This window comes from Manacus vitellinus, unplaced genomic scaffold, assembly GCF_001715985.3.
Source record: "Manacus vitellinus isolate BGI_N305 unplaced genomic scaffold, ASM171598v3 scaffold_3_pilon, whole genome shotgun sequence".
Taxonomy (NCBI): Eukaryota; Metazoa; Chordata; class Aves; order Passeriformes; family Pipridae; genus Manacus; species Manacus vitellinus.
The window spans coordinates 7466754-7538842 of record NW_021940535.1 but is presented as its reverse complement, the minus strand read 5'-3'; the positions used below and the strand labels follow the sequence as shown (position 1 = coordinate 7538842).

The following is a 72089-nucleotide window of genomic DNA, read 5'->3' as shown; positions in this document are numbered from 1 at the left end:
CTGCCCAGGGAAGGGGTGGACTCACCACCCCTGGAGGTATTAAAAAGACGTGTAGACGTGCTGCTTAGGGACATGGTTTAGTGGTGGACTTGGCAGTGTTAGGTTAATGGTTTTACTCAGTGATCTCAGTGGTCTTTTCCACCCTAAATGATCCTATGAATTACTAACCTGGCACTGAAAGCAAACGATTCATAAGTTTCTCAAACAAGAGCAAAGCACGCCGAACACAAACGCGAACACCGCCCTGCCGTGCGCTCCGTACGGGCACACAGCACCGCTCCTCAGCACCCGAGCCCACGCCCGCCCCTCGCTGCACGCCGCGACGCACGGCCGGCCGCGCCGGGGGCACGCCCCGCCTTACCAGTTCTCGATCATCTCCTTGATGGCGTTGGCCGGCCTCTGGATGACCTCTCCGGCCGCGATGCGGTTCACCACGGCCTCATCCAGCCGCGGATCACGCCGGCCATGAGTGCGGGGACAGGCGGCGCCCCGGCCGCCGCGCGCGGGGAGCGGCGCGGGCGCGGGGGGCGGGGTGCCGGGGCGGCAGCGCGGGAGGCGCGCGCCCCTGCCGGGGGAGGGCGCGCGGCGTGCGGTCGTGCTGCGGTGGGCGGCCCCGCGTCTGGGGCCGGGAAGGGGTGGCCGGGACCCGCTGTGGGTGGCCACGGCCCCTGGGGGCCGATGTATGTCGGACCTGCGGGCCCTGGTGGACAACAAGCTGCCCATGAGCCAGCAGCGTGCCCATGTGGCCAAGAAGGCCAATGGTGTCCCGGGGTGCATTAGGAGGAGCATTGCCAGCAGGGCGAGGAAGGTGATCCTGCCCCTCAGCCCTGGTGAGGCCACATCTGGAGTGCTGTGTCCAGTTCTGGGCTCCTCAGTACAAGAGAGACATGGAGCTCCTGGAGCGGGTACAGTGGAGTGCAACAAGGATGACTGGGAGAGTGGAGCATCTTCTTATGAGGAAAAGCTGAGGAAGCTGGGTCTGTTCAGCTGTGGGAAGAGATGACTGAGAGGGGCCCTCACTAAAGTGTATAAGTATCTATAGGATGGGTGCCAAGGAGATGGAGCCAGGCTCTTCTCGGTGGTGCCAAGAACAAGATGAGAGGCAATGGGCAGAAACTGATGCCCAGGAGGTTCCACCTAAATACGAGGAAGAATTGCTTTACTGTGCGGGTAACTGAGCACTGGTACAGGTTGCCCAGAGTGGTTGTGGAATCTCCCTTTCTGGAGATATTCGGGAATCCTCTGGATGCAATCCTGTGCAATGTGCTTTAGGATGGCCCTGCTTGAGCTGGGAGGTCAGACAAGCTGACCCACTGTGATCCCTTCCAACCTTACCCATCCTGTGATTCTGTGAACTGCTGTGAGCACTGTGGCTGTTGTGTCTGTCGAGGCTGAACTCTGTGCCTATAGACAGCAGGACATACTGCACTGGGTGTCTGACTCCTGTATGTGTGCCAGGATTCTTTCCAGGGCGTCCTGTATGCACTGTGATATATGTCTTTGGAATCACAGTACACAGTTACTCTATAACCTCAGGAATTGCTCACAAATATAAAGCAGATTTGTGCCATTTGTACAATGGCTAAAACTTGGCAGCAACTGCCAAGCTTTGGAGTCTGCTGAGGTTTGGAGACACTTGTCCAGCAGAGCTCTTGCTTTCTCTGTCAGTGCTTACAGAAATGGTGGTTAAGCATTGGAACGGACTGCCCAGGGAAGCAGTGGAGTCAACATCCTTGGAGGAGTTCAAGAAATGACTGGATGTGGCACTTGGTGCCATGGTCCAGTTGACAGGATGGTAGTTGGTTGAAGGTTGGACTTGATGATCTCAGAGGCCTTTATCAGCCTAAATAATTCTGTGATTCTGTACAGCCTCATGTGTCGTTTTGGTCCTTGTGGTCTGAGTATGACCAGTGTAAAGGAGACAGGAAACCTCTTCCCTTCCTTGCAGCTGGGGAAGAGACCCTAGCCACAATGCAATGAAACCTATTGCTCATGTTTGGAATCATACACTAATTGTAAAATGTTGAAAGCAGTTTTCACTTTGCAGAAAGAAAAAAAAAACATCCTGAGAGGTACACCTTCACAAGTTCACTTTAAATGGGCTCCCAGCCAATGGCATGAAGATAGAGGCCTCAGGAGGAATGTGTAAAGCGTGAAGCAAAACCATTTTTTGTGAGTGTTAAGTACTAAGTGTGTGAAGGGTGGACTGGCGGTATCTTGCTAGAAGGTGCTTTGCCTTGCAAGGACATCTTGTCCTCAGGTGTCCAGGGTGGCTGCTACAAGGTGTCACTCTGTCCATATGTACAGGTGCCTGCAGTGCCCCCAGGCATGAAAGATGCCCCTTTTGAAGCTGACTTCAAGTTCCCCACTTGTTGACCTTGGCAAAACTATCTGGGCAGAGGCCAGCAGTCCTGCCCCACCACCTCTCTGGCTGTGGCTTCCCAAATCTACAGGTTGCAGTGACAGCTACCTCGGCCATAGTGCACTTTTGCTTTGATTTGCTGGACAAAATATGGGAGCTTGATACAAGCCCAGCTGTGAGCATGAGTGGGGCAGATGGCAAAAGGTTAATAGGTACAAAGAGAGGGTGACCTACTGTGCACTAACCTTGATTGTGTACTGACCTGGGAAGCACCAGGAGCATGGGGAGCACTGAGCTTCAGATCCGAGGAATCTGGCTCTGCTCCAGGATTTCAACTTAGGGGAAGAATCTGTTTTATGGTGGCCTTGGATAGTCTGCCACAAGCTTCAACCAGAGCATCTGGAAAGGGGGGCAGGAAAGCAGAAGGCATCTGCTGGATCTTGGCACTCCATCTGGGACAGAAGACATTTACTCAAACTCTCCCTTGTCTGTGCTGTTGCTGACAGCTGTTTGCGCTGTCAGTATCTGCCCTAGACCAGCCAGAAAATCTTCACCTTTATTCCTTGTACCTGTGTTATAGTTTGTATCATACAAATGCAGTTCATTTTAGTGGATGTTGCTTGCATGAAGCTTTAAAATTTTGTGTGGTCTGTGACAAACTCCCAATTTCCCTGTGGAAGAAGATGTGAAAAAGTTTGGCTGCAAAGAGCCATCAAAAGACTTTTTCATTATTTGCATCACAGCTGCTCCAACTGGAGGTCAGCCCTGCCTGTTCATACCCTGCAAGCTTTGCTCCAACACATTCCAGTTTAAACTGTTGTTTTGAGTGACAATCTGTTAAAAAAGGGAAACGTCCTTAGTAACAATCTAATTGCTAAAAATACTTCATCAGAGAAGCCTGGGAGAGTTATATGTGAAATACTTCTTTGAATTTTAGATTTTTAGATTTTCTTTTTACTGATAAGGTAAAGAATGTATGAATTTGTTTTTATTAAACCAAAGAAAAACTAAATTATCTAGATTTCATTTAAAATAATTAAGGGAGATATAACCAGTGTATTTTGATGCCAGGGCTCAAAAGTGGTGTCAGGGCAAAAGAAGTGATGAAGAATGAATGAAAAGAGCCCATTGGAATCTTAATGCTTTTTAAGATGCCAAAGAGGAAAGCTGATATATTTAGCAGTCAATGCTAAAAAATATCTGAAGGCAAGAATTAGTTTCTTAGAAACACACGAAACTGAAATAAGCCCACAGTCATTAGAGAAATGTAATGAGTTTTTGCCTTAAGACATAGAGGATCATTTAAGTAAAAAAAAAAAAAAAAAAAAAGAGTTAAAATATACATAAATAATACAATGGAAGTGCTGCAATCTTACCAAAATCTTTCTCATGCCGGGAAGAGGCGACCTAAGTATCACTAAACAATATGGATTTTGAATGCTTTGATTTTTATTATGAAATCTATTTTCTTAAATGCAAAGATTGATCTCTCTAGTTTTGCATCTGATAATCTTAATCTAATATATTCTTTTAGATATACACAGAAGTTTTATATAATGAGGGTGGTAAAACACTGGAACAGGTTGCTCGGAGAGGTGGTGGATGCCCCATCCCTGGAAATATTCAAGATCAGGTTGGATGGGGCTCTGAGCAACCTGGTCTAGCTGAAGATGTCACTGCTCATTGCACAGGGGTTGGATTAGATGATCTTTAAAGGTCCCTTCCAACCCAAACTATTCTGATTCTATGAGACTGTATACAATTTTGAAGTCCTATCGACTCATTATCTGCAGCATGCGCTTGCTATTCCAACTCAAATATATTAGGAAGCCCAGAAAATAGATTCTAGAGTTATCTGTAAGATGTTACTGACCCATTCAAAGTCAACATTGCTTTATTTGGCTTGAGCAATTAAAAGAGAGTATTAAGAAATAGTAAATAAGATTTAAGAAAGAATTGGTGCATGGGATTAGAGCACAGGGGAAGCAAATAAATCCTGGTTGGCATAACACTGTCTTCTTTACAAAACTAGAAGCCAAGAGTACATCCTGTAACATGAGACAAGGCTGAAAAAAGGCAGAGATCTGCTACACTGAACAAAGGACTGAAGAGGTAAAATTTGAAAAAGTAAAATTATCAGAGTTTTAGACTGAGGCTCAAGCAGAATAGGAGGTTAAAAGATGAGGATTGCTTGAACAAAAAAGCCTGATTTTTTTGTTTGTTTTTAAAGAGAAGCAAGTTGAACAGCATTCCAGTATGCTACTACTTTTATAGAATTCCTTGTAAAAACAGCTTTTTTTTTTATGGGTGACAGTCCAATCTGAAAATATCTTTTCAATTGCCCTTAAATAATTTTCCTTGATGTGCATGTCAGTGAAAAACGGTATCTTTCACCCTTCTTACAGTTTTTCATTCCAAACAGCAGCGAAGTTTATGACAGTTTCTCCGAAATGTCTCCAGTTGTCTAGGAACAGATAACTGAAAGAATGCAAACAAATAATCTTGATTCACAGACCTCTGCTTCTTTTCAGCTTATCTTGACAAGCACCCAAAGTGTCCAGGCAGTTCTTTTAACCCTTAACATTGTAGAATACAGACCCACTCTTCTTGCAGTGAATTTCATGAATCTTTAGGATGCAAAATAAAATATTAACACAAAATTTGTGTGGCAAAGATTGGCTGTATATCAATAGCAGAAGCAATAGCACTGGCAGTACTGATGTATTACTAAACCTATTTACAGAGAAGGATCTACTTCGACTTAATGTCGTGCCTACCTGTGCTGGTTTAAAGGTAAATCGGCAGGGGAAATGAACCCAACTCAAAAGAGAGATTATAAGTCAGAATAACAATTTAATAAAATAATATAATAAGTACGATTATACAGACAAACAATTGGTTTTAACCCACAAAACCCAAATGTATAACCCAGCACCCTGGGGCATGAACAGAGTGGTGTTCGTTGGGCCCCCTGAGTCCAAAGCAAAAGGAGAGGGGAAAACCTGTTGGTGAGAGTGCTGATGCAGCCTGGTCAAGAGTGATGGTTGCAGTCCAGTCAAGGGTGGTGGTTGCAGTCCAGTTGAAAAGTGGTGGTTGCAAGTCCAGTCGAGAGTGGTGGTCTGCAGTCTTCCTCTGGATCCCACCAGAAGTTCCAAGACTCCAAGATTATATATTTTCCAGTTCAGGCAGGAATGCCCAGTACCTCCCTCAGGGCAGGGAGTTCCACAATGGGTGAGGACAGGGGGCACCCTCCTATCTCTCAGGCCTCTTAACACCCAATTTATAGCCTGAGGAGTCAGGCTGCTCTGGGCAGAGGGTGTAAAAAGTCTGTTGATAACAGTTTCTGGGAAATGGCATGGAAGGCTATAGAATACACAGTTTTGGGTTACGCTCATACAGTGATTAACTGGTCCCAGCTGTTCTAACTAGGACACTATCTCAAAAACAACATTGCACAAGAACCCCCATCCCAAGACATTAAAAAGCATCAGACTCATATTCCACTGAAATCTAATTATCCCATGTATAATTCAAGACAGTAACTGACACAGAATCACTTGCTTAGCTATAGTAATTTTATTCTGACTTGGTCACTCATGGTCCAGAGCTTGGTAAAAATGTGCTTCTGTGAGTAGAAGAGCTGCTCAAGACTACTGTCACATGCCTTTATACGTAGCCTCAAGCATCTACATAAGGCAAGAAGAGTTTTTGCTAGACAATATTGCCCCAGTTAAAATTTTTTTCACCCTAGTTTACAGTTAATTTTTATGAGTTCTGAAGGTTCTGGAAGCTCATTATGAGAAAATAACTTTGAAGTCCATATGTTTTGTATTTATATCCCCTCATCACACCCTGTGCATACAGTCCTGTCAGGTAAACAGTTGATATTATTAAGTCCACTTCCTAAGACCCTGGAGCACCCAGATGAGCAGGATGATTTGTACAAGGCCCTATAGGACACGCTTAACAGAATTTGGAATCAGAGCTCTTCCTTTTTTTCATCAGTATGTTAACCATAATATCACTCCTGTACCTAGAATATGGGCAGTTATTTCTACAGACCTTAAAACATCTACAGTTGCATTTCTGAAGTGTAGGGTGATCGACCAATTTAAGTCCATGGTGAGGGTCCTGATATGGGAAACACCTCAGCACCTGGAGGGGGCATTCTCAGAAACCCATTGTCAGATGATAATGGGTTACACAAAAAGGGACAAAGAGACCCCGATGGCTTCATTAAAGTTCTCAACAAAATAGGGAGACTTCACAGAAACAGACTGATAGGATTAATGAAGGATAGAGTGTTATGGAAATAGCATGGCCCTTCTTCGCAACATCCTACACCAGGAACCGACCCTTAGGCCTATGTCATCTGTCTATCACCCCAAAAGTTAGTACTGACAATAGTCACTCAAACTGCCTAAGGAAAAAAGTATGAAAAGAGATCGGACAGGAGCAAAAATCAGGGAGAAGTTCCATCATCCCTGAGGAGGTAACTACGAGCTGCCCTGTCTCCTTCCACAACTTCGGACACTGCAGGGGTGAGCAACCATTTACCCTGCTTTCTTTAACTTGATCTTGCCTTATACCTTATAGATTACCATCTTTCATCTTTACCCCATAGATACCTTATTTCCTAATTGTACTTTGCTACTTTTCTTTATAGATACTAATTTTACCTTGCCCTACACCTTGTAACTTACCGGGTATATATCTTACTTTATATTCTTTTTTGTTGTTGTTGTCGTCCTATATTGTACTTTATTGCCGACCCGTGGTTCGGGGTTTGCTTTAAGGTGGGCATTTCCTTATCTTAGTGAGTTAAAATGTGTGTTGGTGGGAAGTGGCTATATTCTTTCTTTTTTGCTTTGTGTTAACGAGCGTGTTTAGATTTTGTTCTAGTCTTTGTAAATTGGCCTGTTGTGGAGGAGGGTTCCTTGAGTTTTGTATTAAGGCTTAGGTAGTTGTGTTGTTTTGTAGAGTGTGCTTCTGGTTTATCATAGAATAGAATCATAGAATCGATTGGGTTGGAAAAGACCTCCGAGATCATCGAGTCCAACCCTTGGTCCAAATCCAGTCCATTTACTAGATCATGGCACTCAGTGCCACATCCAATCTGCGTTTAAAAATCTCCAGGGATGGTGAATCCACCACCTCTCTGGGCAGGTCATTCCAATGCCTGATTACTCTCTCTGTAAAGAATTTTCTCCTGATATCCAACTTAAATTTCCCCTGGCAGAGCTTAAGCCCGTGCCCCCTTGTCCTATTACTGAGTGCCTGAGAGAAGAGACCAACCCCCACCTGATGTTTTTTATTAGTTAAGTGCAATCGTGCAGTTAAACATTATCACTGGCAACGTGGACCCTACAGTAGTTTGTCACATACTTGTATTAATAAAAGTTATTTTGTGAGCTGCTAGAGTTAGTCCGGTTTGTTTCTGGTGCTGGCAGCGTCGTAACTTGTAGGAGAACTTTGCTGAGAAGGTTCTGCACTGCTATTAAGTGCCATCCCCGTATCAGGGTATCAAAAGTCCTGTCCATTGCAGTGAATCCGTCTAGCAAAGGGCCTATTTAAGTGAGGTGCACACAGACTGTTTTGGGTTTTAAAGGGTTTTGATGTTCTGGGGACACTGATAGCCAATGAAAAATACATTAATACAGGTGGGACAAGAAATCTTTGCATTTCTGCCCCTTTTCACATGACACTAAGGAACAAAAAATTGCTCTGCTGTACAAGCTGAAGATTTGCTACACTCCAAGTCTTACAGGAAAAATGGGACACACTGTATATGTGGAGTTCCCTTAATGCAATCTGTGTATTGGAACTTGCTTCCCAATTGTTCAATTTTCTTTTCTTTCTTTTATATCTGAACTGGTTTAACAAGATTATCTTCCTGTACTGACCATTGTGGTTTGTCCTCATAGCCTGGGATGTCTGGTAACATCCCATTTTTGATTCTTGTGCTTCCCATTTTGTTCTAGGATAACAGATAACACAGTCAACAAAAATAACTTCATGTTGTCACAATCACCCAAAACTATCCTAAACCCAACCTCACCACTGGATAATTGCTGTCACTGCTAAAATCAGTCAAAGTCAGCTTATGCCAACATAACCCAGACAAGTGATGAGACCCTGTCCTGTCAAGCTGGTGCAAATCCAGAAATTAGGCTTTCATTTGTAATAGCAAAAATGGTATTTACTTCACTACAGACTAAGTCCTGATTCTTAGGGAGGGCAGTGGTGTAGGCAAGGCAGTCTATATTTGCCCTTTGCAACCACACCAGAACATTACTTGTTATCTCTTCTTTTCATCTGACATTAAAAACTGTCATAAGCAGAATATTTACACAAATTGATCACACGTTGCTACCAAGGCAGCATTTTCCACGTTCCTAAAATGGTATATAGATGGAATTTATGAAACCACATTTATGCCAATTTTTTTTCTCCCCTTACAGTAACTGCATCGTTGCATGGTGCTTAGATTTTTCCAAGGTACTATTCATGATGATGCTAGTTTTTCTGATATTCTACTTATATTTTCCTTTGAAACAAAAAAAATCTGGACCAATCAGGAAGTATGAAACAAAAGGCCTGGGTTTTTTCTTTCATTTTTGTAACTTATTTCCTGTGTGATTGTGTTCAGAATATAACAGTACCTCTATAAAGTATTTTGAGAGTTCTGGATGGTGTAATACTACTGCATAATGTTGTATGTATTCTGTATTTTTTTTCCTTAGGGCTTTAGTATATTCTGAAAGATTTGGGTTTTTTGGCCTAGTCTCAGAGGAAACTTAAGATGAACTTAAAAGTACTATATTAACTATATAGAATTATTATATATTAATGGGAATAAAGATAAGAAAAAACAATTTTTAAATTTTATACAGGTGTCTTCATCTTCAGATATAAAAAAGACATTTTTTACAGTCAGAACAATCAATTACTGGAAAAACCTGCCCAAGGATCCAGAAGAGCCTTCCATCACAGAAAATTTCCAAGATACAAATGGACATGATGCTAGATAATTTCATCAAGGCTCCCTTTCCCACCAAAAATTGGATGAGATGAATTCTGGAGGCCCCTTCCAATGTGGGCTCTTCTATGGTTCTGTGATTATTATGCATGATTGTACTGTAGGGAAAAATAATTGTTTTCTAATATTTTCATTGACAATAAATACTGGGGGTATTTACTCTTTATTGTGACTAAAGTCTCATTTTGATTTTGCTCTTTAGCTTACATACTCTACAAGAACAGACAAGATAAGTATGCTGAAGTTTCAATACCTCAGCCTTTCCTTTAATAGATGAATTAGCTCTTGAGGGACATCTGAGTGCTGGGCTAAGAAATCCCTAATGACCTCTATTTTGCTGAACCTTCTAAGGTAAAATTAATTAAAAAAAACCCAAAATGCTTTATTTCTAGAAAGAAGTGAAATGGAGGATAAATCATACTTTTTCACCTCCAGTCAGTGCCCCGCAATGCTTTAAAATTTAAAAGTCACATTTTAGTAAATAGGTAACTATTCTGTTACTGGGCAGGGTCTGGAAAAATTTTACCACTGCTGTTCTCAGGGTATTTAGTTTCTTTTCAATGGACATCAAGAGTAGCAAAAGCACCATGGATTTCAGTCAGCCAAATTTTCATTGTTGAGTTTCCCTTGAGCAGAGAGACCATGCCTCATTGACAAGAAAGCCTAAAACAAATAGTTATAAGTCCAATCAGAGAAAAATGCCTTGCTGCAATATAGGCTATATTCCATAACTGGAAGAACACCATGACCTGCAGATTTACATAAAATTTGTGTCAGATTCTGCAGAAATTTCTGGGGATTTTAAATAATTTTATCTGCAGCAAGTAATTCAGAATTTGTTGTCTGCTTGAGCTGTAAGGAAATAGCTTTGTAAACCCATAGGATTTAAAAGAGCCATGGAAACCTTTCTGAGACATTTCAATAAGTAGTATTCAGATGTCAATTAAAGAGATCCCTGCTACTTTTGAAGATAATCAGAGCTATGTTGTCTTCCTCTAGCAGTATGACAGTAAATGTGTAAACCAGATGTGCCTTTTTCAGATAAGGCTCTTTTCTTGACAAACTGGAATGGACACATAAGCAGTGTTTTTCACCACTTCCTATGTGAATGAGAGAGTTGGGTGTAGTCCTTGGAAAGGAGTAAGTAATTCAGGAAGAGAAAACCTGCCAGCATCTCCAGATGGCAAAAGTCTAGATACAGACCAAGTAAGCTGGAGAAAACATCCCACATGGATGGAACAGACACAGGTGCAGTGGCTGGATGCTCAGTTTTACAGGAATGGCCATGTCAACCATGCTGTACCCCTGAGATGGAGGGGATCACCCTGGCTCCGTTGGAAAGTCGTGAAGGATGGGTGGCAGAAGGTGTCCTTTTTAGTAGTCACTGTCATGATCTGGTTTTGAGAGTTTAAATCACATAAGGGGACGAGTGGAATTTGGAAAAGCTGTTTGCACCCTTGAACTCATCATGGCGGTGCCCACTGTTGTCAGTAAGAATAAATACCTTCTGCTTAAAACCTGGCATGGACTCATTACAAAAACAAACACAGAAAACCTGCCAATCTCTCCTGGTATTCAGCCAGGAGTGTGCTGGTGCTGAAATCTAGATGGGTACATATTTGAATTAGTTGCCCTAGTAATCCTGCACAGATTCTTGACGGTTTTTCTGATGCATAAACATCTCCTGACCTTTGGACATCTCTTCCTAGGAGCATTCATCTTCCTCTCTGTCACCAAGCGTGTCACCTCCTTTTCTCATGAAGTAAGGCTCAATGCCACTTTCTCTTGCTAAAATCCTGTTCAGTCCTTGGTGGTGTTGTTGGATATGTTCTTTAATTAAAATTTGACCTTCATGCTCCAAGGCACCTGATGGTCCACTGCTACTGTTATTTTCATGATTGGCTTCATGCAGTCTTAGTGATCTCAGGGTTTTTGGCATTCCTATTTCACGCTATACATAGGTGTCTTGCACCCCTATGTATATATCCAATATGTTCTAATGAACATATTGGGATGTAAGCAACAAGGATATGGATCTAAAGTTATTAACTAAAAATTACCTGAACAAGAACCGGGAAAAATTTATGGATTTACTTTAAAACAAAAGAGTACAAAACCATGTATCTGTTTTATTATTACAGGTTTCTTCCAGGATGACTCATCTCTGACCACAAGCCTGACATTTTTGTTTGTTCTCTTGCTGCCAGCTGTTGGTTGCCCATTCTCCAGATTCCTTCAGGTACCGCTGATGGGGAGACTCACCAGTCCCAGCCTGCACCAGTGAGCCTCAAAGAGTGCCTTTCCCAAAACCTTCACCATCTTCTCCATTCTCCACCTTTCTCCTTCTTCCTTTGCCCCCCACTCATCCTTGCTCAGCTCTTTTGCCTTCAAAACACATAGGTTGAGGTGACAGGTGCAGAAAGTGCATGTTTATTTACCCTGGTCACACCTATTGCTGTCCCTGCCCGTTCTTCATTACTCATTTGGCTCAGTTTCTGCCTCTTATAAGACTATTTGAACTGCTCCCACAGGGGTGACTACACTTCATGTAAGCAGTCTTGAACTGGGTGGGTTATTCCAAATTGTTTAGCAGCCAGAAAAGGAGATAGCAAAGGAAGGTAACTATTTGTGCAGTACTAAGTGAGTTTTGTGCTTCTACAACTTTAATCCTGCTATCAATAGCTGGGTTAAAGCTTAGCTAAGAGACATCCCTCTTTCCACGCACAACAGATCTTTCCTAACAAGATATGCAATGGTTGCTGTCACAGGACACCGGTCCCCACTTAGGACATACTGTGCCACAACTAAATGTGTAAAGAATAACACTGGAGAATGGCTGTGCTGGTAGCAGACACGAGAGGAACAAAAAGCTTTGTCTTGGAAAGTGCAGCAGAGATTGTGTGTGGATCACTGACAACTGCTTGTACAATGATACAGACCTCTTTATGGGGGTCAAATAGTCCTTCAGGGGGTTTACAAGTATATTGGCCTACATGATGCTGACACAGGCAAGGTTAAGCAGTCAGGTTTTACGGAAAAGCCGTAATAGGAAAGGATAATGTGCAAGAAACATTAGACAGGAGAGATGTGAAGACATTTTTCATCATGAAGAACAACTAGAAGCAAAATAATAAATTAGGCACGTATTTGCTGCTAGTTGTGTTGCACTACCCTCTACTTATTATGTGCTTAATTGAAAGTTCTTTTAAAGCTATTATTCTGAAGCACCTTGATTTCTCTGGGACCTGTTTCTTGACCTCAGAAATGAACTAGAGTCGACAGAAGTTCATCCCCAGTATTACTACGTCAGTTTGGAGAAATGCTTTTAAAGTCAATTAAACATTCAGAAATAATCATCCTCCACAAAACCACACCTATACCACAAACTTTTGCCTTCATAGCTGTAAAAGCTGGAGATATCATTTATGGCCAGTGTATTTTTGTTAACAGCTGGTCTTGTGTTGGGCGGTTATACCAGGAAATAACATGTTTTTCCATGTACAGTATCAGGGATCAACAAAGGCCAGTTACTCCCCAAGGGTTGGGGAGAAGTGGAGATCCCCAGGAGACCAGCCAAGCAGAGGCCTCCCCAGCTAGGGTGCATCCCACTGATCCCAGTGAGGGAGCTGGGCAGGTTGTGGGGGAAGCAAGCACAGTCCCCAGCCCAGGACACTGGGCAGCCCCACGGGGATGGGGATGCACTGAGGCCAGGCTGGGATGTCAGCTTGCTGGCATGGATCAGCATCAGGCCTGATGAGGGGAACTAGGGTCAGACACAGCCCTGTGATTGCCAGGCCCATGGGCTGGAGGGTGTCCCAGGTGAGCTTGGTCAGGGCTCTTGAGGCTGGCAGATGTCCCCAGGCCCTGATGTGCAGTATAGTTTGTTTGGGTCTTCAGGGGCTGTCTGTTCAGGTTATGTCGGTGTCAGGTGCAAGTTGCCACTACAATAGATGCAGTGTCTTTAGTTGAGAGCTGAGTCTGCATTGCACCAGATGCAGGTCTATGGTAAGATGCATGTCTGATCCAGGCTCAGTGCTGCACTCTTAGGAGCCAAGAGATGCTGACAGCTCAGGAAAGCAAGAGCTGTTGATTGAGTAGCTGTTTAAAGCTCAACACAACTGAAGACTTGTGATGTGCACTGCAACTCTCTTTCCTGCATGTATTCTTCCTCTCAAAGTGAGGTTTTCCCATCATTGAAAAAGGAGCAGAGATAAAAAGCAAGATTGCTAGCATGATGTCAAGACCCATCCCTTCCATGCAATGTACGTACTTCCATCATGAGCTCTGATATACAGGTTCACGTGTGGAGTGACAAGGAAGTGGACGGGTCTAATACTCCCTCTGTCATGCAAAAGAAATTTCTCTTGGAAATGTACCCACACCAACACCTCTATTCTATAGTTGCAACAGAACGGGTGTAGGATCTACTTATAAAGGGCTTTATAATTTCCTGCTGCCTTGCTGGGCTTTATGAGCACCTCCTCCCACTGTTCCTTCTCATTTATGAGCACCCCATATCAACCAGTGTGCCTAACTCCTTACTGGTCTGAGTGCCTGTGCACTCAGACATATAGTACTGCCTCCCCAAATGTGTCCACCCTTTCTAGTTTCTATTTCTTCTCCACTCATTTAGATCAGGAAACACAACAAAATTTGCAGACTCAGTAATTCACTGGCAATGTGTGTGCGTGGCAAGGACATATTGCATGAGGAGGAAACGCCCCGCTGTGCACCAGCGAAAGGTTTACAAGCTGCCAAGTTTCATTTCTACAGCTGTTATGAAAAAAAAAAGAAAAATAGTTTCGTTTTCTGTCTTGTGACTGTTTTGACAAACACACCCATGGCATGCCAACAGATGTAGCAAAGACTGCTGTGATGGTGTTTAGGTCAGAGTCCCTTCCAAGTCAAAAAGCAGTGAGTTCCGCTTTCCATATCATAATTAAGGTGGGTTGGTCCTTGTTTTCTCTGTGCTGCAGTGAACATATCCCTAAATAACAACGGTAGGGAGTTTGGAGGTCACATGAAATGCCAGATACATTAGTATACATCAGCCACTCATTCCTCTCAACATTTATATCATGTAATTCACTCAAGCACTTTTCCCTGAATAAGAACTGCAAAATCCCACCCATGGATTTGGATTTCTTTAAGTCACTTAGGAAAAAGGATTACACTGTACTTTTCCTGCCTCATGTTGATGCAGCTACAAAACAATTGTGGATGTACTTCTGACTACTTTCTTTAAAAGTGGCTTTGCCTATTATTTTGATGCACTCCACTAGGAGCCAAGCAATATAAAACCACCTGTGCTAAAGTTAGCATTACTTTGTTTCTCCACTCCCTAAATGGGTAGCAGGATAGTTTATGCGAATACTCAGCGCAGAAGATAGATGATTGACAGAAATTCATTTTTCTATAAGAATAGGATGGGTTCACCTTGGTTGGACACCAGGTGCTCACCAAAGCCACTCCATCAGTCATCTTCTCAGCAGGAAGGAAGGAGGGGAATACGTTGGCAAAAAAACCTTATGGGTCAAGACAAAGGTACTTTATTAAAACAAAAGCAAAGGCCATGTGCAGAAGCAAAGGAAAGCAAAAGATCTGTTCTCTATTCCCCATCAGCAGGCAATGTCCAGCCACTTCGCAGGAAGTAGGGTTTTAGTATGCATAGTGGTTGCTCTGCCTCCAATAAAGACAATTCTTGTCATACCCCTGTCACTCCAGAGATCCAGATGAACCCCTGTAGCCTGTGGCACCAGTGTACACTGTACACTAATGTCTACCAAGGCTTTTTACTTCTGTGGGTCTGATGTGCCAGGCAACTGAATCCACACAGTCCAGTACGCCTGGTCATTGCTTTTCTCCTCCTGGTCACACAGAAAGAACCGAGTGTGCCATGTGCTTCCTTTCCCTCTGATCAGGGCAGGAGAGGACTGATTTTTTGGGGCATGCCTGACAGCTAAGGTGCTGGCCCATAGGGATGAAGAGGTACCAAGATTATCTCCAAAGTTTTGGAGAGGACGTGACTCCAAAATTTGAGGTCGATATCTGGGCAATACATCACTGCCAAATTGTTAGAATATGAAGCTGGAGCATTTTCTCCATATTACTTGTGTGCACAGGACATCCTTTGGATCTTTGGGGACCTCATAATTGTTTAGATCACTCTATATGACTTTCATCACCAATAAATCTCTCAGAATGGATGCCTTCATCTGTGGTAGTACACTTTCCCAGTGAGTTCACAAGATCTCCCTCGAATGGATACCTTGCCCTCACACTTGAGAGGAGCTGTTTTCAGAGACTGGAAATTACTGCCTCTTTTCCAATTCCTCTCTCATCTCTCCAGTTTCTAGTAATGGATCCTAGCTGTTTGGCTTTCTTACGTTCCAACTGTTAATGGTTGAATGCATTATCCCAGCATCGGAGCAGCCAGGCAGAAATCCACTCACCTGCCTAGCAGCTGTAATCTTTCAGCTTATTTCGAAGTTCAGTTCAGGGACCAGGTAGTTTCTGCTTCCTGTTTGAATCCTCTCACTCCTTCTTCTATTTTCAGACCTTTACTACTCTTCCTCCTCCTCCCTTACTAACTGACAATATTAATCCATTCTTTTTTTTGTCCACTGTTTCTTGGTACTGGGAGAATTGCTGTAGTTCTGTTTGGGTGCCTGTTTCAACCACAGTCTTTTGAGAATACTGAACTGTGGCTCGATAGGCACAGACCAGGCACCAGTACAGTGCTAGGAGCTGCTGGTTTTCATTGGGGTAGGCAAGGCACCTGTGCTGCATCAGTTTGTCAGGGTCACTTGCCTCTTCAGGTATGAAGTCCCAGGGTATGGGAGGTGATAACTGCCCTAGGAACCTGCCCAAATCCTTCCACACACTCTGCCACCATGAGACCAGATGCCTCAGGGCACATTTCAGTATTGGCTCATCCAAAAGTTGTCTTCTCTCATATCAGGATAACACTGGATTTCACAAACCACATATTATGCTAACAGTGTTAATTAGTAGTATTAAACAGCTCATATAAGGATGAACAAGGACCTCGGGAGCCTGCATTATAAAACCACCCACATAATTGCTGAGTATGGAGAGAGATATGTATTCTTTCATGCTCTCCACAAGATACCTCCCCCAGGACAGCAAGGCCATCAATGCCAGGGCAAAGCACAGTGCCATTGTTTTAGTAACATGTTCCCAAGCTCAACAAAATAAAGAGAGAAGCAGTGCAGCCAACAACCTCCGTGACCCGCATAGGAATTTGACCCTTAAGAACCACTGTTGCTACAGCATGCTTAATACAAAACTGTTGTTATCTCATGCCCCATATTCCAGGTCAAAAGGACTGTGGTGGGCAGACCTTGGCTGGAAATCAAGTGCCCACCAAGCTGCTCTGTCACTCCCGTCCTCAGTAGGATGGAGGGGGAAGGATCTAAGATGTAAAAAACCTCATGGGTCAAAATAAAGACAATTTAATAAAGCAAGGGTAAAAAAAAAAATAGATTTTATTCTCTACTTCCCATCAGCAAGGATGTCCAGCCATGTCCTGGGAAGCAGGGCTTCAGCATGTGTAGCAGTTGCTCTGGAAGGCAACCACTGTAAATCATGAATGCTCCCGCTTCCTACTCTTTCCTCTTAGATGTTGTATCTAAGTAGGCGTCATACGGTCTGGAATATCCCTTTGGTCAGTTTGGGCCAGCTGTTCTGGTCGTGTCCCTTCCCAAGATCTCGCCCACCCCCAGCTTACTGCTGAAGGGGCAATATGGGAGAGATGAGCGGCCAAAGCAGTGGCGTGTTAACCAGCTCCCAGTGCAAAGCACAGCACGGTGGGGACTGCTTTGGGGGAAATGAACTCCACCCCAGCCAGCCCCGATACAGAGGCAGAAGTGCAGGCGGTAATACTCAATGACAGAGAAAAACTCGATTAGAAAGGTGGTTCACAGAGAAGTGAATTATTGAACGATCTCCTGTGAAGTATTCATCTTTGGCTTATTGATTCTCCCAGTGTGAAAAGACCACAAGAAACGATGAATTAGGAAACAATTGCATTAGAGGAGCAGAAGCCTTCACTCCCCAGGTGACCTTTACGCCGTGGAAATCCAAAGCAGCAGCAGCTTCCTCTGGGCGGGGGCTGTCGTGAGAAACCAGGGGGACAGTACGGCGCCTCAGGACGCAGGGGTGCCCGCGGCGGAGGCGAGCGCTGATTTTCCAGGTATCCTGAAGACACCGCTACACCATTTTTAAAAATGGCACTTCCTGGCTCCCGCTGCTGGTGGGGAGCCCCGGAACCATCCCGCCGCTCCCTTGAACGTGCTTGGCAGCAGCACGGGCGCCTGACCACCCCACCCCCGCGGCGGAATCCGGACACTGGGTCGGAGATGGCGGGGGAGGACCCCGCCGGGGCGGGCCGGTCTCGGTTTCGATTCCCCGAGCAGGCCCCCCACTCCCGCGCTGACGCGGGGATCGGGGGCGGGACGCGGGGCGGAGTATTAAGGGGCGACGGCTGGAGCGCGTCCCGGGGCTTGTCGGTGCACGGCGGCGGGGGAGGACAGGCAGTAGGGCAGGCAGGCAGGTAGGTAGATAGATAGGTAGATCGGTGGGTAGATGCGCAGATGGTAAGATGTCGCCCGCAGCGACCCCTTTCTACCTTCCGGTAAGGGGAGCCGGGGGGGAATCGGCCGCCCTGAGCCCCGCCGTCCCGCTCGTGCCGGGATGCGGCCCGGGGGCGTTGCGCCGGGGAGCTGCCCGCGCCTGCTCGGCCCCGCCGCCTCCCGTTGCCGCGGTGCTTCGCGCTTTCCGGCAGCGCTCGGCGTGCGCCGCGCAGGGGGCAGCGGCTCCTGGGCGTGTGGTTCTCACCTCTGTGGAGGTGGTGTGAATTCCTGTATATTGGACCAGTTCCGGAGGGCGTCGTGCTGCTCTGATGGGACGCTCGGGTGCGGGATTTGGCGTGTGGGCAGCGGGGGAGGCTGTGCTGTTTGGGAAGCCTGCCAGGGAATGTGTGGGGTGGTTGAAGGAGAAGAGTGCATTCCTGCTCCGGCCAGGCATCTGGGAGTATGTATTGACCTGGTACCGTTTGCGCGGAGGAGCTGGGGGAGTTGAGCTGCTCTGTCCGTGCTTGAAAAGAAGAGGGAGAACTCGTTTAGCATAGCCCGGAGCGAAGCATTGTCTTCAGTGGTTTTGGATCCTTTCCCTGAGAAGCAAAACTCTTTTACAAGGTCGTGGAGTGGTCACTTAACAAAACAGACTTTTTCAGTTGGAAAGGGGTTTAGGCACTGTGTGTGCTCCGGAAGAATGAAAGCAAAAAGATCTCTCACTGTTTTCTGTGGTTTTCCCCCTCAGTTTGCGGAAAATGAACTTCAGATTGATAGAAGTTCATGGGTTTATTGAGAATAGGAAGAGGTTTTGATTTCCCATGAAAACATGCAAGAGGGAGTGTTTCCTACCAGTGTTTTTACCAACATGCAATTAAACTTGTCAAGCATTGGCTGTCAACTGCATAAGCTTGAAAACCTTGATGTTAGAGCAATCTTAGTCTGTTTTGTTGTTGTTGATTTTTTCCCTCATTCCAAATTCAGTGCCTTCTATACAAAGGAACTATGCAGGTTGTTTGTTGCCATTGCTTTCTTACCTGGTCTTAGAATCAGAGAACATGCTGAGTTGGAAGGGACCCATTAGGATCCCTGAGTCCAATTCCTGGCCCTGCGCAGGACACCTCAAGGATCACACCGTGTGCCTGAGAGTATTGTCCAGTCGCTTCTTGAACTCAGACAGGCTTGGTACTGTGACCACTTCCCTGGGGAGCCTGTTCCAGTGCCCAGCCACCCTCTGGGTGAAAAACCTTCTCCTGATATCCAACCTAAACCTCCCCTGATTCAGCTTCACGCTATTTCCTCAACTCCTGTCACTAGTCACAAGAGTGAAGAGATCAGTGTTTGCCCCTCTGCTTCCCCTTGTGAGGATGTTGAAGATTGCAGTGAGGGATCCCCTCAGTCTCCTCTTCTCCAGGCTGAACAAACCAAGTGACCTCAGCCACTCCTCATAAGGCTTCCCCTCCAGACCCTTCAACATCCTCGTGGCCCTCCTTTGGATGCTCTCTGATAGTTTAATGTCTCTTTTATCTTTTGGTCCCTGAAACTGCACACAGTACTCAAGGCGAGGCCGTACCAGTGCAGAGTAGAGCAGGACAATCAGGACAGGAACATTTCTAGGCTGAGCAAACAACTGCAGCAGTGTAAAGATCTCCCTCTTGGACTGAGTTAGGTCTTGTATGGCTGAGCAAGACTAGGGATTTCAAGATTGTTTTTGTTTCAGAGAGAAACAGGAGGGTTGACTTTTCCCACTGTTGTGAGGTTTTGGGGTTTAATTTGTATTGTAAAACAGTAATGACACTGTGTAAGTAGAGTATTGAACATGCTTCCACATCAGGTTTTTTGTACATAAAATGGGAGATGCAAGTCCTTTCTGAGTTTGCTGGAAATCATAGGTATTTATATGTATAAACAGATGTGTTTCTTGAAAATGCAACTTCACACAGGGCTCAACCGTATGTTCTCTTAGGTATAATTTGTTACCGGTAGGTTACACAGAGGGGAGAATCATTTGAAGCTGAAAGAAAAGAATCATGTTTTGTTTCACTTAGCAAAACAGGATGTGCTGGGGAGCAAGGCCAGACCTGTCACTGCTGCAAACTGTGAAGCAGTCTTCAACGAAAGCTAGTCAAGTGCTTGAGCTGAGTTCAGCTTGCAAGGAAAGGAGGAAGGATGTTCCAAGAAGCCACCTATCCTGGCTGGGATAGAGTTAATTTTCTTCCTAATAGCTGGTATGATGCTGTGCTTTAGATTTAGAATGAGAATAATGATAAAACACTGCTGCTTTAGTTGTCACTAAGCAGTGCTTACCCTAAGTCAAGCTTTTTTCAGCTTGCCCCACCAGCAGGGAGGCTGTGTGAGGGCACAGGAAACTGGAAGAGGACACAGCTGGGACAGCTAACCTGAACTGGTCAAAGGGATATTCCATACTCTTGAATGTTATGGTCAGTATATAAATTAGGGAGAAAGCTGGCCAGCAGCTAGTGATCAGGGACTGGCTGAGCATTGGTTAGTGAGTGGTAAGCAATTGCATTGTGCATCACTTGTGTTGTTCTTGTTTTGTTCTTGTTATTATTATTATTATTTCCCCCTTCCTTTTTTGTCCTATTAAACTGTCTTTACCTCAGGCCATGAATTTTACTTTTTTTTTTGTCTGATTTTTCTCCCCCATCCTGCTTGGGGTGAAAGGAAGGGTGGGGAGTAAGTGAACATCTGTGTAGTGTTTAGCTGCCTGTCAGGTTAAACCATGACACCTCCTTAAATCCCAAATGATGTATCATGGCCTTGTGTGAAGACCTTTGTCACCAAATTAATCAGCAACGCATTGAGGTCTTGGGTATAAACAGAGAGGCGTCTGAGATTTTTTGTCTTTTGGTAGTGTTATTTTTCCTTTTAATTTTTCTAGGGGCCTTGCCAAGATGGATGCCATTTCAGTGACGTGAAGGCACCTTAGGGACATGCTATGACATACAAAGTGGTCTGTAGGAGCCGGTCTATCAGGTTTCTATTGCCCTGTTCGTGGTATAAAACTCAGGTTTCCTAGGGAGCACTTAGGGTCTAAGGTAGGTACAGAGCTGGTGTCCTGGGGTGTGTGCAGCCACCTCTTGTGGAAGGTGTTGTCTTGTTCCCGATAATGTGCTTCTAATTTTCATTTCCTTGCTGTGTTGCTTCTTGCCCAGTACCTTTCCTGTGTGCAAGTCAACCACAAATCCCTACTCTAAACATTTGTAACATTTCAGTGTCCGTGTCTTGGGGTTTTCCATGCGTTACTGCAAGTCAGCAGGGCTGGCCCAACACTTCCTGGCCAGGTTTGGGTCCTGTTTCAGTGGTCTTGTTTGTTGGTCATGCATCTGAAGAAGAACTGAGCTACCAAGAAGTGTCAGCTCTGTGAGTTTGGTATGTGACTAGCTGGAGACATCAGGCATCTGGACTTTGTTATTAGTTGTTATTGTTATTACACAAAGAGAAAGCAACATACAGTGGTAATCTGGTAAAGGAGGACCTCAGGAGGTCATTCAGGTGAGTCCTACCCAGAGCAGGGTCCTGGCCCTGAGCTTGGGTTTTCTTGTGTCTGTATTCCGCTTACTCCCCTTGTTTCATTCAGACCTTGCACATGTCTCTTCTTTATGTGGTTTGTAGTAGCATTTTAGGTGTTACCAGGCCTTTGAGATGTCTGTGCTAATTGCATCCTGAAGTGCATTTGACAATTGTTGATAAGGATGTTATGTCTTGCTTCTCACAATGTCTGTGCCCTACAATCATCTACAGTCTACTACAGAGCATGTTTCCAGGGAAAACCTTAGTAAAAAATGAAGAGCAACTTGGGAATTTCTGTCTCACTCGATGCACCACCAGCCATTTAACATAATTTGAAAGCATAGCCAGAACTGAGAAGTCGCACAGCTGACTTCCAAAATACAGAAATAACACTTGCATGTTAGACCCAGTTCAGGTGTGAATCCCATCTCAAGATTGAGACGCGCTTTGTGCTGTCAAGGTGTGCTGATTCAGTGTGGTACTGCACTGGTGGAGCTACAAAAAGGTAGTCTGAATTCCCCTAGTAGTAATTCTGGCTGAAACTTAGGAAGTAAGGGTATCTAGAGAAGCAAAACTCTGTAAGTGGTATTTAGGGTTGCTTGTGTCCAGTTATGGAGATTGTGTTCAGGTCTCCACTTCAGACTGAAACAACCCGATAAAGTTTTCTCTCAATTTACTTATCTCGGAAACCGTATTCTTTGTCCTTTTAGAGGCAAACAGCTACAGAGATGCATGCTGTCTTTACCTTTGCAGCACTGTGATGCATAGGACACTGAGCAGCTGTAGAGCACAGAAGCAATAAGGGAACTTCATTGGGTCCAAGTTGTGCTAAACTCAGGGCAACATGCACTGTTAAGAAGCTATCACTGTACCACTCTACTTACCCTAATCGAAATTTGCTCTTGAATCTCATTCATAATTTTCCAAGTGGTGCTGGCTTTTACCGGGAACAAAGGGTCTTTTGGCAGTTCCAGTTTCTGGTAGAAATCTGGCAAGGTGACTTCTTACAGAATTGGGTTTTTTTGTGTGGGTTTTTTCGTGTTATTTCATAGGGCAGAGTGAGAATCTATCTAATGATTAGCTATGTCTATCTGTCTGAATATATCCCTAACGATAGGGATGTCTTACGAGAAGCTGTCTAAATGATAGGCTTTTTATTTGAGTTGACCAGCTTCTCCAAGATGAGATGACATTTTACAAGGGCTGAACACATTCTTTATGAGATAGTGGCTAAACACTCGATTAAAATGTTGCTCAGATAGTCACAAATAGCACTATGACCTTTTCCAGACTAAACAGATCCATGAGGATGTCCATGTCTAAATTTCAGCTTCTTTCTCCTCTTCTGTGAGAGATTTCCAAATGTGCTGCTTGTAGCCTGGTTGGTTATAACCTGTTCATTTTTGTCTCTACTGTTTCTCCAGGGCCTCCTCTGAAAGTACAGGTGTTCTCCAGATTTTTCATTTGACTTTTCAGCATTCAGTGGAAAAGCAAGACTGAAAGAAGGAAATTTTTTCCTGCTTTTCACTGCCAAGGTTACTCAAAGGTTATGTATTCAAAGGTGGCTGTGTTCTGTAACTATATCTTTGGTAGCTGTTGTTGTCAGGAAAACAGGTAAAACTGGCTAACAGTTATGACCTGCTAGAACCTTCTCATCCTGTATTTTTCCTCTCTTTTACTGACTCTGCCCTGGCATTCACATATGCCTTTATAAGGTTATAATGAAAGTCATAATGAAAATGTCATTTGGAAAACTTGCATGCAGTGTCCTTTTGGTAAGTGACTGCAGGACTGCCTGGACAAGTGGTGCCAGTGGTGGGCACGTGGCTGGAGGGGTCCCTCTGATGTAGCAGGCAGGGTGATGTGATGGTTCCTTCTTGGTGGCACCATGCTCTGAGTCAGCATGCTATTGTTGAGCAAGAGCTAATGTGGTTTCCCGTTGAAAAAACATGAATTATTTGAATGCTGATGAAATGTATTTGGTTGTCACTCAACCACAGTTTAGATGCATTGTTGGGTTTTTTTTCTCTCTACTTATTGCCAGTTTCTAATGTCTGCCTTTTAGGTTAAGGAGGAAGAAGGAGTAATTCTTCTGCTTAGTAGGACTGAGGAAAGTACCATCTTTAGAACTTATATTTCCTGAAAATATGGGGGTTCTCATTTGTAACCACTATTTTAATTCAGATACAGAGCTTCTTAGGTTGCTGTACTTCATTTGTTGCTTGCGTTATGGAAATCTACTGTACCTCGAGAATAAAAACATAATTCTACCAGTGAGTAATGCCATAGGGGTGAATCCTTAAACTTTAACTTGCAGTATCAACAATAATTAAAAGCATGACTGTGTAGACCTTCTGCTTTTTCTCTGTAAATTAAAGTGTCACACAGTTTCTTATTTAAAAATGTGTAAAACAAATGCAGACAAAAACTGACTGCTTGTGCTCACTCTCAGATTTATAAAGTTTTTAGTATTGCCAGCTTCAGATATTCAGAAAGCACAAGCTGGCCTCTTGAGACTGATAGCTGGTGTAAGGAACACAACATTTTTCGATAATGACAAGTGGGTCTTCTGGGCAGTCTCTGTCTGTGTTTTCAAGCTTATGTTCTGAAGCAAGAAGAATCAAAACTTAGCCTCGTAATTCCTCTAAAGCTGCCCTGCTTCTGACTGCAGTCTGAATGAAGCAGTTCAGTGGGACACTGACCATCACAATAACGTAAGAGTTGGCAATGTGTGAAGTAAATAGAAATTTTGACCACTGGCAGCAGTAGGGCTTGGAGCCTTTAGTTTCTGACTGAACCGTATAATCTTTCATTTCAGTTCTTCGAGTAAAAATTAATGTGCCTCTTGTTGCTGTCATTGGAGTCATAAAAGAAGTAAATGGAGTAGACTGTGTTGTCTGTTTGGTGGTTTGTTTTTTTTTTAATTTTATTTTTATTAATTCTGGTTTTATTTCTGTGATCTCAACAATATATGGGGAAGGATTTCCCAGACCTTAGGGTGTCCCCACACCTTTATGTGTTCATAGCTTAGGAGGAATCCCCGTTTTATGAGGGGAAACTGTGTCTGACTGGGATGGAGTCAATTTTCTTCATATTAGGTATGATGCTGTGTTTTAAATTTGTACCATGCTGTTAACACAATAATGTTTTAGCTGTTGCTGAGCAATATTTGCACAGTGTTGGAGCCTTCTCTGTTCCTCACTCTGCCTCCCAGTGAATAGATTGGGAGTGCACAAGAGATTGGGAGGGGACACAACTGGGCAAATGACTCAAACTGACTGGAGGGATAGTCCATACCATGTAGCATCATGTTCAGCAATGAAAAGGAAGAGGAGAGGGCTTAGGGAGATTAGCCATCTCTAGCTTGGGAACTGGGTGGGCATGGGAACTGGTCTGTGTCGGGGAGATGGTAAATTATTGCCTTTGTATCACTTATTTTGTTGTAATTCTCTCTTCTTCCATGTCTCTTTTGCTTACTAAACAATTTTTATCTTGATCTACAACTTTTCTTGGTTTTACTCTTCCTTTCCTCTTTCCCCATCTCACTGGGGATGGGGGGAAGCAAGCACTTAGCTGCCCACTGGGGTTAACCCACAGCACTCAACCCAACAAAGTCTTTCTTTGGCTATGTTCAGATACAGCTGTGTAATAGACAACATTTTTGTTTAATGCTCCTCACACTTGGTAGACTTTACGTAATAGGTCTTCAGTTAGTCCATTGGTTTGAGTTAAAATTGTTTATGCTTCAGGAAGATGTTAGGCAATAGCAAGACTTGCTGTGCTAGTCAGCACAGTGATTCTTTTGGATCATTAACTTAGATGTCAGATTTGCATGCCAGTGCATCTCTTGGGTCTACAAACTTGGGTGTAGTTGCAAAAGCCTCCAGCAGACATCCCAGTTATTTAAATGATCTACAGTTTGAAGTTTTGACTGGGAAACTCCAGTGCTGGAAAAGGATGAGAATCAGGAGGAGCTGGAAATCCTGCTGCCTCCTGATCTGAAACAGGGAGCTTAGTTTCAAAATTTCTCAGCACAGGACACATTTGAAAGTCCTTTTTAAATGCATGTTGTGATTGGGGGTCTTTTGCTGTACTGTGGGAAAAATAATACTTTAAACATCTTTTAAATACCCTTTATTTGTACTCTTAGTGGATTCCAAAGAAAAATAAGATAAAAATGTAATTCTGGGGAAAAAAAAAATCACCCGAAATAGAAGCGTAGCTTTCTTAAAAAAAACCCAAACCAAAACAAAAAACCCCTTGAAATTCAACTATAAATTAGAAAAACATTGGTTCACATATACTTGTTCATGGATAAACTGCTGTGTAGTTGAGCTATTTTGGTATTATTCTTGAGGAAAATAATTTCTCAAATCTTTTGATGCTAAAAAGTTGAAATCTGAAAGAATTACAAAAAATGTGAGATAGAATCTCTTAGCACTTGTTTTTTATTCTTTGTTCTGTTGCTGTTTTTTTCCTTTTCTTCACCTTAATAGTGCTCATACCGTGTAGTGTTAAAAAAGTCCTGCGTATGCTATGAATACACTTGATTTGCTGTCTGGAAAAATAGCATTTTTAAAGTATATACTGTATTCACAATGCTCAGTGAAGTGATGATTTAATTTGCCTGGGCCAAATGTCAAAATTATTCCTCTAGCATGACTGGTTGTCCTACATCCACCACGTAGATGGGACCTCTTTTTCTTCAATTTAGTTTATAGCCAGGATTTCATCTGTTTTTGGTGCTTCCCTGGAATTACTGAGGTGATGTTTGGATTGTAGGCATCATCACAGAGTGTTTATTTGTTTAATTTAAGAAGACATAACTTCTGACAGGGCTTTTCCCGATCAGTCTGAAGCAGTTTGGATCTGAACTCTGTGGTTGCACCTGGTTCTTCTGCTGTTGCCTCTTCAGAGTTGTGGGCTGCTGTTCTGCTGTTTGCTTAGTGCAGTTGTCAGCCTGCTGAGCGCTTTTTGTGCTTGGATAAATGCAGAGTGTCAGCCATACCTCATCATACCTCTGTATTCACAATACAGTAGTGGCTCTCAGTGTTTCAGGTTCATCATGAGGAGTACTACAGAGAAAATATGCTGGTAGTGTTTCTCAGTTTGTCTGTTACTTCATATACCTAAAAATATCTAGTTTGCTGTGTTGTGAAGAGATCTTGCAGATGTTCAGTCCTGCTTTCAGCTGGGATAATTTTCTCAATAGCTGGTGCAGTGCTGTGTTTTGAACTTAGTATGAGGATAGTATTGGTAACACACTGATGTTTTTGTTGTTGCTGAGCTGTGTTTACCTTAAGCCAGACTTTTCAGATTCTCATGCTGCCCTGTCAGCTGCAGTGGGGTGGGGGGGTGTAAGAGGCACAGGAGGCTGGGAGGGGACACAGCCAGTACACCTGACCTGAACTGGCCAGGCGGGTTTTCCGTACCATAGATTGTCATGCTGAGTATATGAATTAGGAGGGAAAACTGGCCATGGACCACTCTTCAGGAACTGGCTGGACATTGGTCAGTGGGTGAGCAATTGCACTGTGCATCACTTGTTTTCTATACTCTAGTTTTATTATTAGTAGTAGAATTAATATTTTCCCTTCCTTTTCTCTCTCCTGTTAAACTGTCTTTATCTCAACACACAAATTTTACTTTTTTTCCCGATTATCTCTCCTGTCCCACTCGAGGAGGCGGAGAGTGAGCAAAGGTCTGTGTGTTGTGTAGCTGCCTGCCAGATTAAACCACAACATTATGTTAGCAGGTTGTGAAAGGTTACAGATTTTATAGGTTTTGTTCCAGGCCTGCTAATACCTGGATAATAAGTAAATCTGTGCCTTCCTGTATGGTGAATTTATCTTATTTAACAGCATTGAGATTTGTGAGATTCATGCACAGTTTTACAGGTAATGGAAATATCTTTTAGTCATAAAATCAATCTGCAGGGAATGATTCTACACAAGGCTTTAGCATTGGGTATTCCTCTCTGTTTTTAATGTGCTGTTTTCTCAACATACCTGTAGCTGTTTCTTCTCTTGTGTTTGTTTCTATTATCTAGCTACTTAATCATGTGATTAGTTTTATGTAATGAACCTGATTTTACATTTTTAATGATGAAATATTTTTTCATTAACTTGCAGTTGATGCTGGTTTCAACCTTTGTTTTCTTTGGACACTTTCTATATTCATTTTAATAACTGTTTAAAGTCTGATCCAGGGTCCTCATGCACTATAAATATACTGCAGTACCATATATCCATGCAGTAATTAAGTTTCTAAGCAGTTTTGTATACATTGGATTATTGAATGTCTAGACAGAGGAGCTGGACAACAAAGTCATAAGTAAAGAGCAAGTAAATAAATTTTGTGTTTAATTAATTGAAATGCATAGCTTCATGTATTACTTAAGCATATGAATGATGTTTGTTCTCCTGCATTTAGTGTGTGTGCACACATTGAAATAATTTTGAATCTTAATTTAAAAGATACAGTTTAAGACCTGAGGAGAAAAACTGAAAAAAATGCATACCTATGGTATATCTGGTTAGCTGAGATTAATTAAAAAAGATGGGAAGTTGAGGAGGCATCAAGAGCAAAGGTGAGCCTATCACCTGAGCTGTATTTTACTATTCCAATTGAAGCAAACAAAGATGCGCTCTTTTGTCTTTCTTTTCAAATATGCAGAAACAAAGGTGAAAATTTAGGTCGATTTTAGGGATAGAAGTGTCTCATAAATCAATGCTTTTATTTGATTAATTTTTTTTTTGCTCTTCATTAGCATGAATCCCATGGAACATGCACAGAGTATGAAGCAGGCCGGAAACCAGGCTTTTAAAAATGGAAATTACTCTTTGGCCATCAGAAAGTATGATGAAGCTCTACAAACACTTCATTTTTTGATGCAATGGGTCCCGTAAGTATTCTTGAATTATAACATGTAAACCATAAGACAAGCCTGAAATGTGTACAGTTGTACAGTTAATTCAAAACTCTATTTCTTGGCCTGACACCTGATTTTCTTGTATATTTTGTCATACTCTTTAGTGTATCAGTTTTATAGTTAAAGAGGAATTGCTGTTCCTTCCATATATGTGGGAGATTAATTAGTGACTTTAATCTGAATACTTTTCCATCAGTTATTAGTGTAATTAAAGCTCAAATTAATTTTCCATAAATTGGATGACATGTTGTGGATTAATCTTCCTGGGATTTTGCCATGTCTTGGTCATGTTTGTGGCCTGTGGTTCTGTGGGTCGTCTGATTATCTGTAAAACGATTCATGCAAGTTACTTTGTTCTTGTTATTTGGTCTTTCTTAGTATTTTCAGGTATGTTAAAAGATAATTTTTCAGCAGATTTCTTTGGGTATTTCTTTCCAGATGTTAAGTGGTTTTTTTTAACAGTTAACATCAGTTGCTAATATTACTAGTGATGAAATATTTGAGTGTTATGTTAACTATTAAATATTCATTACTACAGTATATTAACACTGCTGTTAACCTAATTTAACACCAGCCATTCATTTAGTTTGGCTGTTAACTGTTTAGACTAAGCAGTAAGGTAAGTCTGGAGCATTTGTAGGGAATGGGATGGAACGAGGACAGAGCTGAGCAGGCTCCTTTCAGTGCCTGTTCCTTACTGTCAGTGTGCCTTCATCATACACAGGGATCTGGTCCCAAATATCTCCATTACCATTGGCATGGGATTGCGTCAGGATTTGCTCGCATGCAGGAGTGTGCTCTGAACACATTCAGTGTGTTGAAACAACTTATTTGAGTGTGAATTAGTAGCTAGGAAGAACATGAAGGATGTAGCTCTGTGGCACATACTATCTGTTTGAGCACAGGCAAGGCAGGCTTTCCAGGCTCACCAGCACCCTGTGGGCTATGGTTTGTGTGCATCTTTTTCCAGAAACTCTCTTGCATTCAGTAGATGCTTTATATACTTGAGTATATAGAGTTCTCTTAAAATACATTTCTTTATTTCTTAGCTGATGTGGATTTTTCTGTTGACTTCATCAACTGGTGATACAGTAAAATGCACTGAGGTTGTTTTTTGGTGACCATAATGTGTTTAGCATTGTTTCCGTCTCACATTTATGTGTTCCATTCACGTGTTTTCTCCCATTCTTGGCTGCTGACTTTCACTGAGCTATATGTAGGTGAATTGAGATTGTCTGAACTCTTTCTAAATTGCCATACTGCATTATTCCACTGGGTTGGCTTTCTGCTTCAGAAGAGACCAGGTTATCACTAAGGTATCATTTAGGATGTCTCTAAGAGATTTTATAGACAATGTTCCAATGATCTTTATTTTCTACAACTACATTTTTTACCTCTAATTTTGTTAGGTGGGTGATATGTATATTGTTTTCATTTTCCCATATGGCTAACTGTAAAATATGATCCTTTTTCAAGCGAATAAACAGTAATGCTAAAAACATATTTTTAGGTGTTCCCGGGACATAGCTGTGTTGATGTGCAACAAATCAACAGCCTTGTACTATCTGGGTAAATGGAATGAAGCAGCATTTTTAGCCTACCAGAGCTTACAGTGGGATCCAGAGTATGTTAAGGTATTCAGATGTTTAAGCTGATGGGTTTTGCATGCCTTCCTTACTTTTTTCCTTTTTTAAAGTGTCATAGTCTTGTTTTTATTGTGTTTTGGCTTTGAGGTATGATAGGCAAATATAACATGAAATTCCAGAATCAATGTTTGATTCTATACATAAGCATCAGATTTACTACTGTAATAGTACTTTTAATAAAATAAAGCAGATCTTTTTGCACCAGGAGTTGCTGGTTGTCCCTGGGTCCCAACAAGTGAAGCACCAATGCTTTCAAGGAATATAACAATTTTATTAGTATCCCAAACAACGTGATAGGAAATGATAAAAGATGAAAATCTTACGTGACCTTGTGATGCTTGAAACCTGACCTGACACTAGCTGCGTGTCTGGTCAGGCCATGTGGAGATCTTGTCTGTGGTGAAGTTCACCATCTCTGTGCTCGCTTGTGGTCTTACAGAGCCTGGCTTACAGTACAGATGACAGCACTCAGCTCTGGGATGGGGACTTAGCTTTGAAGGCTCTCTTGGGCAGTATGTGCTAATATTCTTTTATGTGTTAATAAGTCTGCAGTTCCTGGGAACAGTACATGGTGATCAAGGTCATAGTGTATTTCCAGTGGACAGAACAATACACTGCTCTTAGCTTGTGATTAAGTACACATTGACTCAAATAGTCATCTGCTATGAATAAAGAGCAGTTGTACAGTATTTATGATATGGAGGCATACTCTTGGATTGGCTTCTTTGTGATAGTCTTCTGGTCTGACTACTACAGACTCCCGGAGACTTCTGTAGAAGATATTTCATTCAGATATGGTAAAATTGCACAAAAAAATGCCCATTTAACTTGCACTGCAGCATGCCAATTTATGTAATTTGAACAAATTAACTCCACTGTGACTGAGCTGGTACAGCCTAATTCAGTGGTGAATATAAACATCTTCAGGTGCCATTGGCTGAAAAATATATGCATTGTGGCAAATACGGCAAAATACAGTGATGTGGGGACATAATTATATATTCTGGACTTTGTGACAAAAAAAAACCTTGTCCAGAGGAGGTTAAAATACAGTTGCTAAAAGTGTATCTTTCATCCTGTAGTTATTTTCCAAGTTTTGTGTTCCAGCCTTTATCGCTCTTAGTATCTGTGATGATATCAGTAGCATATTGTGAACTTCAAGGGATTAGAATAGAATAGTTGATTGCACTTTTTTGTTTTTATCTGTGTATAAGAAGCTGTAGAAATAGTACAACATGTCATTTTATAATAGAGAATTTAGAAAAAAATTGCAACATTTTGTTTTGTAGTAAAGATCTCTGAATATTTTCCCAACAATTGTCTTTTGTTCTCCTTTTTTTTCAGGCTTATTATAGAGCTGGCCAGTCATTCATCATGTTATCAAACTCTTACAAGGCAGTTTCTATGTTTCATAAAGGTTTGGTTCTCCTGAATTCTTCTGGAGATCGAACTCAAATTGCTGATTTTGTAGCAGGAATCTTCATAAGTGTCAATGGTAAGCTCAAATTAAGATCTTAATTTTTCTAAGAACCTTTCAGTAGTGATGACAACGCAAATCCTTGACAGGATGTCTTTCATGAGATCATTCCTTTGGTCTTTCAGTGCCTCAGGTCTGTTTGAGGGTTACGAATATGTTGAGGATGTGCTGAACTTGGTCCAGTTTGTATACAGCAGATGCCAACAATTGCAAAACACTGTGCAGGGGGTAGCGTTGTCTCACAGGTGTTGCCTAAAATTGACTCTTAAAAGAAACCTCTGAGACACAATTTATGAGTTTTAGAAGCCAGGCATTGTTTATTACAATGCACAGCATACCAGGTACCCTGGGAATCAGTTCGCTTAAAGTGCACACAGAGCTATCTTTGCTACAGCTGATATGTTGGCATTATATGATTATTCATTTTTCATTCCCTGCCTTCCTGTTATACATTCATGACATTGCCCAACACTTTCTAGCGTATATACATATCCCTACAAGGTCTCCGAGGGGCTTCACTGGGGGTCTCTAGTGGTTGTCTGTGTCTCAAGTCCCTAAAGTTCGAAATGATTGCCTTATGACCTTCTTTAAGACAATACCTTTGGTTATATATCAACCCAGTGCTGCCTGTTCGACTGCTTCAGTTCCCTTCTTCATTGTTTCCTCACCTTGCTTGATTGGTCCCTTTAAATCACTTGGCTCAACGATATGTAGTTTTTGTGGTACATTCCACTGCAAAAACTATTAGTTCTTGTTACATCTCAAATCTCAGATATCACAGGAACATGTCAATTGTGAAGTAGTTAGAAAAGGTCAAAATTCAGGGGCAGGGAAACAAGACAGGAAATTTGGAGCACCAGACCCCTGAGGCATTTAGTGAATTTTGTCCAGACCACTCTGCTTTTCTTTTAGCTAGATATATTTGAAAATAATTAGAAGATATGCAGTTTAAACTTGAGTTTTCAGTGCAGTGTATTCCAGTGTGGGGGACTTCCTGTGCCACTGTGTGGGTTTTTTTTGAGCTATGTCCACCCTGTGTCTCCTTGCCATCTCCTCAGTCTCTCCTCCTCTGCTTGCTTTTTTGTCTGTTCAACAGACTTTGTCTAATGGGCCTGCAAGCATGCCAGGAGATTTAGGGTTGTGCCCCTACTGCCTTTCCTTGAGCTTGTAGCCATGTGTTTAGGACCTTGATTATTTTTAGCAGCATCCATAGCTCATTGACCCACAAGTAGAAGAACTGCCACGAGGTTCACAAAGTCTTGGGGTTTTGAGGTGTTTCTTGAGGGCAGGGATTAATTTTTTTCTCTTTGTTTAGTGAAGTCTGGCCACTGATAACAGGATGCTGTATCATTTGGGTGATCAGGGTTATTTAATCCCCCATTTGGCATTCCCTTGGGTATTAATCAGTGCTAAAATCGTCACTGTGCAATGACATAGTTTAGTTGGAGTCTCCAACTTTTGAAGTGCTCTGTATACCCAATAGTTTTCTCAATTGCTTATGCTTGCAGATGAACGAATCTTTCCACCAACTTTTCCCCCTGCATATGAATATGTTTTCAGTGCAAGATTTGATGCACTGGTTTGGCAAGCGGTGATAGAAAGGCTGGCCCAGAAAGGGAAGTGGAGGGTAAGTCTGTCACCGTGTCACCTCCCTCTGTGTGGTGGGTGCTCGTCTTACCTCTTCAACATAAGCTTATGTTACCTTTGAAAGCCAAAACAGTAAGTATATGTTGCTGCCTGGTTCAAATGTCTTGATTCTTATGACTTGAAAAATGCTTTTAGTGGTAAATAATTTCTGAAATTCATTTCTGGAAGGGATGCAATGGGCATGAAATCCTGCTTGGCTCTTGCTGTTGTCTGTCTTATGGTGCCATCTAGAGTCATTATTCTTGAAATTTGAGAGGGGGAAAAACCCACAAGAGTATTTGTAGCCCCTTTTCCTTTTGGGTCACAAGTAGGATTTTTGAAATTGTCTGTGAAAGACCCACAAACAAGGAGCATCTTGGTGGAAGTACATGGTTGTTAAACAAAACCAGATCATTTAGAAAAGTCCGAAGGCGAATCATCTGAAATTATTTTAATCCTATTTTCTCTAGAGACTATGGAAAAAATTGATCATTGTCACAATTGTACCTGTATTGGATGTTGATGGTGAGGTGCTGGCAGCCCAGGCTGCAGGGCCCTGGTGAGGAGCGACCAGGGCTGCCCTGCTTCCAGCCACTCCAATGGCCCTATTCCAGGGCATGGTTGAGCCCTGCAGCCAAGGTGGAGGTGGCACAGGGAAAGTGTGTTTTAAGAAAGGCAAATACTTGCCTGGCAGAGTGAGGGGGAAAGAGTGAGAGAAACAGCCCTGCAAGAACCAGAGGTGGAGAAGGAGGGGGAGGAAAACTTTCATTGGTCATATTCCACTGTGTGTTACATTAATTCAGTTGAAAATTAGAAGAGGAGATTCAGTAATCTCTTAAAATATTACAAAAAGATCCGAAATGTTGTTAGCCAGTGTTTGCTTCCCTGCAAGATCTGATGATGCAGAGTTTCTAAGTGTGCTTATAAGATCACTAATGTGGGGTTTTTTTTCAGTCTTGTCTGTTGTTGCTGTCTGAGAAGGAAAAGTTGCCCAGTAATCTCAGAGTCAACCAGGTATCTCTGAAGAATCTCTTTGAGGTAAAGTAGTATTCTCTCTTTTTTCCTTGTGTCTGTATCTTTTCTTTCTTTTTAGTTTAGTGAGAGATTTTCCATCTTGTGTGCAAGAAAAATAAAATGAAAAATATATGGATGTTATATTATCATGCTAAATATTTTGTTTCTTTTCCTTTGAAAATTTTAAAACCTCCAGCTTGGTTAATTTCTGTATGTAATTTACTATTTCCTTTTATTTGATCAAAAGAAGACATTTTTCTCTCAAATACAGCAAGATATCTATGTCACACTTCTAACTTGACAATTTAATACTGAAAGATGTCTGATATCAGTTAAATTGGGTATGCTTTCCAATGAGAGGAACTTAGGATATGGGCTAGGATATTTTTGTACTTTGCTAGCCTGTCTCTGGACTGCTTCATGGTATTGAGTATAATCACAGGGAGTTGAGCTGGGTGCAGTGCTGGAATTTTTCTTTCCCTCAACACACAACATTTTTGGTAGGATGCTTTACATCTATGTAGCAACTGCTAAACTTTCTCTGTAAAGGCTTTGACACTTCTCAGATTATTTAGAGGATTTTGACAAGGTGGAAGCATGTAGTCATAGACCAAGTAGCCACAATTCCTGATACCTTTCGCAGAGATGATGGCATCTGCAGACAGCAGAACTTGATCCCCATGATGCTCTCCTGAAACTTACTCTTTTCTTTATATTGTGATTCCTCATGTTCTGCAGCATTTGGGAACGTCCAAACTTTCTGTGCTGGCAGGATAAAATAAAAGTTAACCAGCAGGGGGAATGAACTCAACTCAAAGGAGAGATTATAAGTCAGAATAACAATTTATTAAAATAATACAGTAAGTACAATAATACAAACAAACAATTGGTCTCAACCCACAAAAACCCAAATGTATAACCCAGTGCCCTGGGGCATGAACAAAGTGGTGTTCCTTGGGCCCTGTTTGAGTCCAAAGTAAAGGGAGAGGGGAAGAACCTGCTGGTGGGAGAGCTGCTGCAGTCTGGCCAGAACTGGTGATCGCAGTCCAGTGGTGGTCTAAGTCTGGTTGAGAGCGATGAGATGCAGCCGTCCTCTGGATCCCACGAGTGGGTTGAAAAATGTTCCAAAACTCCAAGATTATATATCCTCCAGTTCAGGCAGGAATGTTCAGTGCTCCCCTCAGGGCGGGGAGTTCCACAAAGGGTGTGAGGACAGAAACATCTTCCTATCTCACAGGCCTCTTAACACCTAGTTTATAGCCTGAGGAGTCAGGCTCTATGGGCAGAAGGTGCGAATAGTCTATTGACAACAATAGTCTAGTTTCTGGGAAATGACATGGAAGGCTATAGAATACAGTTTTGGGTTACACCCACCATGATGAACTGATCTCAGCTGTCCTAACTAGGACAAGCTGTCACAAACTGCCATGCTCACACAAACTTACTGCTGGATGACTGTACCTGCCTGGTGTCCATGCCACTGGTACACCCCAGAGGCTCTGCCCACCTTGCTGTGTGACTAGGTGGCCTTGGAGAGTTTGCTGCTGCTCACCCCTGGCTTTGTGCACAGGTATTCCATCAAAATGCCTTAAGTGCACTAAGGGGTGAGCAGCCATGGCTTCTGCTACCTTGGGAACCAAGGTGTGGCTGGGGGCTGACTGTGAGCCAGGAGCTGCTGGGAGTTCACCAGCTCTGCAACTCAGGAACAGCCAGTGTCCATAGCAGTGACATATCAGCTTTCTAAAGGCATCTCACAAAGCATGTGCCTCTCACCACACAGTGGTTGCCCAGCCTATTTCAGTTGCAGTTAAGTAAAACATTTCTTACAGACTACTAAAAAATTCTTTTCTGTATAAGCATTTTTTGGGTTTATTCTTTCATTTCTTGGTGTGTATGTTAATTAAGTATAGTTCTGTTGTAGGTAACCTACTTTTAAAAGATATGGTTGCACATTCATTGAGAAATTCCTTAGGCTTTATCATGGAATCATAGAATGATTTGGGTTGAAAGGGTCATTAAAGATCATCTGGTTCCAAACTGCCATGGTCAGGGTCACCTTCCACTAGACCAGTTTGCTCAAAGTCCTGTCCAATCTGGCTTTGAACACTGCCAGGAATGGGACATCCACAGCTTCTCTGGGCAGCCTGTTCCAGTGCCTCACTGCATCACAGTAAAGAATTTCTGGATTTCTTACAGCACTGTGATTTTCCTGACAGAAACTTTAGAAGATGTTAGCTGTAGGCTACTCAGTACCTTTGCTTGGCATTTACTGGTTGGCAAATTAAGGTTTAAGGCATATTGATGGAATATGCCAGAATTTGCCGTTTGGCTGTTACGGTGCTGGTGGTACTTCTGTCAAAATAATTTCAAATTGGGGCTATTTCAGTTAGGTGCCTGACAGAGTGAGCAGAAGCAATTCTGAAAAATAAGGGCAGTGTAAAGGATATAAATCAACATCTCTCATAGGCTTATTTTTAGTGACAGCAGAAGAGTTAGTGGATGGATATATACAAGCATGTCTTAGGTATCATTAGCCAGAGGTGTGCTGTGTTAGTGCCAACAGAGTAACTACTCACACTGGCAGTAAAGCATGGCAACACAATAGAAGATGCATGTAGAGTGTCTTAGTAAAATATTTTCCTTCCTAGGCAAGCAAAGCAAAATACTTCGAGAGAGGAGGAGAAACATGGGTTGCCTTTACAAAATAGCATGTCCTTTGTTGTTGAATTGACCCCACAAGTCTTACCTATTCTAGTGGGCTTGTTGTACACATGGAAGACTGAAAGAATCGAGATGAAAAATCTCTAAGCAGTGCTTCTCTTTTGTGAAAATTAGAAAATGTGGCTTTCTGAGAACTCAGACTTCCCCTGCTGCCACTACAATCTCCCTGTAATTTGTCGTATTTTGATTTTTTTTTAACTGTTCACAAACAGTAATTCTTGCCAGTCAAAATTTGGCATGAGGTATGAAAAAAAAAAAGATTTATTTGTGGATGTTGAAAGCATGTGTGAAGACTACTATTTAAAAAGATGACAGGCACAAATGCAGAAATTATGTCTGAACACTGTTTCCGACCACCTCTTCATGTCCTGATCCTTCTGGCATATTGTCTCAATTTCCATCTGACCCTCCTCTGGACACCTCCAGAGTACCCTATATTGCTGTGCCCCTTGTAGACTATGCTTTATGTTCATTAAGTCCTTGCTAGAACATCTGTTTTCAGTTCAGCTGTCTTCTGCTCAGGCTGTGTGCTTTCACAGAATCCTAGAATCCTCAAGGTTGGAAGAGACCTTCAAGATCAACTCAGCACAACCAGAATCACCCCTAAACCATTTCCCAAGTGCCATACCCGGATGCCTCTTGAACACTTTCACCTCCCTGGGCAACTTATTCCAATGCCTGACCACTCTTTCAGTGAAATTTTTTTTTCCTAGTATCTAGTCTGAACCTCCCTTGGTGCAACTTGAGGCTGTTTTCTCTCCTTTCACTTGGGACACAGCAGAAGAGACCAACCTCCATCTTGCTACAACCTCCCTTCATATGGTTGTAGAGAGCAATGAGGTCCCTCGTGAGCCTTGTTTTCTCCAGGCTAAACAACCCCAGCTCCTTCAGCTGCTCCTCATCACACTTGTGCTCCACACGCTGCCCCAGCTCCATTGCCCTTCTCTGGATATGCTCCTGCAGCTCAATGTCCTTCTTGTAGTGAGAGTTTCAAAACTGAACACAGGATTCAAGGCGCAGCCTCACCAGTGCCAAGCACAGTGAGACAATCACTTCCCTAGTCCTGCTGGCCACACTATTTCTGGCATCAACCTGTCGGAGCGAGTCCAGAAGAGGGACACCCAAAATGATTAGAGGAATGGAGCACCTCTGCTATGAGGAAAGGCTGAGAGAATTGAGATTGTTCAGCCTGGAAAAGAGAAGACTTTGGGTTGATCTAATTGCAGCCTTCCAATACCTGAAGGGAGCCTACAGGAGAGATGGAGAGAGGCTTTTGCAAGAGCGTGTAGTGACAGGACAAGGGGGAATGGCTGCAGACTGAAAAGGAGTAGGTTTACATTAGATACCAGGAAGAAATTCTTTACTCAGAGGGTGGTCAAGCACTGGAACAGGTTGCCAGGAGGAGTTGTGGATGCCCCATCCCTGGAGGCATTCAAGGCAAGGTTGAATGGAACTGTGAGCAACCTGGTCTAGTGAAAGGTGATCCTGCCTATTGGGGGTTGGAACTAGATGATCTTTATTGTCCCTTCTGACCCAAGCCATGCTATGAAAGTCTATGAAATATTTTCATTTTACAATGGATATAGCTTGTTATTGTTCCACTGAATCTTGTCATAAAAACATGGAAATAGAATTAAAAAGGAAATACCTTTTGTGTATGTAAAAATAATGTGTTGTAATTGTTCTCTTTGTTGTCAGACTTCTGAGTTGTATGGTCGTGGTGAGAAGGTGCAAGGACTAGTGGAGTTAGTCAAGTGGCTAATTTCCATTGGGGCAAAAGCTGAATCCATTGGAGTGTATCCGCTGCATGCTGTTATCAGACTGTGTATCAAAGCAAGTGAGTGACATCTGCAGCTAAAATAAACCAGTGGTGGCTTTCCTTAGAGAACTGACACTTAGAGCTTTTTTAAATTAAAAAAAAATTCACAACAACTCAGGTCAGATTATTAAGTATAATCTTGCATGTGCCAGTAAAGCACTATTTTAGAAATGTTTTAAACACTCTCTTTGATCATCTTTGCCTGATAGTGGTGGAAACCTATTATAGTTGTTCTCTTCTGTGATTTGAAGCAAAAGTGTAGTTTGATATGGGTCTTTTGTAACCAGAATATATAAACTTTGACAAAAGAACAGTGTTTCGTCCTGCCATCTCAGTGTGGAGCAGCAGTTTCTATGTCTGTGAAAGGGTCATGAGTCAACCTTAGATTTGCATCTTGCCATTTCATAGGAGAAAAAAACGCTAATCTATTTATGTGTGTTTTTCTGTTATTTCAGCAAATAACCATCTCTTCAGGTGGTTACTGACTCAGAGGCCAGACTTGAAGGATAGGATCAACCAGCAAGACAGAGATGGACATACCCTCCTGCATATTGTGGCCTCTTCCAATGAATATTCCCAGAAAAGCAGTAAGTACAATTTTTTTGTTTGTGTGCGTGTGTTGCTCTGTTTTCATATTAAACAATCAATAATGGAAGAAAGTTTCAGACCTCGGTGTTTACTGTTTCATGCGAAGGAAGAAAATGAGAAGGTATCTGAAGGTAGACTGTGTAATAACAAGTAATATTTAAACATTTCAACAATTCCTTTTCGAAATTGTGTACCTGATGTCTGACAGTTTCCTTTGCTCTTTGGTTTGACTGATTAGGATTTTCCCACAAGTATGCTGCAGTTTTTAGAATCTTAGAAGTTACCTTTTAAAGTTTGATGTGTCCTTAAAATAGGTGAAAATTTAAGACCGAGTAGTAGCGTACATTGTCAGAGGAGGAAAACAGGATGCTTTCCTTCACATTTTCTGTGGGATTTCTTTTATGTTAACCTGGCTTTTTTCCTTGTATTTTTTACTCTGCTCACTAGGTGGCAACGGGAAACAAACATCAATGCCAAGATAACACCAGACTTGTGGGTCATTGCATGCAGTGACATTCTGGTGGTTTGCTTTAATAGTGTGAATGAAATGTGCACAACTTATATCTAAATAATTTCATTTTCTGGAAAGGTGTAACACATCTTTTGCAGCAGTTCCATCTGCTGCTAAATGACTTACACATTTGTAGAAGAGACTGCATATCTGTATAAATTTATTTTTTCCTTAAATTAAGGTTTATTTAATAATATTCATATAGTATTTATTATAGGGAGATTATATATGTTAATATGTATTTATTAAAATTTATTTCTTTTTAGCTATTCATTCTGAACATTATATATCATAGAATCACTGAGGTTGAAAAAGACCTCCAAGATCTTCAGGTCCTGTGGTGGTGTGCCAGGGGTGGTGGTCTAACACTTATTTGCTCACCGTTGCTCAGTTTTCTCCTGCATGACTTGGTGATTTGGTGCTCCTGTGCTCTCCCAACTGTTCTGAGGGCATGACTACTAGCAAATGTGCCTCTTTGAGGCAAGAGAAGTACAGGCAGCTGTAAAGCTTCCCCTAGTAGTACAGTGTGGCATACTAAGAAGTGAGCTTGTAGTCTTCCAGAATATTAGGTATGATGTCAAGGCTTTAAATCACCATCATATTTATTGTGCTTATGTGTAATCTGTAATACTTGTAGTGAAATGCTACAGAGGATAGCAGTTTCTGTTGAAGACAATTATACTTTTAGTCAAAGTAGACATCTTAGTTACAAAGTTTATTTCCAAGAAAATCGTGGTTTATGTTTCACAGGAAAGAAACTCAGTGCCTACCTGTGTATATTTATGCCTGAATGTGTGAAATATTCTGGTTTATCAAGTCACCTTCCAATGCCTCATTCTTATGACACTGGAAAAATTGAAATCTTTTAAATTAAAAATAGGCTAGAAATTTTGCCAGGAAATTAAAAATAAAAAGGAAAACAGAACAAGACCCCTGAACAATGTGAATTATTCTTCCTCTAATTTTTATTCATGTGTTTTCTTAGGCCAAACAGAAGATGTGATCATGCTCCTGAATTTTGGGGTTGATCCCACTTTTCCAGATGCGCGGTCAAGATATGTCATAGATATCTTGAAAAAGAACAAAAACTTTGATGCTGTAAGACAAGTCAGCAAGCACATTGAGAAACACACTTCCTCTGAGAAACAGACAGGTACTACAGGCACTATGTGCTTTTCCTGTTTTAAAATTATATCCTTTAGGTACAAAATTGTTTTATTTTGATTTGGTAATAGTGGGTGGGTTTTATGTAACTTCTCCTACGAGTTGTCACCGTGATCTCCTACCAGTCAAAAGTGAATATTTTGTCCTTGCCTGAAGGCAATTGCTGTCTAACTGTTCAGATCAAACTTGGCATAAAGCAAAGTTTTTAGGTTCCATCTCAGTTTTCATGTGTGCGTTGCATGTAAGTTTACTGGAAAACTGGGTTTCATTGTGCTTGCATCTTAGGGCTCCTGGCAGACAAATTCCCACAGTTTCTTTTTCTTTGCTGCGGAGATCTCTGCTCTGGAGAAGGTTTTAGCGTGGTGGTTCTCGGTTAGGGGTTAACACCAATACCCATGTGGCAGTAATCACTTTGGTTGGTGTTTCAGGTAGCTCAGCCTGTCTTTTGTGACCAGATTTTGGGTGGGGTTTTTTTGCAATGCACAACCTGCGAGAGTTTTCCATGCTTACTGCAAATGAGAGGCTGGAGAATAAACCCCACCTTTATAGCTAACAGTCTGAGGTTAGTCTCTTTTGCTAAAAAGATGACTAACCTTATCTGTCTCTTTTGTCCTATGGGGTAAAGCTACTGTTTTGTTTGGTCTTTGATGTAGCTAAATTCCTCAAACCTTTTAGGAAATCCAGGCCAAGTATTTCAGTGTTTATTTAAGGGCATTTATTGGGACATCATTTAAAATCTGCTATTACCCATTACATAAGTATCTCTTAATCTTAATCTTGTAGATATCATTTTGGTCTGATGGAATTTTTTGGTTTTGTTTTTTTCTTCTAAGAGGACAAATTATTTTATGGCTGTATTTTGTAAATGACGCTGAGGAATCAGACAAGCTCAGGTCATCTGACTAAAACTGTATACTGAAAACATTACTGGGTTTAGTCATCCACTCTAAATTCCGAACAGTGATATAATTGTGAGGCAGCGTTTTCCTGCTTTTATACAGATCAACTTTAAAACTATTAGTTTTCAGTCTAGGGTATTATGGTAAAGAGTGTCATAGTTTTACCTCAGCTGGCAACTAAGTACCATTCAGCTGCTTGCTCACTTCGCCCTCTCTCCCATGGTGCATTGAGATAAGAACAGTTCAATAATTGAAAGAAAGTAAATTAGTAGTAGTAGTATTAAAAATGATGACAAGGAGAAAGGAGTAAAACACAAGAAACACAAGTGTTGCACAGTACAATTGCTCACACCCCGCTAACCGATGCCCAGCCTGTCCCCAAGCAGTGATGGGCCCCTCATAGCCAATTCCCCCCAGTTTATGTACTGAACATGACATTGTGTGGGGTATGGAATATTCCTGTGGCCAGTTCAGGTCAGCTGTCCTGGCCGTGTTCCCTCCAGTCTTCTTGTGCACCTGTTCAATGGCAGAGCATGGGACACTGAGAAGGCTTTGTTACAGGGTAAGCACTGCTCACAGCCAAAACATCAGTGTGTTATCAACCTTATCCTCATCCTATATCCAAAGCATGGCACTGTACCAGCTACTAAGAAGAAAAATAACACCGTCCCAGGCAAAGCCAGGACAAGAGTGTATTGGATGAAAGTATCAAATATACTTTGGGATGAGAAATCCATCACAGGACTGGCATTGGCAGTAAGTTTCAGCCGTCTGATTTTAATCTGCCACTACAGGTTTCTTAGAGCCCTGGGATGTAATGCTTTGCAGTCTTGCCCTGAAAACATGCCATCAAGGAAATGGGTTTTCAATTTCTGTAATGTTTTGCAGGGGGGAAAGAAAGTGCCATAGCTGCTACAGATTCTCTCCGGGATGTTGTGGAACAGTTTGTCCAGTTCTACAGGTTTGAAAATGGAGCACATAATAAAAATGTATTGAAGGAAGGTGCTGTTAAGCGATTTCTGAAACTGCTGTCTTCTTTGGAAGGTACAGTGAGTTCACATTTCTGCCTTTCACAAAACTTAATTGCTGTGAAAAATGTGTTTGATGCTAACACATGCCTTTTGCCCTTTTACCCTTCCTTCTCTTCTCTGTTTCTGCAGCTGTTATTACTGGAATGATGTGCTTTTAATTATATTTACAGTTGGTTTTTTGCACTTAGAATCACTGGAATGTGCACAAAAATTCAGCATGGTGCATCGAAATGTTCAAACTTACTTGGTTGACAACATAAGGATGGAAAGATGCATTTTGTTGTTCTTTGCTTTGAATTTAATGAATTAATTATTCTGAAACTAGTTTACAGTGAAATGGATGTCATAAGACTTTGAGTGAGTTGTGTTGGTTTGACTGTCTTGCAGAAATCCCTGAAGAAATCCCATGCAACATCTCCCATGCCTGTGCTAACAGCTTCATAAAACAGTTGCTGGAGAAGCAAATGTGGCATAAAGTTTTGCTGCTACTAACAGGGAAAGCCAATGGAGAAAAGCCAGCCGGTGGAGGACTCTTCAAAAACTGCAGTCTTCCAGATGTTGACATCGGCAACATTATCCAACAGTGTGAAAGATCGGATACGCAAGTGCACCTCATAAGATGCTTACTTGAACTGGGAGGTGAAAACCAGTGCAATATTAATGTACTATAAAAGATCTAGTGTGTTATTTGACATGTTGGGAGCAACATTAGGTCTCAGAAATACCAACATGTGGTTTTTTTCGCGACTCTGCGTAAGTGCAGCAGTACATTGGAGTACTGTGCATTGGCTACATCTGCCGTATGGGAAGCTAGTAAGGCTGCATGGGTAGAAGATGTTAGTCAAATGAAATTGGTTTGTTAGGGTCGGTAAAAGGTCAAAGATTATTGTTGCTCCTTTGCTTGTAGTTTCTTTTGATTTCTTGATTTCTCTGTCTTCAGCCACAATATTGTCCTGGTAGAAACTGTTAGCTACAGTCTCTGATTCAGTCTGCTGTTGCAAGTAACTGACTACTTCATTGGTTTCAAAGGCATGACCACATGTCTTTCTTTTTTTAACTAGTGTAGACATCATCATTCTTCTTGTTTTGCATGAGGTTATTCCTAGGATTACTCTGTCATTTTTCACTGAATCTTATAGCTTGATGCTAACTTTAAGTTATGGACACATAGTCCTGATGAAGCCTTGTGAATGCCAGAGGTGCAAGGATGCTTCTTATTTCAGTCAGTGACTGACTGGCTTGAAGAAGATATGTTCTGGCCTTTATGTCTTCCTATCACAACAGGAGAACTGGTTGCTCAGCTTAATGGGAAGAGGAGATTATGAAGGTTTTTCTTTGTCAAAAAATGTTTAACAGATACATGTTAAAAACTAACAGAAAACCTCAAACTGTCACCTGCTTGGCAATCAGCATATGCATGCCTTCATCTGTTCAGAACTTTCTGTAATTAGCAGATCTGGCATATCAGATTTAACCCCTGATATTTTCCTGTCCTTCACTCCAGCTTTGCCAGATGGGATTGCAACCAGCTCTGAAATTCCACTGCAAATATGCCTCAAAAAGAACTATTTTGAACTGGTGTATTTGCTGCTGACCAAAGGTGCAGATCCTCAGAATCTCTCTGTTACACAAGGAGATACTCCTTTGCATGCTGCAGTTTCCATCTGTTTCAATAATAGAGGTAAGGCTTTTGCTGTTGTAGACATCCCCATTTCTTACCTATCCAGCCCACTGCTGCTGTTTACTGATGTGCTAGCAGAGCCAGGAGATCAGAATGTCTGACTGTCTCACTCAGCCCCCAAAGTTTGCAGGCCAGAGGATACACACCAGTCTTTGTTAAGCTGATGTGTTCTGCTCTCTGGTTCCAGTGTCTGGGACTATGAGGAGAGGTAATGGCAGCTCAGGTGACATGGTGGAATCAAACAACTGCAATGTCTCTGTCAGTTACTATTTTGTGAATATACTTGTGTTTAATCAAGAAAGGAAGGCTCCTCTTTGAAACCCTGTAAAATGTGGACTAGGTGGGAATGAAGTAAACTGGAAGTATCTAGGAAGAAACAAAGGTTTTTGTTCAGTCATAAATCAGCAAAGTGTTGTTTAGGGGAGAACTGACTGAAAGGACTCTAGGGCTTACATAAAAATACAAGAAAGTAAGATAAACTGTCAAATTAAGCCCCGAAGTCAGGTTTGATTTTAAATTAAGAAAAAAATGCATTTTTTGAGGTGGAGAATGAAAATAATTAAAAATACTGGATTTATTAATTTTTAAACACATTTCAGTGAATGGGTTTAGAGAGATTAAAAGCATAGCTACTGCCAGTTGTAAATTTTAAATCAAAAGATTAAGAAGTTCAATGAGAATATCTTAAGTATTTCTCACTGTGTAAATTTTTTAAGGTGGGATTTCTTTACAGTGCTTTTCATTGTCACTATTTTACAGCTAGAAAAGAAATGTTTCACATAAATTATCTCGTTTAAATCACATATATTATTTGGATGAAATCCAGAAAGCTGTAGAATAGATATATATGTATATATATTTTCCCCCCCCAGGGAGGTGACTAACCTCATTTTGTAGGAAGTTGCTTTTAGGGACCTCAAATATCAGGAAATAATTGGGATTTCCTGCGGGTTATTTTAGTGAAACAAAGTTATCCTCAGCAGGTTACTTCTGGGTGCCATGTTAAAGTGAACCAAATGACCCCAGAGCAGTACCTAGAGCTGCTGCTGCTTGTCCAGATGACCAGTTGCTGGCATTCCTTTGGTAGCAGTCAGGGCTCATGTTGGAAAATGAACAAATCTGTCTGTACCCAGAGGTTAAAAAGGAGTGTAATTGACTAATGCAATGGGAAGAAGTTACAGCACTAGGGATTTCTAAAGCTTTGCTGCCATTGTGTTGTTTTCCCTGAACCTTAGGAGAGCTCAGTTTTGAGCCATTTCAAATAACCATGTTTTACAAACATGATTTTGTTTTTCTTTTGACAGTAAATAGATTTTAATTCACTAACTGCAGGAAAAAAAATATTGTTGGCATACAATGCATCCTTGTAAAGCAAGTGATTTCTTTTTGTATTTGTTTTCCTGCTTTCAGATGGCACTGGTTTAAACATCCTGAACTATCTACTTGATCTCTTTGCTTCAAGACCTTCTGACTTTCCATATCTTAATCCAAACATACAAGATGAGAATGGAAATACAGTGATGCATATTGTTTTTCAGAGAGGATTTTCAAAGCAGACTAAGAGAATAACAGAGTCATTGGCAAAATTCGACATTAATTTTAATATAAAAAACAAATCTGGAAGAGATGTGAGGCATAGAATTAAAAAAAGTGACCCACTGCTACTTGCCTGGAATAATGCTGCACTGGAGAAAAAGAAGCACCGGCAAGATAGAGCAGGGCAATTGGGTAAAACATCTAAGCCCGTTCCAGCCTCTGAGACTTCACAGTCAAAGAGCACAAGGCATTCTTCATCCGGGTCCTCATTAAAAACACCATCTGGCAATGTAATGCCTAATGATTTAAAACCCCCGTGTTCTATAAAAACAAGAAAAGGTCAGTTGGCAAAGCAGAAAACAGAAGGAATAAATAGCCCTTTAACACTGCAGGAAAGTCTAGTGCAGGCAATCACAACTTTAATTCAGCAACTGAAAGTGGGCGACATGCTGAGAAAGGATCATCCCCTAGTACAAAAACCACCTGCAACTCAGACTAGTTTGGAGGAGGGAAGAAGTTCCTTGCAGTCTTATGGAAGCATAGCTTATCCTGAAGGAAAAAGGCATGATTGGGAGAAAAAGAACGGAGCAGGGGAATTTAACATGGCCCTGCCTAATGGAGAGAAGGAAGAAAAGGAGGAGAGTCTGGATATTGAGGCACATGAGCAGGAGTTTGATAACATGACCTGGGAAATAGAGTGCACTCCTGAAATGCTGAAGACTTTGAGCAACAAAGCTGTGCCTCATGATCTGAAAACTAAAACTATAAGGACAATTAAGCAGCTTGGCAATGGGGAATGGACTAGGGGCCTTCAGAAGCCACTGAAACACCTGAAAGCTAATATCCGGCTGTATGAAGCCAAATTGGACAAAGGTGCAAGAATGCTTTGGGAACTTGCGATTGACTTTTCTCCTCGTTGCAGCGAGAGTCCAGAAAAGATCATGGAGACAGAACAGACAGAAAGTCTTCCAGAAAAATCAGGTAGAGTTTACACAGAAATAATTAGAATTTGGGCCATTGTTCTTGACCACGGCAAGCTGGACCGTGCCTTAGAAAATATATGTATTTCCTACAATCGTGGTTTATCCTGCATCTTGAGGAAAAAGCTGAAGTGTATAAATGAAGGACATCAGAACCACAGTGTGACAACAGAGAAGCGTGTCCCACGTTGTTATGTTGAAGACACAGCGGCAGAAAAATCAAAAGAATATACCATGCCTGAGTATTTCCCTCCAGCCAGTGCAGCCGAATTGGAGTACAATATAATAAAATTTCACAGTTTCAGTACTAACATGGCACTTAACATTATAAATGATGTGCAGACTTCTGTTGAATACCCTTTCCGAGTTGGGGAGTTGGAGTATGCAGTAATTGATCTCAATCCAAAGCCCATGGAACCAATCATTTTAATTGGGCGAAGTGGGACAGGGAAGACGACTTGCTGCTTGTATAGGCTTTGGAAGAAATTCTATTCATACTGGGAAAAATCCGCCTTGGCAAATGGACCTCTGCTGGAGAGGCAGACATGGCAGCAAAGACAGTGCAGTGAGTTTGAAAAAGCCAGTTTAGGGAAGGAAGAGGGTGAAATAAAACAAGACAATGATGATTCGAGTGAGGAACAGGTGAAGGACGAGCAAGACCAGGACAGTGAAAATGAAAAGGTTCCCTCAGGCACAGCTGGTACAGAAATGAATTCATGTGATGACCATGAAGAAGACCAAACGTGTAGCACAGAAGCATCAAACAGGCTGGAGCACCTGCACCAGATCTTTGTAACAAAAAATCCTGTCTTATGCCAAGAAGTTCAGAAGAATTTCATTGAACTTAGCAAGTCTTCCAAGGTAACCAGTCACTTCAAGCCTCTGGAGCCAAATATTCACAAACTACAAGACATTAAAGATGAAAATTTTCCACTGTTTGTCACCTCCAAGCAGTTGTTGTTGTTACTGGATGCATCCATGCCCGACCCATTTTTTCCAAGAAATGAAGATGGAAGTCTTAAAAGAATCATTGTTGGTTGGAGTCCTCAGGAAGACTCGGTCATACCAAATTGGCAGGACGAGGATGAAGAAGGTAACCTTGAAGCAGAACATGGTGATGATAGAGGAGCTGCAGATGCATACTCTAGGGAAAGCGATCATTGGACTTTTGTGACTTATGATGTATTTGCAAAGGAAATATGGCCAAAAATGATAAAAGGTAAAAGCTTGTACAATCCAGCATTGGTTTGGAAAGAAATAAAATCTTTTCTGAAAGGCTCTTTTGAGGCACTGAGTTGCTTTGGAGGCAAGCTTACTGAGGAGAAGTACAAAAAGCTAGGCCGAAAGAGATCACCGAACTTCACGGAAGACAGGAGTGAAATCTATCATCTCTTTTGTCTTTATCAGCAGATAGTATCACAGGGAGGTTACTTTGATGAAGAAGATTTGCTATATAATTTATCTCAACGACTTTCAAAGCTCAGGGAACTGCCATGGTCCATCCATGAGTTTTATGGTGATGAGATACAGGATTTCACGCAAGCTGAGCTAGCACTGTTAATGAAATGCATCAATGACCCTAATGCCATGTTTCTAACTGGTGACACTGCCCAGAGCATAATGAAAGGAGTTGCTTTTCGTTTTAGTGACCTGAGGTCACTGTTTCATTACGCAAGCAAGAGCTCCGCGAACAAGAAGCAGCGTGTTAGAAAACCGAAAAGGATATATCAGTTGTACCAGAACTACAGGTCCCATTCAGGTAGAGTAACAAATTTATTTATGAGCTGAGCCTGTGCTCTTCATATGTCACTAATGATTGAAGTTTTCTACCGACCAATTCAAAGCATCTCTGTGTGGCCTGTTTTTTTAGCAGATCAGATGGGCAGCTTTTTCTGATATGTCAACTCTGTATTGTGACGTCTCCACTGGGGAACCAAGAATGAATGTTTTTAAAAGTGTCTTTTTTTTGGACACCCATGCTTACTGCATGTTTTGGCTCTACTTGTTTGAAGGAAAATTTAACAAATGTTCATACATCTATTGTCCCATCCCCAAAGCACTAGACTTTGCAGCATTGGTGTGCTGCTCTGCTTTTCTTATGTGTTTCTCAGTTATGGCCTTCATTTTTTGGGAATTCTACCAAGCCTTTGTAGCATGCTTTCTGATCTTTACAGGCCCAAAAATGAGATCCACTCAAAATGGCAGAAACATAAAGTGGACCTTACAGCTTCTGTCTTTTCTGACTAATGTTTTTGTCATGATATGTCTTGATTTCAAAGTTCTTTTAAAAATTGATTTAAATTTGTGTTTATGAGAGAGTTTGAAACAGGCTGAACCTTAAAATCTGAATTCTGCTTTTTGAAGGTATTCTCCGTTTAGCATCCGGAGTGGTTGATTTGCTCCAGCATTATTTTCCAGAATCTTTTGATCGGCTTCCTCAGGATCGTGGTCTCTTTGATGGACCAAAACCTACGGTCTTGGAGTCCTGCAGCGTTAGTGACCTAGCAATTCTGCTGAGGGGCAACAAAAGGAAAACACAACCGATTGAATTTGGAGCACATCAGGTGTGCTTTTCTTAGGCTTTTTGCAGATTCTTCCACCTCTGTTTCTAAATAATAATTCTGTATGGACTGCCCACAACTTTCTTTTTTAAGCCTTTGTCTCACTGATAAATTATGCTTTTTAAACTTAGAAACCTTTATTGTGTTGGTTTCTGTTTCTTCTTATATGTCTGACTCTTTCTGTTCTTTTTTTTTTGTCATCAGGTATTGTCTATCCTGTTCCTTTATAACTCCAAATTTTCTTACACCAGATCTGAAACTGTCTGCACATGCCACACATTTGTCAATCTCTAATGGCAGTTTTGTGACCTCTTTTGTGGCGTGTGCTGAAATGTCTGTGTTAAATGTTGTCTGGTTTTGAGAAGGCTCTTGCATTATTGTGACATGTTTGCCTGATTTTGTTGTAAAACTGTTACCTTTTTTTTTTTGCTTCCTAATATGTTTTTTTTTTCCTGTATTTTGTGGCAGGTGGTATTAGTGGCAAATGAAACTGCAAAGGAGAAGATACCTGAGGAACTTAGTTTGGCACTTGTACTGACAATTTATGAAGCCAAGGGCTTGGAATTTGATGATGTACTCCTTTACAATTTTTTCACAGATTCAGAGGTATTTAATTCTTACTCCTTTTTCTGCATTTTTTTCTAAAGTCAGTTTTCCATGTGGTCTAATTAGCATTTCAACTGGGGAAGGATTCCCTGTTTTCTCTGAAGATGTGTGGTTTCATCACAGTGGAAAACAGAGGTTTATGAATTGAGATCTCCTTCCCTTAGTCCTGCATTTTCCTTCAGGTTGACTGTTAAAATATAAGGGAGAGCCTTGGGATACACACAACATTGCACATGTACACACACACACACACTTCTGCTGCATACCAAGACTACTCCTCTAGCGTACATCCTGTCTCTCCTGGCTGCTCCCAGTTCAGGTCAGAGCAGTTGGTGAAGGACACTCCATCACTTTCCCATATTCTTTACTGGAGTTCCAAGTCCCAAAAAAGCACTTTATACACCCCTGCTTTCTGCCACCATAAAATTCTAAACCAATTGTTTAGAATCAAATAGTGTGTGTATGTATTTGGAGGGGTGGGGAGGAGCATGCTCTGTATCCTTCCACAGCTTAGGTCCAAAAAACTCGTTGTGGTCTAGCTCAGGAGTTGTCAGGAAACTTGAAAAGGTCTCAGAGCCTAGAGTGGATGTCATTGCCCATAGAATGGCCTCAGAATTCCTTTCATGGAGATGTTGTGCTTTGTGTTCTTTTGCCCCATTTGTTCTCTGGGGAGCTCAAAGCCTGTCTCTCTAGGGTTTCTTGTAACTCCAGACCTGTCAGGGGAGCAGTCCGTGAGGCTCCTTGCAATGGACTGTCAACTACAGCAGCCTCGCTGTTGTTGCTGGAGCATCGCAGAACCCTCCTGCCCTGCCCCTAGGCAGCCAAGTAAGCAGCATTACTGAACATGCCTGCAGACACTTGAGAGTGCCTATGACTGAGTTGCTCTACGATTAAACATTCAATGTGAACAACTGTGTTGCAGATGCCCTCTGCCTCTAGCCCTTAAAACAGTGTCTCAGATGTGGTTTTCAACAGATGAAAACCGCAAGAAAACTGAGGGCAGTTTACTGGGTGGCTCTTCATAGAGTTTAGTGAATGTTATATGATGCTTCTCATAGGGAGGAGCTTGCGGTAAATGACCTTTACTCTGGCTTACTGAAGTTTGGGGGCAGTACAATACTGGCCGTCGTGGTAGATTTCTCAAAGTTGATTTGGTTTTGGTGATGCAAGTCATACTTAGAAAAACAACAAGCCATTTATCAGAATTTAGCAGAATCAGTTCAACAGAGTTGAGTTGTATAGGGCATTTTAGCTTAGACTAATAATGTGTGTCAGGCCTAGAGAACGGTTTTCATACAATTCTTCCATGTTCTGGTGAGTCATGAGTAATTGAGTTGATTTGAGCAACTAAACAAGCAGGCAGGAAAGCAGCTCACCCTGAGGTTTTCTAATTTAAGAAAGTTGAATCTGTGAACTGTTGTAAACACAACAATGTGGCTGTGTGCGTTTTGTAATGTATTGAGTTTTCTTTTTATTTGACTTAAAAATGAGATTTAAGAACAGTCTTGTTTCAGGAAGCAGATTTGAATGAAGAATCTAGAAGGTAAAAAAGCCAAATCCCCAAAACCTAGCAAGCTGTTGACCAAACCGATACCATTAACTGGTTGTCATGTTGCAATCCATGACAGGCTTAGAAATGTTTTGATAGATGATTTATTGCAACCTTAACTTCAAAATGCATCATCATGGTTTACCCAAGCACTGTTGATGACTCGCATGCCAAAGCTGATGTCCTGAATTTCCCTCTTGTTAATCTACTGCCTTTTCCTGCCAAGATGAATGATCTGGTCCCTTTTCAGAGAACTGACTTATTGGTGCACCAGAAAAAGGACAGCACCAACTTGCCTCTATTTGTCTGGATCCTTCTTGCTCCAGGTGGAGCAAGGTCTCCTTGGTGCTAAGTGATGAGGAGCAGTGAGTTGTGGGCCAGCTGGTCTGCAACTCACTGAGCTTGTCAGTCTTGTAGAGTCAAGGAGACCTAGTTGCTGCCCATCCTAACCTGCAGGCCAAGATGTCTCCAACACGTCTTAGCACATTTTAGCATGACAGTTGGCAACTTGTACATGTTATTCCACCACCATTTACCTCTCACCCTGCTCTGAGCTGGCAGGGATCTACCTGGCCCAGAAATCAGCACAGCCCCCCTCAGTGACTTTGCCTGTTGTGGTATTGGGTTTTGTAGGAAAATCCTCATCCCTAGGACTAAAACTTGAGCCTCATCCAAGGGGAGGGTACCTGATCTTTTCTACAGATGGGCCATCCATTGTAGGGGTGTTCAGCTGAAAATGTATAGTCCACCCAAGGAGGTTTTAATGTTTAATTTCAAATTTTACTTATTTGATATATTGAATATTGCATATGATTTGGATTTATAAGTGATACAGCAGTATCCTGAAATCACAAGGCAGGCATAGTGTAACAATGGCAATGTACATCAGAATCACAATAAAAACGTGATTCCACTTAGCAGTCCCTATATACATACATACATACATACATATATATATATGTATTCCCATTAGCTTTGCCATCATGATGCTGGCCATCCCCAGTCCCTGGGAAGTAATACATAGCTTGAAGCCAGCTCAAGCCAGTTGCACTCTTCCAGGTTTGTTTTGTTTGTTGCTCAGTTTTCACACACTCTGTTGGGCTGAGGCATGTCTTCACTTTTATCTTGGCAACTCAGGAAGATGTTACTCTCTACTAGCTATTTTAGGGGAAGTTGTGTATATGCCTTGATGATCACCTGGTACAGACAAGTATCTCAAACAAAGATTGTGTTGAGATGAAGTTTGGCTTTCTTGATGAAAGTTGATTATTCTTTACATTCTTCCATGAGAAAATTTTTTCCCCACTCATCTCCTCTGAGCTGCCTTCAGTTGTAGAGATGGATTGGTCACAACATACAACCTTATCTTTTGCAATGTAGGCAGTAGTGGGCACTGTATACAAGTAAACCTCATTCTCTTGATATTTTAGGCTAGCAAAGAGTGGAAGATAATATCTTCTTATAGTCCTGATTCGGATGTGCAAATGGGAAGCAACTTGCTAAACGAAATACCATTAGAGGATGCTGCCGGTGTGCAGAAAAAATCTCTTTTTAATGTAGAAATGTACAAGGTGAGTTTTTTGTAACATTGGGAATAGGAAGGACAAGTTAAATTCTTACATCTTAGAAACAGACAAATTTCTTAAATACTTTCATGTTTATCGAGGTTGCCGTGCCTTTTTGGTAGTTGTTCATATTTGTATAATATAATACTGATTTTAAAAGCTAGTTTGATAACAGCAGAAAACCTGTGCCATAGACTTTTAGGTATATTTAAAGAGCAACTGTGGTTAAAGCAAATAGCAAATCAGCTTGTCAATATTTATTATTTCTGTAGTCTGTTTTCCGATTGGTGTCACTACTTGGAAATTAAGGAAACTTCTTAGAATCTAGTGGGTCAGATATTTTCAGGATTGTATGGTGCAGCTGCTAGATTTATGGCAGTAGTTGCTTGCAAGTTAGCTGCACAATGGCTTATGTAATTGTAAAATCCAATATTTAGTATTTAGACTTGCTTATTCAAAGACACTTTCTTATTTATTACGCATTCTGTATAAATTATCTGTTTTTTGATAACTGCAAAGTCTGTTTCATTCTAACAATTTAGCTCATCTGGCATTTCATTTATTTTATTTTATTTTTTGTTCTGGTTCAGATGCTGAATGGAGAACTCAAGCAATTGTATACTGCCATTACAAGAGCCAGGGTAAATCTGTGGATCTTCGATGAAGACTGTGATAAACGGGCTCCAGCTTTTAAGTATTTCATCAAAAGAAACTTTGTTGAGGTTGTCAAAACAGATGAAAATGAAGGTAAAGTTATCCTAAAAGTTTCTTAAAAGACTGTCAAACAGGACAGCCTACTTATGCTTTCTTGCTTTTAGGCCGTATAGTAAAGAAGGTTAAATCCCTTGGTCCTTCTGACAGTATGCACTGATAACTGCCCTTGCAAATTTCCACTTATTTCAGTGGGTCTTAATTCTTTTGTCTCTAAAATCGGTTGCATATGTTAAAGCATAACTCATTGCTAATTCATTAGTATAAGTTTCATTGGTGTCACAGGAGAAAAGTCAGATCACTCAGACAGATCTGATCTTGTAGTTAGTTTATTGAGTTCTCACTAGTAAATTCAGATATAAAATATTCATTAAGTACAGATGAATTGGTGGTCAGTACTCTGTTTTTTACTACGTTTAAAGTTAGCATGGGATACAACAATTATCACATAAGCTTGCTATACATATCTTTAATGTTACACACATGCAAAAATGTCATTTACCAACCCATTGGTGTCTGGTGTTGGGTAAGGGATCTCTCAGCCTGAATGGGTAGCCGTGAGAGGCTTTCCTATTCAAAGGCAGATTGCTGCCACTCAACCAGCTGCTATGGAGGGAGAACTCAATGGACTGGAATGGCTGCAGATATGTATAGCTTTGAGCTGTTTCAGTGTTTAATTTGTAGTCACATTTTCTGCTCTGTTAATGCAGTTTCAGCCCCTTGCCAGCCCAGTCTCCAGGCAAACTATGTTTTTTGTTTTGATGTTGTGTTCTCACTGATAGCCTCACACCTGCACGGTAACAAAAGCTGTTACAGAAAAACCATCCCAGCTAAAAGAGATTTATCAATTAAAATAATTTGTTTTCTATAAAGAGAGTGGGTTTACTCAAAATTTGTCAAAAAAACAAGCATAATTTTTAATGGTCTTTCAAAACCAAACCCAACTTGTTGATTTTCAGTGCTGATTGAGAGACATAAAACACATTTAACTCATAATTACTGTTACTGGTGTGAGCACAAATCATGGAGCTGGGAACATTATAAGATGTTAATGCTTAGTTTTGGTACATGATACATGGCTTCGGTGGTTTATCCATTTTAACATAAAATAATTACTCTTTGCCTTTCTAGACTTAGATGACAGCATGTTTACTAAAACTTCAACTCCAGAAGAATGGATTGCACAGGGAGACTACTATGCTAAACACCAGTTCTGGGAGGTAGGAACACATGTTTATCTGAAATAAGGATTCTTGTTTATTCTGAAACCTTTTTTTTTATTTGTATCTATAAAATCATCTGTAAACCTTCAGTTGCTGTGTAGCAGTTTGTCTTAGTTTGAGATTTGTGTAGGTCTCTACAGACTACTTGTCAATGACTTACAAGAAGTAAGCAGGGAGGACAAGCCTATTGTTTGTAATCTTAAATTTACTACTCGAAAGTTTGCAGTCCAATGAGGGGAAAACATTTTAATATACACAAATGAAAGACAGTTGGAAAAAAACAATTATTAGCAACGACTGGAATTGATTAAAATCTGTGGATCTAAACCATATTCTTGATGTTATCATTCCACATAGTGTAGGAGAAGGAAAGGATTTCTTGGAAGTATATTAATTTGGGCAGTAAAATGACAGGTTCATTCCCTTCCTTCTTAAAGAACATGGAGATTTGACAGGTTTTTTTTCCTAAATTGGTAGTTAATACAAATCCAGATATGGGATGACAGTTAATTGGATGGAAGCAAAGCACAGCTAGGACGACACCACCAATTAATTATTCTACAAGGAGATAAGGGATATCTATAGATCAACTACCCTTGTCCTTATGGGTGATTTTAACTTCCCAGATATCAACTGGGAATATCATACAGTGGACACTAACAGGTCCAGGAAATTTCTGGAGCATGTTGAAGAAGATAACCCTTGGGTGCAAGGTACTAAGGGAGCCAACTAGGAAGGGTGCCCTCCTACATTTACTGTTTGTAAGCAGAGAGGGACTTATGAGTAATGTGGTGATTTGTGTCTCTCGTGGTCACAGTGGCCACAAAGTAACTGAGTTTCAAATTTTTGGCTATAGAAGAAAGCCGGCCAACAAATATTTGACCATGGATATGGGAGTAGCAGACTTTGGGCTGCTGAAGGATCTAATTAGTAAAATTTCCTGGGAATTTGCTTTTGAAAATCTTGGGGTCTGTGAATGCTAGGTGCTTCTTAAGAGCCATCTCTTAAGAGTGCAGGAGCAAGTGATTCCAAAGCATCAGAAGTCAAGCAAGTGGGGCAGAGTCTGGCTTGGCTGAACAGGAATCTTCTTCTAAAACTTACACAGAAAGGGAAAGTGTATGGACATTGGAAGCAAAGGGAGGTGACATGGGAGGATAACAGAGATGCTGTCACTGTAGGGAGAAAATTTGTATGGCCAAAGCTTGATTAGAGTTCAAGCTGTCCAGCACCTTTTATGATAAGGTCACCCATCTAATTGACCAAGAGAAGCTAGTAGTTGTGATATATTTTGGTTTCAGCAAAGATTTAGTACCGTCTCTCACAGTGTCCTTCTTGATGAAATGTCCAGCTCACAGCTAGACAAGTCCATAATACATTAGGTGGGAAATTGACTGACAAGTCAGGCTCAAAGAATTACAGTAAATGGGGTTATATCAAGCTGGTGATCAGTCACTAGTTGGATTCCCCAAGGCTCAATTTAAGGGCCAGTGCTCTTTAATGTTTTTATAAATGATTTGGACACAGGAATTAAATGTACATTAAGTAAGTTTGCCAGAGATACTAAACTGGGAGGATACTAAATTGAGAGGAGCTGTTGACTCCCTTGATAGAGAGGCCCTGCAGAGAGACCTCAATAACTTAGAGCACTGGGCACTCACCAACTGTATCAAGTTTAAGAAGGGCAAGTGCCCGGTTCTGCCCTAGTTGTGTGTATAGGGTGGGGAATTACAGGCTGGAGAGAAGCGCTACAGAAAAGTACCTGGGGGTCCTGGTCAATGGAAAGCAGAATATGAGTTAGCAGTGCCCTGGCAGCCAGGAGGGCCAACTGTGTCCTGGGGGGCATCAGGCAAAGCATTGCCAGCCAGTCCAGAGAGGGAATTTTGGATGCTTTCTTTGATCATGGCAAAAAGAAAGTTTCTGTGTTTTGCTGGTAGCAACACAGAATTTTTTGAAAGAAAAATAGATAATTATAACAAGGCAAAAAATCAAAGCAATCAGCTGCCACTGTACAGACAGTCATTATCTCCCCTTGAAAGTAAAAGGCAATTCCCTAAATGGACAGAAAAGAATTTAGATAAAAAAAGCAACATAGCTAAAAAAAATTTATCTTGGAATCTGAAATGTATTAATTATATTATCTGCTGTTCTGCTTTCTTTATAACCTTCATCTTTGCTTATTGTTGCTACCTTAAGAAGAAATTATCTGATGAATTTGGCATTTCTAAGAGTGGCTTGCAATGGGCAAATTCCAAACAGACGCAAATACAAAATTAGTGGATGGAATAAAGAAATCATGGTGTTGCAGAATAAGCAGGGTGATAATGAAACAAACCTTGCTAGGAGCATGGTAATTCCTGGTACCTCTGTTTAGTTTATCACAGAAAGGGCCTGATATGATCAAAGCATGAAAAATGTTCCATGCTTTTTGATTTCACTTTGCACACATTGGTTTTCCTCCTTTATTAATATGTAGTAGATGTCTGGTGACTTACCAGTTAATGGTTTAGCCTATCATTCAAATTGCATATGCTATTTATTCTATCAGCCTACCAGGAATTCTGCTTTCACTACTTCCATGTAAAACATTGTAATTAATACTCTAATTTTGATAGTCACATGTGGACTGACTTTAAAGCTTTTCTTTTTGTCCTAAAAATATACTGCAATGTTTTACCTTTTCCTTCTTCCAGGCACCCTGCCATTCTTTCTGCTTTCCATTACAGTGACTAAAATTAAGTATTGCTTTTATGTGATAAGCCATGGACTGGATGCAGATCTGTGAATGCTGTGTATGATTTCACCCCAGGTGGCAGCCAAATGTTACCAAAAGGGTGGAGCATCTGAGAAGTCAAAACTGGCCCTGGCACATGATGCTGTTCTCAAAGTACATGCAAAGAAAAGCAGCCCTAGGTAAGTGTCAGTGCAGATGAGCAAGTGTCATTTTGTGATGGGGAGATTCACACCCCAGTTGTAGGACTGGACTGGAAACATCAGAGAACAATGCAGATGAGGTGTCTTCACATGTTTGTGGGTGGCAAAAGGGATTTAAGAAATGAGAAAGTCTAGCACAACAGGATCTGGGGCACTGCTCCCTTTGGGGAGTAGTGGAGAAGTTGTACACCATAGGCTGTCCAAATGAAATGTGGCCCTTGAAAGGACTTACTGGTCATGTGAAAGAAAAGCAACAGGATTTGCATTACCTCAAGAGGCTTTATATTCTTTGATATAGATAGAAGAACATACTCCATCAGCAGTGCTCCATTTCAGTTAATCCCACTGCATATTCGTTTAACAAAGAGAAAGGAACATTGTTGTACATTAGGGAAGAAAAACTGCTAGCAAAAAGTGAGCTTTGGGGTAAAATTAGAGTCAATTTAAACAAAACAAGCAGAACTAAATCTGAAGGACAGTTTTAAAGAACAGATTTTGAAATTAATCATTGAGTTCATGCTGTCAGCTGAGTAAAATAGCTCAAGGGTTTGACGGGGAAAGAGTTTGCAGTTTCCTGAAGAGGCTGGGAAACTGTTTGGGACTCATCTCATAAGACAAGAAAAAACTTAATGAGGAGAGCTCTAGATCTAAGTTAATAAATTCCTTTTTATGCTGGGGAGGCCAGAAACTAGCAGTGATAGCAGAGTGGGTAAGGAATGACTAGATTAGAGGAAGCTAGCACAGAATGAAGAAGAGGGAAGGTCTAGAGAATTGCTATTACTGGAGTTAAACAAGGTTTTATCTTTTGTAATTACCTGCTTTATATTAGTGGCCCTGATTAAAAGTATAAGGATGCTCATGAAATTTAGTGATCATAGAGAAATTGGTGATGGGACTGATAAAACTTTTTTTCAGTTCACTGTATGCTTAGGTGCCTGTCAACTGAAGCAAATTTGGGGAGAAGGAACTCAGTATATTGGGATGTGTTAAGTTGACAGAATATATGTAATAATGAAGCTGTTAAAATGACTTTTTGTTTAATAGAGGTATTAATGCTGGTGTAAAAAGCTTAAGTAAGATTCCTGTGTGCTCTATAATATGAAATGCTCTGTACAATTCTGATTCTTCAGGGTTGAGAATCAGGAATTCAATCTAGATCACTTGCATGCAGTGATACCGGAAATGCTGAGATTGTTGAGTTATACAAAACAACAGCTGATAACACGTTTGATTGTTGTCTTTGATTACCTTGGGGTTAAAACAAGAAAGGAAGGAACAAGTTAAGCTAGAAAAGTGTTGCAAAACCACAGTACTATACTCTAGTTAAAAAAAAAAAACAAAACAAAAAAAATTTACTGCCACAGAAGCCAGATTCTAGAACAGACTTCTGGACAGAGCTGTGTCAGCCCAAAATATAACTAATTGTAAGGTAATAGCTCATCAGGTTGTATAAGAAGAAGAACACATGATGCCAATGTTGGTTGGATTCAGTGACAGATCACATGACCCTAAACTTAATTTGGATGTAAGCGGTAATTTTGTCTTGCTTTCTACAGGGAAAAAAAGATGGAGTATATGACATTGGCTAAAACTTACTTGGAATGCGGAGAACCGAAACTATCACTAAAATGTCTGTACCAGTCAAAGGAGTTCCGGCTTTGTGCAGAACTGTGTAAAAAGTTAGGAAAGGTATTAAATCCTTTAAGCTATCCTCACTTTATAACTTTCCTTTTCCTGCAGCTTTTTTTTCCTCTCATATTACACATAAAGTAATAGTATTTTTCTGTGGCATGGTAGTAGCTGAACTAAATGAGCTCTTTAAGCTGTGCTGTTCAAAAGGAAGCATTTGTCAGAGAATAGGCAGAAGAGGAATGAAGAAGAGAATAATGCAGTTATGCAGGCCAGGTTTATTTCTTTGGCTTTCCTCAAATGTCATCATCAGTCATTTGCAGTCAAAAGTTAATGACTGATCTCATGAAACTTAAGCTGTTACTTCATTCAGTACTCTGATGATACTGAAACTTCACTGATTACAGCCATCTATATGGAACCTTGTAACTTGCAAGGGTTGAAGTAGTGTGCTAACAGTATGTACTGTTTTTTATTTGCAGTGTATTTCCACTAAAAGAATGTAAAGTAATTGTTCCCAAATATTTGAAATTTAAGATAAAAAATTAGGGTTCTCATTCTGAATCCATAACTGTTTAAATTTAATCCTGTTGATTCTGAGAAATTTGTAAGTCAACAGAAGTGTATGGTGTTTTCTAACAGTGGGCAGAGCTTGGTGGGTAAAAAGTAGTTTGAAAATCCTGGATAATACCTTTATTTTTACATTCTAGTTTTTAAGACATAAAGGTTTTTTTTTTTAAAATCTGTTCCATTTTAATGATGGTTACTTTAATATTTATATGATTACATTAAGATACTTTAATTACATTTTATTTAAGTGTACTTCTTTATGAGACACTTACACAATAGAATTACTAGATTTGTTCTATTCATGTAGCTTTGGCTGTTTAGAACACTTCAGTTTCATTACTGACTTCTGCATTGCAGATGAAGGATGCTGCAGTTTACTATCAGAAAAGCCAGTGCTACAAAGAAGCATCTGGATGTTATGAACAAATTGAGGAATTTGATCTGGCCATTAAAATGTATTGTCAGGAAGAACTCTATGAAGAAGCAGCAAAGGCAGTTGAAAGGTATGTCTTCCAAGATGGTACTGGAATATAATTCTCTTTTCCATTTCCAAATTCAACACAATATGACTGGCATGCCGAAAAATTTTCACAAGGGTTATTGGCTGGTGACTTCATTTTATATGAAGTTAAATTAACATTGTCAGAATTCTTACTTGGGTAATGATAACATGGTGAAAGGATTCTACTGCTTTCACAGCTGGTGCAGTGACTAGTTTAATTTTCCTGGAAATTTTTTCCAGTCTATAGTATTAGTCATGCAAGTTCTCCTTCAGCCAATCCTCTGAACTATGTTCTTAAGGTAAATATGACAAAATAATTCTATAGAAGTATTAAATACTTCTCTCTTAAGACTGAAATAGTGACCTCATTAGCACATTCTTGCATAAATGATTCATTTATTGGCCACACTTTTCAGTACACTTAAATTGATTGATTTTTAGAGAATATGTAAACCAATTAAAATTCTAGCAAGGCCTGCAATTACACACCTTCACTGAAATCCTTTGTGATGTACCTTTAGTAATGGTAACTGTTTTCTTGAATTATTAAAGCTTGTTAAATATAAAGAGATTGTTCAAGCATTAAGTCACCTTCCCAACTGAGGAATTTTTAACTTAGCCTTCCCAAATCATTAATGCAAATTTATAAATATAGATACAAAAAATCTACACTCCTGCATTTATCATGAGAAAGATGATAACGAAAGGCTAATGATAATTTACACAACAGAAAAAATTGACTCATTCTCAGCATACAGGAGAGCACACTTTTGCAAAACTGGCTCGGGGGTACCTTAATAATTTTACATCAGCCAATAATACTTAATAACTGAATATTTTAAAGTGCATGTTATGAAAGTTGCAACTGGATACTTTTCTGAGGCATTCACTAAGCAACAAAGACAGGGCGATTATGGGTGCTAAAAGAAATGAGGCAGCCACCACACAGAATTCGATTTTGGGATTTGTCTGGCATTCCCCTTTTATTAGAGTTCCTTCGTAAACAGCACCTAGTATTTGTCTTTTAGTTATCCTGAATTCCCAGGATCATCCTAAACCAGTGCCTTGATCCCATTCTCCTTGCATCATGTGGTGGCTGCGTTCAGCCACGAGAGAAAAACACATGCTATCATGCAGACCATTCAAAATTGTTTTTGCTTTGAGAACACAGCACTCTCTTTATCAAAAGCACCAGTGAAGGCCAAAACACTCATTTTTGATCCTAATTAACTGAATGCGGGTGCTGCCGGCTTAACTGGTTCCCACACAAAGTATATGCAGATACATGTGACAGACTTGAGAGAGTTCTCTAAGTTGACCAGTTTATGTAAATTTTATAGGATATTATCTGTATTGGCCTGTGGAGGGTTCATTGAATTCGTATCTATTTCATTCTATCTTCTGTATTGAGGCTTACTTTTAAGAATAGAGGATTAACACTGATAAAATGTGATTAAAGTAATTTGTACATTGTTTCAACAGTGTGGATAATGCTTCACTGTTGCATCTTGTTTGTACCATAAGTTTTGATGATCTTGCTTCAGACAGCCTTATGTTGTAATTCATTTCTTTTTGTAGATTTTTTTTAAGATGTTGTGGTTGTTTATCTCCTGACAGACATATCACATGAAATAATTGGCCTTTTTGAAGGAAAGGCTTCTAGGGGCAGCTATTTGCGTAATGTTTTAAGGTTTTTTTAAAAATGCAGTGGTGGTTTTTTTTTGTCTAGATTAGTCATCTGTGGTAGTAAATTGATGTATCTATTATTTCAGATATGAAGAGATGTTGAATACGAAAGGACAAATGGTTTCCAAACTCTCATGTACAGCAAATCAGTTGTATTTGGAAGCAGCTGCAAAGTACCTGAGTATGAACAGGACTGAGGAAATGATGCAAGTCCTCTCAAAACTTGACATAGAGGATCAGCTTGAGTTTCTGAAGTCTCGTGGATGCTTGCACCAAACAGCAGACTTATTGAAAAGGAAAGGTCGAGAGGAGGAAGCTGCAAAGCTAATGAAACAACATGGATTTGCTCTGGAAGCAGCCAACCTCACAGTTGTAAAAGAATTTCGTGCATCGTGTTTGCTTGCTGCAGCACGTGCCAGTCTGACTCATTGTTCAGAATCAGACCTGGTAGACATGGAGATAATCCTAAAAGAAGCCCTCGAACTTTGTTATCAAACTGGGCAGAAGTCTGGCATTGCTGAGGCTATGTTTTTGCAGGGAGCTCTGAAGGGAGACTTCACAAAGCTGAGCGACGCGTTCCGTCAGTTCCTATCTCTGAATCATTCTGCTGGTGCTGTTGAAGCTCTCTTTGCATTATCTCATTTCAGCACTCCTAGCCAGGACATCCTCTTCATGGCAACGCGTGGCTTAGTGGCTCTTCTGAGTCTGGTTAGGGGTTTGAAGAGAGCAGCCACCAATGCAGAGAAAGATATGGTGAAGTTATGCTTTGCCTATTTTGGGATTGTCCCAACAGGTGACAGTTGCCAGGTGTCTCAAAATGAAGCTGAACCCATTCTCAAGTTTTTGTCAGACAAGCCAAATCTAAAAGAGAGGAAGATAAAAGGTGATTTCTCAGTAAGTACAGAGGAGGTAAAATCAGCTTTGAAGCAGCACTTGTTAAGCAGGTTTTGCTCTATCACCCGTGAGTTACTGAACAAGAATTACCCTGATATTTGTAAGAAGTTCATTGCTGGCTTGAACTGTGGAGACAGAACCTGTGATTACCATAGGCCCTTGTTGCGCCACGAAGCAAAGACAATATTTCAGTGTAAAATGCATCTGGTGGCAATAAGGGGGCTGTTCTTAGAAGCCACATGCACTTTCCCTAAAGAGCTCCTGAATCAGTGCAAAAGCTTTGATGACATTTTGACTTCTGACAAATATGCATCGTGTAAAGCCCTTCTAGAAATGTTTTTTCCTGATCATTTTCATTTGAGAATACTGTCTGAGAACCCAAAGGCATGTAAAGAAATATTACAATTCAGTAGCATTATTTCCAAACCCTGCAGAGCAATGTTGAAGGAGTACATCACATTTAAGTTTAATAATGAAGGCACTGCAGCCAGAAGAGAATCAACTGACTTATGGCTAAGTGCCATGAAAGTTTTTATCTTATCTTCAGGATATCCTGAAGAATTTGAGAAACTTCTTTTTAAGGAAGAGGATGATTATAACAAAGAGCTAAACTTTGCTTTGGCAAAGGCAAGAAGTTCCCCAAAGACTAGAGACCAAGGAGGAAAGACCAAAGGAATAGAGGGCAGACATGGTATGTTGCTACCTGACAAAAATGCTGAAAATGCAGGAAGAACACACTTGTGCTTCATTCGACTTCTTCAAAATTCACTTGAGCAATTCTATGTTCATAAGAACCCGGAAAACTGTAAAAGATTTTTTTTCCGTTTTATGAATGTCCTGATCAGGAAGTGCACAAGATACCTGATTCCAAGCATAGGAAATACGGTGATGTTGTTGGAATTGCAGTATATTCTCTGTTGTGCTGTCTTGATGCGTCTGTCCAAGAACATTACTCTCTGCCTTCCAAAGAGTTACATTGCTCTCCTTCATTACTGGGAGTTTTTGTTCAGAAGCAAGGACCATAACAAAGAACTGAAAGACACATTTTCTATTATACAGGAGTACAGACCAAAGGAAACATATGTAGCTGTACAGAATTTCAGATTTCATCTCTGTTATCTAGCAGAAGTTTTGTGTGGTGTTCATGGAAGGTTTGATGTCCTTCTGGATGCGTTCAGGGATCCTGACTGCATAACTTCAGGGGAGGCTGAGCGGACTGTAGTGCTGTGCTTAGTGATGTTGCTGAATGCTGACCAGGTGCAGAGTTCTAAACATAGATCCCTCCTATGCCACCACTTCCCTGAAATCAGGGCGATGCTGAAATCAATGAGAAAAGACACTCTCTCTAAAGTTCCTGAAAGATTGCTGAGGGTTATTGAACAAGTGAGTGATGCTACACATGTAAGAGAAATAGCTACAGGCCTGCAAGAGCTGCTGATAGAGCGAGATGAAGAGTACTTGGTTGACTGCCGCTGGAAGTGGGACGCTGCATACAGTCAGGGGCATCCAACCATACGGGGCATCCTGTATGAACACATAAACCTTGACAGGTTTATGACCTCTTTGGATAAAACAGAATATGCTGATGAGCTAGAAGAGGAACTTGAAAGAGTTCTTTGCTTAGAGGACCAAAAGGATCAAAAGGATCCCCTGGAAGTCATTGCACTCAGCAAGCAGAAGAAGCAAGAGCAGAAAGCATCTGCTCAACGCCAGCTGTATCGTGTGTTCAATTTTGTTTCCCTTTACATGAAGTGGAAAAGGAAGGCCTGCTCCAGAGCTCATCCTGTTGCAATGAAAGATGATGAATTTTTGTCAGAGATATTCAAAAAAGCAGATATTGACCAAACCCAGTGTGACCTCTGTGGAGTCAGATTTATCCAGAGCTCTGAGAACTATTTCAGCAGGTCGGAAAACATGGAGTCAGATGCTTCTGAACCTCTGACACCAACAGAGGGCAGTGGGGAAGAGAAGTTGCATGCAGAAGGAAATGCAATTTCTGTGGCCAGTGAGGCCTACATAGAGCACAGAAACACAGATGAACACAAAAATAATAATGCTGCCTACAGATCCTACGCCGAGTTTTTCAGAAGAGAGATAGATCCAATAATATATGAGGGACTGGAAGTAGTGGAGGCCATTACAGAAAAGTCTTACACACGAGACCATTTAGCATATAAAGAAGGTTCCAACTTATGCCAGAGAAAAATCAAAGAGAATATTAAGAAAATTTCAGATGCAGTAGAGGAAATCTATGAAAGAAAAGCCTGGGCTAAAGGTAGGACCTTTACAGTGTTCTTTAAACAATGTAATATGTCATTTTTGGCCAAACCTTTAGACCTGACAAAGCTCCATTTGAAAATCTTAATATGGTCAAGAGAAAGGTATTTCTAGGTATTTCAGGTAGCTGAGGAAAAGAACTGAGACAGCTGGAAATATTGAAAATTATTTTCTAACCTCTTCCAAACACAACTTAATGCATCAGATAGTACAGGTAAAGTAAATAATAGTGAATTTTTACAGATAAGCAAGTGAATTTTAACTATGTGATCAGATGTGCTGTGTTCTCTAAACTTACACACTTTTACAGCAGCCTATTGTATTAGACAAGGTCATCTTTATGAATTTTTCTGTTATTTCTACTGTTTCCTACTTCTGCCAGCCATAGTAATTTGGGTATGCAGGGGTAGAGTGTTAGGAGTACTTGGAGTCTTTGATTAAGAATATCTCTGACTAGTCTGCTCTGGAACTTGTAATTTTGCAAGGGTTGAACAAAGGGGATACTTAACTACAAATCTGTGGGGTGTCAGATACTCAGAGAAAAACGCTGGTGTTATAAAGTTCGTTAAATTATGGTACTTGAGATATATATTTTGATATTAGATTTTTTTCCCCTCATATGCTTAAAGCATTATTCTATGCTGATTTTTGCAAGCGAAATGAGTGAATGAGTACTGAATGAGTGGCCTAGGAGCAAACTTGTTTGGTGCACTTGCTTTGGGAAAGTGACAACTTAGATCATAACATTTTTACTGACTTCAGGCATAGAAATCCACCAATCCTGTCAAGTTGTCATTTTGCCTGTGATGTCTGACAGCAGCGAAAATACTGTAGTATTTGGTATGTTCAGCAGCTCTGATCAGTGAAATATGTTAAATTTGTAACAAAATCTTAGGTTGTGATCTTCATGTGTAAGCTTTATCTTTACTCCTAATGGAAAGCTTTTACATATGGATTAAGTCCATGAAGTTTTCTTGAGTTTTGTGCTTGGCTTTTAGCTGCTGTAGAGTTCTTACAGAATGTTAATTGTGTTCCATTTCAGCTGAAGAAATAATAACCACACATGCCAACAAATTGGTTGTCACCGTTGATGACGCTCGTAAGTGGCTGAAGAAAATGGACTCTCACAGGATAAAAGAAGAAGGTATGTTTTCAAATTGCACAGCTTTCTGTGCCCTGTGAGGACACTATTCAGTAATGATATCTTAGCATCACTGCAGTTTCCCAGTCAGCAGCGTTGTGGATATTCACTTACCCTCTAGGCAGCAAGAACTGGGCACTTCCATAGGGGCACTCTGGAAAACATGGGTTAACCAGGGTTTCCTCAGTAGCTCTTTAAAACAGAGCATGAGCCTTGCAGCTGGTTGCAGAGTGGCCAGAATGGAGCAAGCCTCCTCCCTGGCCCTGGGTGGATCCCAGCCTGCACAGAGGATGAGTGTGTTTTTGCACACAGACACACACAGCTGCCCATCTAACTGTGGTTCAGGTGCAGTCTTCGGAGTGGAAACTTGGGCAGTGGGGAGAGAAGAAAAGCCATCTTCATCTTCACCAATAAGATGGTGCTATTTCTTAACTCTGATGCCTTAATGGGCAGTGTGGATCCGAGTTCTTGGAAACCACCTTCCTAACAAAACTAATCCTTAGCTTGCTTTGAAGAGTTCTGTGGAAAAAATATTACATGCAGTTGGTTTTCTTTTGCTTTTACTTCCATTTCTCTTGGTTTCATACCAAAATTAACATATGTTGATACAGTCTATTGCATCACAAACCTCTGAGGGCAAGTTTAAGACTTCATTGTGCCTGCCTAAATGTTCAGGTTTAAACACATATTTAGGTGGTGGGATTGCAACAATTGCATAAATAGGCAGCAATGAAGTGATCAGACTTACAAATAGCACTATATGTAAAGCATTAAAGTAGCTCTAATTTAGAAAATTTGGTTGTGATAAAGCCTGGTGTTCCATCTTCCTATTCCAAGAAAGATACAGGTAATAAGACTACCTGGGAACTCTCTCATTATCTCAAAAGCAACATTATAGTCTATTTTTGAAGTCAGTAAGCAAATGCATTGTCTACTGAAACTGAACCTTGAGAGAGGTGAGACACACTTCTTAAAAAAGTCAAAGGCAGTAACAATAGAAACAGATTTTCATGATGAAAATAATTACTAGTTCAGCAAGTGACTTAATAGTCCCTACTTCCTTGCAGAGCTCTTAACCATATTGTCATATTGAGCTAAATACTTCTTAAACATGATTCTGCACATATGAAGGTATATTGCTGATGCACCAAATAGCAGTGACATAGCTTGTCATCCTATTAAGAGGAAAAGATGTTTGGGTTTTCCATTCTGCATTAATTTATTGTTTTTAATATAGGCTCTGTGCATGATAAAGACTTGGAAAATGAAGTGGAAGATGAAAGCATGGCTTTTGAAGAACTTGCCTATAAAAAAATCTCAAGAAAAAAAGGAAGATGTGGGAAATTATAATTGGAAAAATTATTCTGGATGGCTATTCTATCCTCTTAACAATCTGATTTTAGAGTGAAAAAATGTTAAAAAGAATAGAGAGATGGGATCAGAAATGGAAAGAGTCTGAAGAAAAAGAGGAACTTATTCTATGTTTTGTATTTTTTTATTACTTGTTTCTTATTGCTTGTATTATGTCAGAATAATTACCTGTGTTGTGATAATGTAATTGTTCAAACCTAAGAAAAGACCAATTTCCTTTCAAACCTATATGGTAGCTTAAAAGTAACAAAAGCCAAAGAACCAAGCATGTAGACAAAAAAATTCTTTCTGACTTATCTCAGGGGTATTTTTCTGCTCAGTCTTCTTTTTCTTCTTTCTTGCTAATTTTCATCGTCATTCTTCTGAGCTGGAATACTCAGAAAAATAGAAGGATAGTTTCTCTGATTTTAAGGTCTTGCTATGTTTAGAACTTTGAGCGTTCAGGTGAGATACTTACAGCATCTTTCTTTTCTATTTTTATAGACAAGAACAGTAATCTCTAAACACATTCATATTTCTGACTGTGTACCTGTTTCTGATTAGATAGGTATGAAGGTTAGGGATTGTCTTTTATTTGATAAAGTTTTGATATAAACTTTTACTTGTACCTATTGAAAAATAGATAATCTTAGTTTAAAAGACTATTATGCATTTTAAGTGCTTTGTAAGGTTTAATTGATAAAAGTCTTTTTGTAATGTAATGTTTTTATAAAACCTGTAAGATTTTTTAAATCACTTAGTCTTGTCTTATTTTTTGAATGCTTTCTGAGAGCCATATGTGAATGACTGCATGAGTGGGATTTGTAAAATGGGTCCAGAGTATCAGTTCATGCTGATGCTGTTTTACTTTTGGGATTTCTGTGTGTCCAGCATACTGAAGTGTCCTGGTTTTGGCTGGGATAGAGTTAATTTTCTTCTTAGTAGCTGGTACAGTGCTGAATATTTGAATTTAGGATGAGAATAGTGCTGATAACACAGTGATGTTTTGGTTGTTGCTGAGCAGTGCTTACCCTAAGTCAAGGACTTCTTAGTTTCCCATAGTTTGCCAGAGAGCAGGTGCACAAGAGGCTGGGAGGGAGCATGGCCAGGACAACTGACCTGAACTGACCAAAGGAATATTCCATAGCATAAAGCATCTGCTCAGTGGATATAAACTGGGAGGAGTTGGCTGGGAGGGGCCAATCACTGCTGGGGGCTGGACTGGGCATTGGTTGTGATGGGTGAGCAATTGAGTTGTGCATCACTACTTTTTCTTGGGTTTTATTCCACCCTCTCTTTGTTATCTCACTTTTCATTAAAATTATTATTATTATTATTACTATATTTTACTTAATTTCAATTATTAAACTGTTCTTATCTCAACCCACAGATTTTACCTTTTTCTCTGATTCTCCTCTTTCTTCCACTGGGAGGATGGACCGGTGGGCGAGATGCTGTGTGGTACTTAGTTGCTGGCTGGGGTTAAACCACAATATGTAGTGTCCTTTAGCAGCGTTTTTAATTAATACATTTGCATGTTACACATGATTAGAGTATTACTTAGCTGTTGAAATATTTTGTTTTTAAAAGGGTTCCTCTTTGTATACATAACAAATTGTTTCAATAATGACTTCCTTTAAAAAACGTAATCACTTATTATTATGCTCAGTGTTGTGGAAATGAGACATTTTACATGGGTGAAAATGAAAATGTGCTGTAGAATGGAGCAACGTGGGTAGCAGTAATAGTTATCTATTGCATTGTAATTGCTGTTGTCTGCCAGAAGACTCTTCCTAAAGAAACCTTATTGCTTAAGCAAGCATCTAGAAGATGGTTTAGAAACATACATTGATGAAATGTAATGCAAGTCATTTGTACTGCATAGAAGTCAAGAGTTAAGAAAGCTGGATCATTGATGTAACTTATTTGGCTTTGTTTTCTCTAATGATAGGTATTTTGCAGAAACTTTCCTGATTAGTTTTTCAATTTCACTATTTACATTTGCAGCAGTAAATGCTACCTAAAATTTTTAAGGATAATAACAATTTCAAAATCCTTGCTGACCACATTTTAAAGATCTAGTGATTATACTTTATGCAAAAAAAGAAGCTTAAACATTATCACTAAACACCAAGCACAGAGAAAACAAAGAAGAAGAAAGAAGAAGGGAAGTTACATTACACCAAGAACTTAATCTTGGGTACCTTTCCTTGATGCAGAGACCTATGATCCTTGCTGTAGTTCCATGCAATCCACTGATTATTCTTTGTCAGCACTCCCAGATGGAACTTACTTCAGTAACATATGAAATACTTGCTGCTAGACAAAATTACTGGCAATTCAGATTTTAGAGCTTATGGTTACAGAGATATATTAGGCCAAGATTTCAGTAATGTTCAAGCAGAGATGGGAAATCTAGTTGGATCTTCAGTCCAATATCAGTGCTTTAAGGGTTTTTTGTCTTATGCTGGTGTGCATAAATAAACATGAACATTTCTTTTCTGTGGCAGCATCTTCAGATAATAGTGATCTCAGTGCATGAATCCTATTTGCAAGTTTAATTAGCAAAGTGAATTTGTCCAGATAAACCCTTGGGATGTGGGGTTTTTTTGTTGTGTTTTTTTTTTTTTTTTTTTTTTTTTTTTTAATCTTTCTCACCTCTGGTACCAGCTAACACCTATGACTCAAAGGGCTTAAGACCCACGACATGTGCCTTGGTATGTGTGAGATGCATATTGCACTGAAACCTTGGAACTGAGCAGTGGATGCAGGCTGTCGAGCTAATCCACCCACTTCTGCCTGTCTAAGCCATGTTGAAAAGAATTTAGAAAAGGCTTCAAAAGCTCAGAAACTGGTGACTTAAAATCTTTCTCCCTGGTGATACAAAAGTGACACCTAAATGAAAAAGAATGAACTATTTGCTGTCGTTGGAAGACAGCAGTATGGTTTTAAAGATGACAAGTGTCCAAATTCCAAACTCCTCAAGAAACAAATCTCTTGGTTGCTTGAACCTCATATTATTACAAAGGACTGTGTGGTAAGTGATGTGTACTTGACAACTTTTTCCTTTATTTCTCTTAAAAGCATTGTTTCACAATACTGTCCGCAGTTTTATTCCAAAACACTTTCCTAACAGCTGTTACAAACTCTAACTCAGCAAATCATTTAAACACTTGCCATTTTTAAGCTCTTGCTGTCATTCCTAAAGGGAAGGCTTTTGCCTGCAAGCTCACTGAAAACATAGGAGAAAAGAAATTTTCTTATCTCTGCAAATAAAAGGCTTTTCTGCCAGCAATCTCTGTGCCAGTATTTGCTGAAAACCAATTAGGAAGCACCCTTATGTGAAAGGGGACCACAACCGTTGCTACTGAGCTTCTGCCTTTGTTGTTGGAGTATTTAGAAAGTGAAATACAGAAAAGAAGAGCTAAAAGAAATATAACCAGCAATAACAAAGTGGCAACTAAAGTAATTATAGATAGGGACACACTACTATATTTATATTCAGTGAAATGGTCATTGCTGATCAACACAGGAAGGAGGTGGACCTGCTAGAGCAAGTCTCGAGGAGGGTTGAAGCTTCTACCATATTCCCTGATATTAGCTCAAGTGGCTAGAGCATGGTGCTACCAACACCAGGTTGTGGGTTTGGTCCCTGTATGGGCCATTCCCTTAAGAGTTGGACTTGATGATCTTTGTGGATCACTTCCAACTCAGAATATTCTGTGGTAGTCTCTAAGATCT

General features: G+C 40.7%; 2 protein-coding genes across 3 annotated transcripts in view; one reads left to right on the top strand and one right to left on the bottom strand.

Annotated features, from left to right (window-relative positions):
• Positions 1 to 467, bottom strand: part of MLH1 (mutL homolog 1) — a 17871-nt gene extending 17404 nt beyond the window's left edge. The window contains 2 exon segments of the mRNA XM_029961832.1: positions 362 to 452; positions 455 to 467. Of these exon segments, the coding sequence (XP_029817692.1) occupies positions 362 to 452; positions 455 to 467 (104 nt within the window).
• Positions 468 to 28299: 27832 nt separating this feature from the next.
• Positions 28300 to 69083, top strand: TRANK1 (tetratricopeptide repeat and ankyrin repeat containing 1). 2 transcript variants are annotated; one of them, XM_008925144.4, is made up of 23 exons: positions 28300 to 28433; positions 29971 to 30094; positions 31451 to 31601; positions 33092 to 33210; positions 34164 to 34247; positions 38643 to 38781; positions 39219 to 39350; positions 40848 to 41015; positions 42814 to 42969; positions 43344 to 43595; positions 44461 to 44637; positions 46048 to 48912; positions 49518 to 49717; positions 50183 to 50320; positions 53300 to 53440; positions 54025 to 54181; positions 55277 to 55365; positions 58175 to 58278; positions 59856 to 59988; positions 60856 to 61001; positions 62773 to 65855; positions 66900 to 67001; positions 68236 to 69083. In XM_008925144.4, exons 1-23 carry the CDS (start codon positions 28300 to 28302, stop codon positions 68346 to 68348), a joined length of 8907 nt encoding a protein of 2968 aa, XP_008923392.3. In that variant the 3' UTR covers positions 68349 to 69083. The 2 variants fall into 2 exon arrangements, with proteins under 2 accessions (XP_008923392.3, XP_017923446.2); XM_018067957.2 differs by having other exon boundaries at positions 28312 to 28433; positions 66900 to 66996; positions 68234 to 69083.
• Positions 69084 to 72089: the final 3006 nt, after the last annotated feature.

Coding starts and splice junctions, on each gene's coding strand:
- TRANK1 (XM_008925144.4), top strand. CDS start 28,300: ATGAATCCCATGGAACATGCACAGAGTATGAAGCAGGCCGGAAACCAG. Junction 28,434..29,970: donor TTTTTGATGCAATGGGTCCC/GTAAGTATTCTT, acceptor ACATATTTTTAG/GTGTTCCCGGGACATAGCTG. Junction 34,248..38,642: donor CTCTGAAGAATCTCTTTGAG/GTAAAGTAGTAT, acceptor CTTTGTTGTCAG/ACTTCTGAGTTGTATGGTCG.